General features: G+C 33.2%; 2 protein-coding genes and 1 long non-coding RNA gene across 3 annotated transcripts; 1 reads left to right on the top strand and 2 right to left on the bottom strand.

Moving 5' to 3' along the window:
- Positions 1 to 12,505: 12,505 nt before the first annotated feature.
- On the bottom strand, positions 12,506 to 20,413 carry LOC111638296. The gene is made up of 3 exons (XR_002758839.1): positions 20,314 to 20,413; positions 20,009 to 20,218; positions 12,506 to 12,582 (listed from the first exon to the last, which is right to left on the bottom strand). It is a non-coding gene; the product is annotated as an uncharacterized LOC111638296 (long non-coding RNA).
- A 12,599-nt stretch (positions 20,414 to 33,012) lies between these two features.
- LOC111638293 (zinc finger protein 234-like) lies at positions 33,013 to 42,885 on the top strand. Its single transcript, XM_023383982.1, has 5 exons — positions 33,013 to 33,047; positions 34,555 to 34,639; positions 37,371 to 37,522; positions 38,630 to 38,693; positions 40,454 to 42,885. The coding sequence occupies exon 5, from the start codon at positions 40,780 to 40,782 to the stop codon at positions 42,220 to 42,222; it is 1,443 nt and encodes a 480-aa protein (XP_023239750.1). The 5' UTR covers positions 33,013 to 33,047; positions 34,555 to 34,639; positions 37,371 to 37,522; positions 38,630 to 38,693; positions 40,454 to 40,779; the 3' UTR covers positions 42,223 to 42,885.
- Positions 42,886 to 43,976: 1,091 nt separating this feature from the next.
- On the bottom strand, positions 43,977 to 61,264 carry LOC111638299 (zinc finger protein 224-like). The gene is made up of 8 exons (XM_023383986.1): positions 60,420 to 61,264; positions 58,725 to 58,871; positions 58,453 to 58,637; positions 55,805 to 55,889; positions 51,602 to 51,753; positions 49,865 to 49,928; positions 48,163 to 49,139; positions 43,977 to 44,051 (listed from the first exon to the last, which is right to left on the bottom strand). The coding sequence occupies exons 3-8, from the start codon at positions 58,609 to 58,611 to the stop codon at positions 43,977 to 43,979; spliced, it is 1,512 nt and encodes a 503-aa protein (XP_023239754.1). The 5' UTR covers positions 58,612 to 58,637; positions 58,725 to 58,871; positions 60,420 to 61,264.
- Positions 61,265 to 67,650: the final 6,386 nt, after the last annotated feature.

The raw sequence follows: 67,650 nt of genomic DNA, 5'->3' as shown, positions 1-67,650 counted from the left end.
GGGCTTTGGACATATTTCTGGAGACTTATAGGGTAACTCCAAACTCGGCTCTACCGGACAGCAAATCCCCAGCCGAACTCTTCTTCGGACGGAAGATCCGAACATCACTCGATCTATTATTGCCGCCAAAATATCCAACAGAGCGCGATATCAAAATGGAGAGGCAGTTTAACCGGAAACAGGGAGCCCGAGAGCGAAAATTCACTACTAAAGAGCTCGTCTTCGCACGACACCGACGCTCTCAAAATTGGCAGCCGGGAACAATTAAATGCAAAACCGGAAACACCGTATACGAGGTGGAAATGGCCGACGGATCAACTCGGCGATTTCACTCCAATCAGCTATTACGGAGACAATCTTCTCGACCTCAGCCCGAGGATGACCCCCTCGCCGTCATCGCAGAAGCCTTCTCCATCCCTCTACGTCCCGCTCCGACTCCAGACTCAACACATCCGGTTGAAAGACCAGCCCAGCAGGACGATGAGTCCCCGCCGTTCGAGAGACCATGCACCGTCGAAGAAACACCGCCCGAGAGATCAACACCACAGCCTCCACGTCGGTCAGCCCGTACTCGAGTTCCGATGGGACGGCTTCAGATAATCCCTTATCGAAAAAACTATTACGCGGCATAAACCGCCAATTCGGACAGTTGTTTTTTTTTCCCTCTTTCTTAAAAGGGGAGGTGTTGGGTCAGGTGTTTACCACGTGTTGGATCAGGTGTTTACCACATGTGAACACCTAACGACCGGGGTTCAATCTGGAACCCATAAAGTGATGTTTACGTGTGAGTGCAACATTCGGGGTTGTTGTCTTTTAGTTCGGGTCAGCCAGATGAGTAGGACGTGACCGGTGTTCTGTCCGACAGATACAACCGTTTCTTTGCTACATAAAAATACTACGTTCTAAAGGGCATTCTCCCTTAAGAACTTAACAGTGGCTAAGAACTCAACAAATATGAAATGGTTTTTGAATAAAATTTCCTATCAAATGGTGCCACACGCAATTTTGAAGTTTTTTGCCGGAAATGTTACGCAACTCGTTTCCAGATTTTTCGATGAGAGATAACTTCAGGTTTCTTATTTTGTGATAATCAATCTCTCGATCATCGTGAATCTCCAGAGGACTTGATCGAAAATGCATATCTCGAGTCGAGTTCTACTACTGCTTAGGCATCACGGGACTTAAAAGTCCCAAATACATTTTAACCTCATACAGCTTAAATATCATTGATTTTAAAAATATAATACATTAAACACCAACTACACATGTATGAAATATAAATTTATAGATACAAAAGTAGATACATTCAAAATATTATGTAGAATTAATATCTCAGAATGGATTGAACATTAAGAAACGAAATTTGGTAGGATAACTTCTGTATTGGGAGCATTGATGCTAAATTTTTGAAAAGAAACATCACGTGTAATATGTCGAGTGGGGATCGGACTTAATCAAGATTTTGTTTGTTGTTAGCGTCTGCACTTGCTTATAAAACTTATCTCTACCTTCAAAATTAAGCATTATGTCATTGTATAATAATAAAAGTATAGAGCGTTTTTATATAACAAAATCTTAAAATTTCGTTACATCTGTAATATTTATTTCTATTGATTCATAATATAAAAGTTATTCTTTAAATACAATTTTTTAAGAATCGGAAAAGTTACGCATCTCGTTGTTAGATTTTTTTTATATAATACATATTATTATATTTAATACAGAAAACACCTAAATTTTAAGCATAATTTTATATTACTGTTATTCATCTACGTTTTCAACTACTCACGAATCTAAGTACATATTAAAATATCACTAAAAATGTGTAAAATATTTTGAAATTTGTATTACTTACTAATAATACTTTTTCATTATCATCTAGGAGATGAACAACTTCTTTACAATCTTCCCTCTTTACTTCAAATTTTAACTTTTTCAAAACAACTTTACATTCTGATTTAATACCATGTTTTATATTACAATTCTCTTTTACTTCTTCTTTCTTGATATCTGTAGTGGAATTTTCAAAGTTTTCGTGTTAAAAATTGAAAGAAAAAAGTTGAATTACAAAATACAACTGAGTATATTTTCATTAATTAATTAACATAAAACTATTTAATTACATGATTTATTACATTATTTATTACTGATTAGATGCTGAAATCTAGCTATGGGTCACTGAGTATTGGTGCGATGTGTGATACAAATTATTATAAATATGTTTAGACACGTCGCCGATGTATTCTTTGGTCGGATTGTTGACATTGGTCTACTGAAAGTGAAATTTTATGACATAAATTCCTACGAATTTGACAGTTCTTTCTCATTAATTATTGGATAGTTTGACGATATCTTCTCAGATTTGACAACAATCTTTAGATTGTTTAGCCTATATTAAATATCGTGTTAGTCGACGAGCGAGACAATTATTATCATGTTGTTTTGGTTATTGTGCAGGTGTCCGCAGACACGTGCTATGTGCAGCTAAAAAAGGGTGAGAAATGCCTGTTATTATTTATCTTAAACCTCCGTTTTTGCCTTGTTGATTTTATCGTTGATCGAATTTATCGGTATAGACTGTGACATTTAATTCGAAAAGAGTGTTTCGATCGTTGATTGTAGACTATCTCTTTTTTCTGTACAATTACTAGGGTTAGGAGGAGAACAATACTAATTTAAACAATACAAAAAAAGGGGGCAGAATATCACACACATTGCAATGTGAATTTTCGAATGTGCTTTTAGCGTGGTTTGTCTTGAATGGCTTCCTACAAATATGGCATAAATAGATATTTTCATGTTGAATAATACAGTATCTGGCTAAGAAACTTGTATTAGCGTAACGTTTTTTTACATATGTGACAAACATACTTTTTTTCTATCGCTATGAATTACTTTATACTTTCTTAAATAGTGTTTTGTTTTAAAATATTTGTTATACATATGACAATAATATTTGCATTTATTACTAAATATACTAATATGCTGTTTGAAACTAGAACTTGGTTTAAAACTTTTGCTACATACCTGAAAAACATAGTTACGTTCATTACTATGAGTTTCGCGATGATTTTTTAAATTTTCTTTCCATTTATAACTGTTATTGTAAATATTGCATTTGAAAGAACGGTCTTTACTATGCATTCGTTCATCTTGCAAAAACAGAGAGTTCAATTTAAATTCTTTTCCACATATATCGCAGGCATGAGCACTGTGTATTCTCTTGTGACTTTCTAAACTTCCCTTACCATATCGAACAAGCATACCACAAATCTCGTTATTCTTCTGAAAATTAGATTTTTTACCATCTCTTGGAGATTACTTCACTTGATTTCCACGTGGCTGCAAACGTAAATTCATAAAAAAATGTCGTTTTAATTTCCAGATTTCTATTCTATTATGTGTTTTCTTAATAGAAACTGCCACAAAAACTTCTTATTGCAGGTTGAGCACCGAAATTGTTTTTTTCTTCTAATATGACAGATGTGTTTCTAATATTCTCTTATTTGTAAAAGTCTCTTTACATAAATCACACGTAAATTCTTGTTTAGAATGAGATGCAAACATATCTCTGAAGTGTATCCTTTTAATCTTATCATGCATTTTATTGCATTTTCTACTGGAAGGAACGTATTTCTTTGTTTTGATATTATATTTATAACGCTCTCGCTTTTACTTCGTTTCAATACATTTTCTTTATTATTCTAGCGTATCCATAAACAAAGCAAGATAATACGAATCAATAAATAACAACTCATGAGTTGTTATTTAGTAATTCTGATCATCCCAACATACTTTTATTAAATTTAAATTTATATTAATACGATGTAGGTAGTTACTTATAATTCTCAAATATCAAATATAATCCTAGATCCATATATGACGGTTGAAACTTGAATGCAGTTCTTCAGCTGCCCTCTTAATAATGCTAATATAAAAAGATTTAATTAAGTAAACATGTTACTTACTTTTAACGTTCAATTTATTGTTGTAAAAATTATCGTTTGGAGTGAAGTATTCTTTCTTGACAGGCTAAACAATATGCAAAAAATACATGACAATCACTACTAATCATTTATAATATATAGACCAGTAATGAGTTGCTCAACTTTCCCGGCAACGTTTTAAAATTTGCTGTCTTTAATAAAACGTTTTTTAAATAAAATATGATTCTTTTAACTGTTATAGAAAGGTAAAAAACTGAATTTTAAAAGTAGAGATGCGTTTTATATTAAAAAAAGTTAAATGCGAATAACGAGTAAAATCATCATTAAGTCCGACCCTACTGGAGATAGATACATACGACCTCCGTTATCTCCAACCCTCTTGATTTTTAAGCAGTAAAATTTTTAAGCACTTTTCCTCCAATAATTCAGTCCAATTACAATTAATATCAATTTTAAAACATTCCTGTATCAAAACCAATAATTGTTTCATTAAACTCTGACATTTTACATTAAACGTTAACATTTTACATATTTGTACATTTAAAACCAATTCTAACTTACATTTCCACTTGTCGTTCTTCTCTTTCACTTTGTCTTTCCCAGTCTCTATCGTTCTCTTTATACGTCAATTTCCTGTTTGTGTGTATCATTCTTCTCCATGATTGGTGTATTTCTCTTCCGTTGTTGTTATTCATTCTATTGTTTTGTTTGATTATATTAATGCGTTCGTATAATTGTCGTTCATAATTATTTTCATCTTTTTTTCTTATTTTAACTGATTTTAATATTATTTCACATCCTGTTGAATTCCAGTGTTCCGCTACTGCAGAATTTGCGTAATTTCCACGTATTGCTCCAATATGTTCGTTTAATCTTATCTTTAATTTTTTTTTGTCTCTCCAATATATGTTTTTTTCTGGATTACAATTACATTTAAACGAATACACTACACCTTTTTCTTTCATTATATCATTTTTTTCTTCATTTCTATGACATAAATGTTTCTTCAGGAAATTGACGTATAAACAGAACGATAGAGACTGGGAAAGACAAAATGAAAGTGAAGAACGACAAGGGGTAATGTAAGTTAGAATTGGTTTTAAATGTACAAATATGTAAAATGTTAACGTTTAATAAAACAATTATTGGTTTTGATAAAAGAATGTTTTAAAATTGATATTAATTGTAATTGGACTGAATTATTGGAGGAAAAGTAGAATAGAAACAAAGAATATCAAAATAGTATGAAATTTATAATTTATTATCGTAGGCATAAAAATTTTTTTAAAATATTGTCGGTAAATTAAGTTTGTTTATTGTTTGAATTTTATTTATTTAGAATTTGTTTGTTAAATACCTGCTGAAGAGGGACACACGAGTCCGAAACGCAATTTGTATGTGTCCAGGTAATCGTAAATAAAACAATTTTAATCTGTGTGTCTATGTTGCTGTAATCTTATACACCAATATGATAAGTCCTATAAATAGAAATACAATGTTATGGTGATTGATAGAATAATTTCTTTAAATTAAGGACATTGATGCATATTAATTAACAAAATGATGTATATTTAAGGCAGTGCAGAGCTGCACTGAACATCGTATAGAGAGGCACATCCAATATACCCGCGGGATGTAGTTCCTGGTGACGAACGATGTAGACACGTCTCTGAGAATCGATTAATGTAAGCCACTGTTTCTCAACCTCTAACGAATCGTCACCTCCTTCAATAAAATTGTTACGTAGTATCGTCCTCTTTACTTCAAAATTCCGATGCCGTGGGCCAAGGCAAACGCCAAAATCGTACTGCATTGAATAGACTATTGACTAATAATATTGTTTAATTATTGTACGATATAATGAATAAAATATGTATTTATTCTTTATATAATGTTTCACTATATCGCCCAGAAAATTGTTTTTCGTCTCCCCCAAAACATAAATTGTTACAAATCGCCTCCTCAACAAGGTGGTGGTGAAATTTTCGATTTGATATTATATGAAGTACGACCTTCTTTGAGTGATTGTTGATTCTTTTTGTTATTTAGTAAATTCGTCAAATATTCAATTAGTTGGTACAATTAACCAATTGCTTTTTTCTTATTTCAATATAATAAAAATTATATTAATTGTGAACTACTACTTATATGTGATTGTTATTATTATTATTGCTGCTTTATATTTTAAAAATCCAGGCCTGGTAGTTAAACCCTAACATTGTGTAAACCCCTTTTTGTTACATGCTGCCATTTTCCATGTTAACTAAACCTACTGAAACAGGAAAAATAGTCGGTTTACAGAGGTTTTACTAGAGAGGTTGCGGCCGACGTTTTCAACGCGAAGACGTGTACGTCGATCGTTCAGCGCCGCCTTCCTGTAAGCCTAGAAGTTTAACAATGGCGTTTGGAACGTCAGTAGAATCATGCTCGACGTTCCAAACGATATTGTCAAACTTCTAGGCTCACAGGAAGGCGGCGCTGAACGTCTGACGTACACGTTTTCGCCTTGAAATCGTCTGCCGCAACCTCTCTACTGTATTGGGTTATTCGGAAGCTATGGTTGCTGCTCGAGCTGTTTACGCGCAATTGGCGTATAAATTGAACATTTCTGTTTCTCACTTTGAAATATTTTTTACACATGTTTATGTTTACAGTAGCCTCGAAAATTTTAAGATCAGCTTACGACTTTTATTTCTTTCACGTAATACTTTAGAATGTTTAATAAAGAGTCTAACCTGTAATCGGTGAAAAAATAATAACGGAATAGGTTCTGGTAGATGGCTTATAAATGAACTATTCACCAACTAACCCACACTTCTAAAGGTGAAACTTAGGAAAACATTATACATCAAACTTCTCTAAAGCGAAACCTGCCTTAGCAGAAAAAATTACTTTTAACGAGGCCGATTTATAATAGTTCTATGAATTTTAAAAATAAATTCTTTAGAATTGAAAAATTTGCGAATAATTTCATTATATTTCACAACTACATCAATTATAAATAAATTATTCTTGCCAAATTTCAAAATTTATAACGTATTGAAAATTATAAGTCTAAAAGCGAAAAATTCATGTTCCACTTTCAAAATCAAACGACAAAATGACTACGTGGTGATAGAATACAATTTGTTTTTTATTAAAAATTTAGTTTATTTTATCATATCACTAACACATATCACATTTCGTTTTGTATAACATTTAAATTGGGATACTCCCTGTTCTACCATGCTGATAAATTGAAATGATGGTGTAAAAATCTCTAATCGTAAAAAATCGCTGTTTAATATCTAACAAACAATTGGTTTAATTAATTAATTAACGGTTCCGACTTGATACCGGTCACGTCCTGCCCGTCTAACTGACACGAACAAAAGACATTTCGGAATCCGCGCCCACACGTAAGTGTAACCTGTAACCCAGGGGTGGCCAAAACGTGGCGCATTGGACGATTACAAGTGGCGCTTCAGTTAGTTCTGAGCAAAATTGCCAGATTTGGCTTTTATGCGATTAAGAATATTTTATAAAAAAATAAATTTTTTACGGTCTGTCATGGCAAGTTCATTTGTTGCACAATTCGTTACAGTCTATTTTGCAGAAAAAATGAGTGTTCTCCACATTGTAAATTACAGTGAATGCATGTATTTTGAGTCTTGCGATCTTTATTTTTGATCAATTTACAGGTGTGTAAATGGCCGAAAACATTTATTGTGATTAAAGTTATTCCAAGCTGATCTTGTTCTTAGTGCCAATAATTGTGGNGTGTATACATTGAATATTTCTGTTTCTCACTTGAATTATTTTTTTACACGTTTATGTTTACAGTAGCCTCGAAAATCTTAAGATCAGCTTATGACTTTTGTTTCTTTCACGTAATAGTTTATAATGTTGAATAGTCTAACCTGTAATCGGTGAAAAAATAATAACGGAATAGATTCTGGCAGAGAGCCGGCTTATAAATGTACTATTCACCAACTAACCCACACTACTAAAGGTGAGACTTAGGAAAACAATATACATCAAACTTCTCTAAAGCGAAACCTGCCTTAGCAGAAAAAATTACTTTTAATGGGCGATTTATAATAGTTCTATAAATTTTAAAAATAAATTTTTCAGAATTGAAAAATTTGCGAATAATTTCCATTATATTTCACAACTACATCAATTATAAATAAATTATTCTTGCCAAATTTCAAAATTTATAACGTATTGGAAATTATAAATCAAAAAGCGAAAAATTCATGTTCCACTTTCTGAATTAAACGACAAAATGACTACGTGGTGGTAAAATATGATACAATTTGTTTTTAATTAAAAATTTAGTTTATTCTATCACTATTACATTTCATTTTGTATAACATTTAAATTGGGATACTCTCTGTTCTACCATGCTGATAAATTGAAATGATGGTGTAAAGATCTCTAATCGTAAAAAATCGCTGTTTAATATCTAACAAACAATTAGTTTAACGGTTCCGATTGAACACCGGTCACGTCCTGCCCGTCTAACTGACACGAACAAAAGACATTTCGGAATCCGCGCCAACACGTAAGCTGTAACCTGATCGGTTTTCACACTTTCAAAATCAACTAACCCAACAGATGGCCTTAACTGTATCAACGCCTTTATAATATACAAAATATATTTAATTTGATAATGTTTGAAAATGTTTAAAAAGTTATTAAATGTTATCAAATTAATATTTACATAAATATGGATTTATTGATATTTATGCTATAACTATTCTTTTAATCACTAGAAACATATTTTTATAATGTAAAGCGCATTACGTCTCTTACCTATTTCACTGTTATAACCGGATTTACTCCAACGATTAAAAGATTTTGTGTTATTTCTTGAATTTTCATAAGTATTTATCTGAAACAACACAAAAATCATTATCACACAAGTTAAATTTTACAGAAGAATAAGTAAAACGAATACTTAAACCGAAACATTAAACTGCGTTTAATCGATAAATTCCTTAAAAATAATAATATTTCATCTGCATTAGTCTTGATTGTATTATAAAAATTCGTTCATTTAATTAAAATCTGGAGCATCCTCATACCAAAAAAAATCACGTGAAAATGACAGCTTCTAAGGTGCCGTCCATAAATTACGTAAGGTATTTTGGGGTAGGTGGGGTCAAGAATTTCTTTCTCAGGGATAGGGGGATAATAGATCTTATTTTACGCAATATTCTTATTTTTATTTTTTGATCTCGTTGAGTGGTGGCGTTTTGAATTTGGCTTCAATTTGGCAGTTTCTATTAAGTACGCTCGTTGTCTCGTGTAACGTGATAGACTAATAACGCTAGCAGAATCACGCTCTACACATTTTTTGTCATGGGAGAAACGCCGTGTGGTGGTTTCTCTCGTTTTTTATTAGAATAAATGCACCACTCCTATGGGTGTATAACACTAAAAATACATAAACCAAAATACATGATACAAAGTAAACATAAAATCAGTATTCGGCTTTTAGTGAAAACTAAACTGTAAAATTAGAAATTAGAAATAGTCTTTTCTTCCATATTTTTTTAACATAACTGTACATAATCGAACAGTGGTTTCTGAAAAAGCTTATCGAGTGGACATGGCCACCTGAAACCAAGTGTTAAAATTTCTAATTTCAGAATAAGTCTATCTTGATCGTAAATTAGACATATGGTCGACGCTGTGTAGGTTTTCTGTAGAGGAAAAGCAAGAAGCAGTTTCTGCCCGGTTATACATCGTCAGGTAGCTTCTAAAATTACCATGTTCAGTAAGTAGTTGAGCAGTAGCAAACGTTAAATCTCTAAGTAGTGATAAGAACCTACGTTCAACACTAAGAAAATAAAGTTTTGTTATTCTACCAATTTTACTGCTCAACTACTTTTACTGATTCCACTTTTGCATAGCGTTGTCATGAATATAATTTTAAGGCTGCTACGTGAGAGAGGGATGCGATTGTAGTCGAAATCAGTGTCCTTTGCAGCCGACTTAGCGTCAAAGTCGGCTTTTTCATTTCCTAGTATGACAGTATCCCTGTATGGCCAGAAACAAATATAAAAGTTATCTTATTTACAAGATTTTTAATATGGTGCTGGATATATGCGATTTTATTGCTATTGCACATTGAGAGACTTCTTTACAACAGATTGAGCAATACAATTTTTGAGAATATTCCGGTAGAGCAGGCTGGTTTTCGACCGAATAGGAGCTGCTCAGACCAGGTACTAGCCTTCACTACTTTTGTGGAGGCTGGATACCAAAGGCAATTAAAAACATCTGCAGTATACATCGATCTCACTGCAGCATATGATACTGTCTGGCGGCATGGCCTAATCTATAAGCTGCTTCGAGTGATACCCTGCTTAAAAATAGTTAAAATAATTGATGAGATGTTAAATAACCGACCCTTTCAAGTTGTCATGGGAAATTCGAGAAGTAGCATACGAAAACTAAATAATGGCCTACCTCAAGGCTCTGTCCTGGCACCACTGCTTTTTAGTCTTTACATAGCTGACTTGCCTCAAACAAAGGCAAGGAAATTTGGATATGCAGACGATTGGGTGATTGCCACGAGACATAAAGACCTTGCAATTACTGAAAAGATCCTGACAGAGGACTTATCAACCTTAGGACAATATTTTCGCCAGTGGAGACTTCAATTGAGTAAAACAAAAACTGAAGCTTCATGCTTTCATCTTAATAATAAGCTGGCAAATGAAGAATTAAAGGTTTACTTTGACAACAATTTATTGAAACATAATATGAACCCGAAATATCTTGGCGTCACTTTGGATAGAACTTTATCTTTTAAAACACATCTGATGAATTTAGCTGCCAAGGTTAATACCAGAAACAACATCCTCCAAAGACTATGTGGAACTACATGGGGTTCTTTGCCGTCCACCTTACGGATCTCTGCTCTTGGCTTGGTTTTCTCTGCAGCAGAATACTGTGCACCGGTATGGATGAACAGTGCTCACATTAAAAAACTGGATGCCCAACTAAATGCTACTCTACGTATCATAACAGGTACTATTAAATCAACTCCTATTCACTGGTTACCTATTTTGAGCCATATCCCTCCATCTGCACTCCGAAGGGACAGCACTTTGCTCAGGGAATATAGGAAAATATTGTCTAATCCACAACTTCCGATCCATCAGGATATTGATGACCTCAACATAAATCGACTTAAATCAAGACACCCTCCTCTTATAAGAGCTAAATCCCTGCATTCCAATAATTTCAACCTCACTGAATCTTGGAAAAGGCTCTGGGCTGATGTCTCTCCGGTGGACAGTCGACAACTTCCTTGTATCACAAAGCGACCACCTGGATTTGAGTTATCCAGAAATCTTTGGAGTGTGTTAAATAGGATTCGGACCAAACATGGGTTGTGCAGGGACAGTCTTTTTAGGTGGGGAAAAGTTGCATCCCCACAGTGTGACTGTGGTGCTGAAAGACAGACTATACATCATATCTTAGAAGATTGTCCAGTAAGATCTTTTTCGGGACAACTGAGTGACTTCTTGATTATGACTGAAAGTGCTTTAAATTATATTTCTAACTTAGATTTACATTTATGATTTGTGTTCTTACTTTTTCTGCTTTCTGTTCTTGTTAACAATTAGATGTGTAGCCATACGCTAAATAAATAAATTGCTATTGCAATTGAGATTTAATAGAGCTTTTAGGACAGATTGAGAATCACTGTACATGTTGATAGAGTTTTGTTTGGTAGTGAAGTGGCCACCTGAACAGCTTGGTAGTCAGCATCTTCTTCAGCTTGATAGACGGAGGTATGTGGGAAGTATCTGTACCTTCTAACATATTTTTGGCAAAATATGTCAGTTTGGAGGAAGATACAGGTACTTGAGCCGACAATGAGGGAGGTTTTGGACCCATCTGTGTAGATATTAATGTCTGCATGATTATCCATGGAAGAAGCGGATGACACCAAATAACCTCGTTTACAGGATGATGATTATAGATAGTAGGGTAATTGCAATGTGGTAGCGTATGAACAGCCGTAGACAGAAGTAAAAACCGTTGTTGAGCCTTGACGTTTGTAGTTCTGATGTAGTAGTTTAGAACATTTTCTACAATACATAGCGGCAAAGGAAGAAGCTCTGCTAGTATCAGAGAGGTTTGGTAAACAGTTCTGCAGCACTTTGAAATTCTGATGGCAAACTGGCTTTGAAGAGATAGTAGTTTACTTGCTACTGAATTTCTACTAGTTACATGACCACAGCCAGAGGCCGCGTAAAGTAGCATCGGTTTTATTGCCCCATTATATAGAGTTTTATAAGCTTTATTATTTAAACCCCAGGTGCACCTAGCACATTTTAGCAGCATGTAGTTTATTTTCTTGGCCTTAGCCAAAATGTTATCAATATGGCAACGGAATTCGGTTTTTCTCTATTCTCTCTTGTTTTATTTTGTATGACGTTTCTGTTTACACGTGCACTAACTAGTCGATCTGGCAAAGTTTTTTGCGTCTTTTGCGAAAATTAAAATTAATACAAAAATAAATATTATGACGTTGATTAATGATAATAATAATAATNTCACTGTTATAACCGGAATTACTCCAACGATTAAAAGAGTTTGGGTTATTTCTTGAATTTTCACAAGTATTTATCTAAAACAACACAAAAATCATTATCACACATGTTACATTTTACAGAAGAATAAGTTAAAAAAATACTTAAACCGAAACATTAAATTGCGTTTAATCGATAAATTCCTATAAAATAATAATAGTTCATCTGCATTAGTCTTGATTGTATTATAAGAATTCGTTCATTTAATTAAAATCTGGAGCATCCTCATACCAGAAAAATGACGTGAAAATGACAGCTCATAAATTATTAAACCTCAAAATACATCATATCAACCTCTCTAGTTATAAAATATTGAATTGTTTTTTTGTTAAAACGACACTGGTTAACTCAAAAGAATTTAAAATACAGAAATGTTTTTAAAAGTTTTTGTAAATTATTTTCCAATCCGATTTTTATGATATATAAAACATACAAAATATCCATTTCCACTCGTTCTTATTAACTATTAACACGTCCCCCATTGTTCCAGTTGACCATGTTTTCGTACAATCGTCGCTTCTAATTTCTTTCAAAATATTATCTTGAAATAATTTTGAGGCAGGGACGGACTGGCTATGTGGAAAATTCCACATGGGCCGTATACAATTTAGGCCGTTTTTTTCTAAATATGTACATAACGTATCGTTTGGTTAAGTTTAATTTTAAAAAATTTATTTATTTTTTTGTTAAGTAAGGTAAATTTCAATTTTTAGGTATAATGTAAGTATACTCGTATGTGTAGGCCTGTATCATTTTACTCGGCGCTACCCGTATCCGAAGTTAAATTAGTTCGGCCGATCTGAGTCAAACACTACATTAGCTCTATTCGGTTCAAATAAAAAGCATCCTAGGAGAAAAATAATCAAAACTACCTTCTAAACCAGTGTTTCTCAACGGGGGCGATATCGCTCCCATGTGGGCGTTTTTCCATGTTGAGAAGGCGATTAGTAACAATTTATATTTTGGGGGATAAAAAACAATTTTCTGGGCGGTATAGTAAAACATTATATTAAGAATAATTAGATATTTTATTCGTTATATCGTACAATAATTAAACAAATAACATTATACTGATGACTAGTCTATTCAATGCAGTATGAATCTGGTGTTAGCCTAGGAGTGAAGGGGGCGATACTACGTTGAAGGGGGCGACGCTTCGTTAGAGGTTGAAAAACGCTGTTCTAAACAGAGAAAATTGGTCATTTGTTTACATTGCTAGAAACTGTTCACCACTCCTATGAATCTTAATGGTAAACTATAGAAATGCGCGTTATTAGTTTTGTACCTAGCCACCAAAGCAATGATTGTAGTCATAACAAATTTAATGGCCACTTATATTATTTCCTTTATTTTAGGCAAGTAAAAATTGTTATTCAATAATAATTTCTCTATATTCCAAACGATTTAATTAAAAATAATATATTTTGTAGTGTGAGGCCGGGACCTCACCCCCTCTCCAACAGGAAACTGGTTGTCGAGCTAAAGCTAATAAATCGACGATTTATTTCGTAAACAGGAACGAGTGTAAGACGATTTAATTGTCGCATTCCCGGACCAAATTCATACGTCTTCGATCTAGATTAGGGAAGGTGAAAGAGAAAGCAACCGGGGAGAGTTCGACTGTCATCTTACAGCGAGTTCAAAGAACATTAGACCAAAATTTACGAGACCATCACTAAATATTCATGAAAACGCATTTAAAAAATTAAGCAGTATTTTAATACAGTTTAATCCAGTAGCTACTCAACACAATATTATTTCAGAATTGCAACATTTTAAATCGTCATGGAATATTTTAAAGGAAAATGTCAATGAAACTTTTATAAAATTAAACGAAAATGAACATTCTACTGATGATCAAGTAGAAACTAATAAAGATGCGATTATATCCTCTTACTGCATTGCTTGCAAAAATTGCTCTATTTGTTGTTATAAAATATTATTCAGATATAACATGTTAAGTGGCGCTTATTCTATACAGTACTTGGTCAAGCATACAAATATCTGCTATCTATGTCTGTAACACAAGTGTCCGGTGAACAAAGCTATTCTATGTTAAAATTAATTAAAAGCAGGCTAAGATACTTATAAGTATCTCGCAAGAAAATCTAGAAGCCTTCGTGTTAATGTTAGTGAAGAAGGATTTTTTAAACGTAATACATTCTGATAATGTCATTAATATTATTGCTCAACAAAGCAAACTTCTAAATAAAAAATTAATATTGTAGAATATAGACTTGTGCTTATTGTAATTTTTGTCAATGTTATATTTTGAATATATTTAAATATAAACAGAAAACATACATTTTTTTTTTATTTGTGGGCTGGGCTGGGAATAAATTTTCCACACAAAAATTTTAAAGCCAGTCCGCCCGTTTTGAGGGATCATTCAATAAAACTCCTTCCCTTAAAAACCTTGATAACTTTATAAATGATAGATACTATAAACAGGAAAGAAACTTACAAGAAATTCTGAAACATAATAAAATGCATAACTCGTATAAAATTTAATGAAATAAACGGACGTCCACTAAACATCCACTCCTAACCTCTTCTTCAGTTCTCCCAATACTTCACGTGGGACCATCTAATTTAAATTTGCCATGGTCCGATAGTTATAACGCGCCACGGTTTATTTGTTTCTTTTAAACATTCCAATAGGGCAATCGACTGGATTGTACCGTTTATAATTATTGATAGTAATCCATGTTAGTATTTATATCTCACTGCTGTCAATCAGCACCGTTAAATTTATTAAAATTGATCTATTTTTAATTTTCTATTATAAACATATTAGTTTACAATGGTTAAATTTTTAATAACATTTAAATTACAAATTTTCGAAAAAAAGTAAAACTAGAAAACAGTCGCGATTAATTTGCAACATTTATAACTTGAAAATATATATGTCTCTTTCAAACAAAAACTGCAAGTCAAGTGGTGAAAAGTTACTGCCTTCATTACAAAAGTATCGTTTATCTTCCCTCTCTCAACTGTGGATGGTTGACTTCACCGAATGTAGGTCAGTTTACGTCAATGTACAGTACAGTACTATCTACCTCAAATAGTGTAGACGCTTTACTCATTATTCCAACAATAATTTCAACAATGACTATAATAACCGATGTTATAAGCGATTATTTATTTACTAGCAGGTGGGCCCGACGTTGCTCGGGCAAAAGTAACGACAACAAAGATTAAGATTATTACGTTACAGTCAACCTTACCCGTTTTCACAGAATACAAGAGTTGGGTCCCCTTGTTTCCAGACTAATTAGAGAATTATTAGATGGTTCTAAAAATATGTTTAATTTCTCGCAAAAATAAGAAAAACTGCATCTGCGTCTTGCACGTCGCTTTCTCTTAACAATTCCATTGTTACGTAACACTTCCATTGTTGACACTTCCAGTGTTACTTAACACTTTTATTGTTGATGGAAGTTGATCGAAAAATCCCTTCTTAATCCTGTTCCTCTCCCCCGTGGGGAGGAATTTCGAAAAATCCCTTCTTAGGGTGCGACTATGCAGACGCGAGAAAACGAATTTTCCGAGTGAGCGAGAATATGTGGCGAGAAGAGACGAGACGCGATAAATATCAAAACCTGTCAGATATGTGCGAGAACCAGAAATTCGCTCTCGCCAGCGTTATTTCTCGCTTCTCGTTTGTTCATGGTTTTCCTTTGCGAAAACTAAATCGCTCGCAACCTCTCGCTCGCTCTAAATTCGCGTCTGCATAGTCGCACCCTTAGTGTGCGTTTTCGTCACGTACCCTAACTGTATACCAAATTTCAACTTTCAACTCCTAACCGTTTGGGCTCTGCGCTTATTATTATTATTATTAACATTATCATCAACCCGTCTCGATTATATATTAGATATATCGCCTAAAGCAGTATGCACACACGCGGCGCAGGAAGAAATACTCGGTGTCGCAAACACATCTTCGCTGCGCGGCAGCACAACCACACAAGCGGCAATCCGCTTACATTTCAGCGCATGCGTTCAGTGTTCAAGATGGCGAACGATACCGACACTGCCCCTATCCAGGTGTTTACAAATTTTGTTTTCTACGGCTTGCTTATTTAGCTAGAAGATTTTGTCGAAGATTCGAACGAAGACTTTGAATTAGAGATATTTTTTTATATCGAGAAAGAACTGGTGTACAAAACAGACTTATTCCTCGATTAAGTTCTCTCGATAAATAATACTATTTCGAGTAAGATTCGGTTTTGTTTTGTTTTTTGGATTAAATTATATATGATTATTTGTGTAGAATGTTTTTTTTTTTAAATTTGTTATCCTTTCCTCTTTATTCTGATTTAATTACCTGGATTAACTGCCTTGAACTTTCCACCATAAAAACACCACGCGGTTGTATTTTCTCACGTGACTACCAGACCAACCATTATTGGCTGACAGAAAAGCGTCTTGGCGGCGGTCGCCACAAGAGATAGAATTCAACCAACTTTTGCGGCAAGAGAAAAGCGTCATAAAATCGACTTCTGCGGCAAAAAAAGTGACGTCATTCTGCCGCTTTTACATGCCGCGCCGCATGTGTGCATCCGGCTTAACCCAAACTATTAAGTTTTGCGAGCGAATTTATGGCTGGATTCTTCTGACAAGACGCTTAGGCCTATTGGGTTAAATACAGTCAAACAATATAAAAATCGGGAAGTACAGCTGAAAACGAAAAATATAGCGATTCCTTTACATTTTGACTCCGATGATGCATTATGATGGGGATGTAGCTTTTCGCGGAGAAATCCCGACCGGACGGTCCTGAGAAAACGCGTTTAACTAGCGTTAGTCCAGATAGAAATTACCAACCGCANAGAACATTAACTTTATTGCGCCAGAAAGTTTCTGTAACCATCTTGAAAACAACAAGAATCACGTGACAACTAGCGGGAATACGATTGATGGCGAAATTTTTCTCGCTAGCTAAAACGCTCGACAGTTACGGTGCGACTATGCAGACACGAGCGAGCGAATTTTCCGAGTGAGCGAGAATATGTGGCGAGAAGAGACGAGACGCGATAAATATCAAAACCTGTCAGATATGTGCGAGAACCAGAAATTCGCTCTCGCCAGCGTTATTTCTCGCTTCTCGTTTGTTCATGGTTTTCCTTTGCGAAAACTAAATCGCTCGCAACCTCTCGCTCGCTCTAAATTCGCGTCTGCATAGTCGCACCCTTAGTGTGCGTTTTCGTCACGTACCCTAACTGTATACCAAATTTCAACTTTCAACTCCTAACCGTTTGGGCTCTGCGCTTATTATTATTATTATTAACATTATCATCAACCCGTCTCGATTATATATTAGATATATCGCCTAAAGCAGTATGCACACACGCGGCGCAGGAAGAAATACTCGGTGTCGCAAACACATCTTCGCTGCGCGGCAGCACAACCACACAAGCGGCAATCCGCTTACATTTCAGCGCATGCGTTCAGTGTTCAAGATGGCGAACGATACCGACACTGCCCCTATCCAGGTGTTTACAAATTTTGTTTTCTACGGCTTGCTTATTTAGCTAGAAGATTTTGTCGAAGATTCGAACGAAGACTTTGAATTAGAGATATTTTTTTTATATCGAGAAAGAACTGGTGTACAAAACAGACTTATTCCTCGATTAAGTTCTCTCGATAAATAATACTATTTCGAGTAAGATTCGGTTTTGTTTTGTTTTTTGGATTAAATTATATATGATTATTTGTGTAGAATGTTTTTTTTTTTAAATTTGTTATCCTTTCCTCTTTATTCTGATTTAATTACCTGGATTAACTGCCTTGAACTTTCCACCATAAAAACACCACGCGGTTGTATTTTCTCACGTGACTACCAGACCAACCATTATTGGCTGACAGAAAAGCGTCTTGGCGGCGGTCGCCACAAGAGATAGAATTCAACCAACTTTTGCGGCAAGAGAAAAGCGTCATAAAATCGACTTCTGCGGCAAAAAAAGTGACGTCATTCTGCCGCTTTTACATGCCGCGCCGCATGTGTGCATCCGGCTTAACCCAAACTATTAAGTTTTGCGAGCGAATTTATGGCTGGATTCTTCTGACAAGACGCTTAGGCCTATTGGGTTAAATACAGTCAAACAATATAAAAATCGGGAAGTACAGCTGAAAACGAAAAATATAGCGATTCCTTTACATTTTGACTCCGATGATGCATTATGATGGGGATGTAGCTTTTCGCGGAGAAATCCCGACCGGACGGTCCTGAGAAAACGCGTTTAACTAGCGTTAGTCCAGATAGAAATTACCAACCGCAGCTTAAAAAGCATTTAAACACAAACTTTAACAACCAATTAATGGCAAGAAGTCGTCCTATCACTATGCTATAGAAGAGAAGAGAGTGGAAACAAACTAATTAAACACATTGCCACTAATCCAGCGATTTTTATTAAACGCAGTTCGATAACTTTGACCTATTTTTATGTAAAAAACCAGTGCGCAATTGCAAAAAGTGTCTAAAGCATGTCGGTCAGGTTGAAATGTTAGAAAATTTCTGATTTTTTCAAATTTTTTAAAGAATTTTCAATTCTTAAGATTTTCTTACAAAAGCGCTACAAAGAGTCTAGATTATATCAAACCCAGGATTATATCATTAACCTTACTATATCTGTTATATTGAATCCTTTGTTAGTCCTCGAGATGATCCAAAAAAATTAGGAATTTTAATCAATTCTTCGTAAGTTATTGTCCCATCTCATTCCTACAGTCTAAATCTCATACGAATTATCCATTTTGATTATTCCTATTATCTACTTAATTGTATTTTTCTGTTCTTTGTAACTACAATAATTTCAGATCTGACAAAAAAACATAGCTTTTATATAATTGTTTTTATATAATTTAATATTTACAAACAACAAACCTTTGAAAGCATATGATAGTCCTTATACTTTTTTGTGCTCTTATCTGGACTACTACTTTATTCTTCTAATGACAATATTGTAATATATATAAATAATTAAACAATTTGTGTAATATATTTTAAAGTTGGATTGACAAGTGCCAGATTTTTTACTTAACCGATAGAAAACGAATACTATGACCAAACTGACAAATTTTATAGAAACTGTCAAAATGGCTTTTTTGTCCTGTCATCGAGAATGACGCGCCTATCTCGGTTCGACCATAAAGATATTCTTTCCTATTTCGTATTTTATATTTTAATATTTTAGTTCTTTTTCTCCTTCTTAAAGCAACGTCATAATCTTAGAGATACCATACTCAAGCGCCGAATGAGACTGTTGGGACTTTAATACAGCTGTAGAGCACACATATCAGTAAAAAAGACAAAGGAACCGTGTCTTTACATATGACCTTTCGCGAGACATAGGGTACTCCACGAAAATTACTCTGTGAGAAATTCGCCTCTGCTTTTTTTTCTATCTCCAAAATGCCCCACGGATGTGTATTTTACCTCAGAGAACACTACTTTTTACTCACCTCTGTATTATTATCGTTTCCATATTCTAAAGGTTCTGACTTGATTCTTACAGAAAACTTCTTATCTTCCGTTTTTAATTCTGTCTTGCAATTCTTTAATACAACAGCAAAATTTTCTTTACTCGGTTCAAAAGTAAAATCGAAATCTTTTGTATCTAACTCTTCTTTTATCTCCATTTTCTTAGTTTAGAATACTTTTGTACGTGAGCACTGTATTTAATAAAATAAACATTTTAAAAGAGTCCAGTTGAAAATTATATTTGCATAAATAAACGAATAAAGTTGTAATAATGCGAATCACTTACCTCTTGCAGTTGAACAGAGTAATATTAATCAATGTCAATTAATAAATTTTTTTATTAAGAGAAATTTAAAATTTAGTACATGTAGGGAACAAACTCAAACGTAGTGTTGTTAGTGTTATAGCACTAAACAAACGAGTAGAAGCTCGACGTTTACGTAATCGAAAGAAAGCACTTCTCCAGTCCACGTGATAATTTGTTGCTATAAAACTCACGTGTTATAAGGTAAGCAATTATTGTTTTTAAAACCGGCTTGTGAATATTTACAGCAAACGAAAATAGTTTTTCATTTCATACTTAAAATTTGTAAAATTTCTGTAATCCGTATCACAATTTAAATAAAAAGCAAATAAATTCTCTCTTGTTCGATAAAATTATTAAAATTGTTGTTAACGACAAAACCATGAAAAAGATAAATTGTTTATGAAGCTTTAACTAATTTTTCCAAGTATCCAGACAATTAAAATTTTATTGAAATAAAAACAGTATTTTTAAAGAGATGTAAAAATAAAATAATAAAATGTGTTATAAATTTCAAGTTACAGGCAATTCTACTTTTTAATATGTTTTTCGTTTTATTTTCTACATTTAAAGAGTATAAAAGGTTAATTTGAGTAAATGTGTAAGGAACCAAGTCTGTGCGTTATTTTTAGTTACTTTTATTTTTGCTTTTTATTCTATTTTTGTTTGGGGCTTATGTTTTGTTAGGACGAAGGTTTCCTCACCATTTACCTTAGAATCTTAAAAATAGAACAGAAACCAACTCACCAACGAGAGAAAAGCGCCGTAGAAAAAACTCGCGTACACTTGCGCTTCCGAGCGGAAAAATGTAAGTCCGCACCGAGAAAAGGGGGGAGATCCCACAAGCACAACTTAAGAACTTGCTAAACCTTAAAGAATAAAAACATCCCGAAAATTGTCAAAAAGAATAATGTAAAAGGTTAGCGAGTATTGTCGGAAAATAGGCTGCTAGACAAACAGAAAAAGTTTGTTAGCAAATAAGTATGTAAATGAGGGGAGTGGTCTCACTCAAAATTGTGACGTCACCTCACAGTATAAAGACCGAACCTCAAGTGAAGATTACAGAGGGACTGGGAGGTTCGTCGTGGGTTCGCGCCACGGTCGGACAGGCTGGCTGCCTGCATGCTTGGGGTTTTCTCCTTGCCAATAATGACTGAATAGGAGGCCAGTTCCCCATAACAGTCCTCCCGGAAGGCATTATTTCCCGCGCACGCGATTAGGCCGTTCAGGTACGGCTGGCTCATCGGTCGCATAGCGATCATACACAAGTCTATCGGAGAAAGAGCCTATCTGAGCTATAATATCCATATTAACACCTGCAAGAAGAAAAGAAAGAAAATAAGATTACCGAGGTGAGCTTCTGTTAGCAACGAGCGTGGTGAGCTTCGTAGCAGCAAACGAGAGAGGTGTCCGATAGGATAAAGTCGTTCCAAGGAGATTTTGAAGTTATTCGATTTTGTGAATCGAAGATTAGAGAAAGTCTTGAGAGTTGAGGAAAAGGGTTCCTAGTATATTGAGGTGACGATTAGGACCTTTAATTCATAAGAATAATTGTATATAAGTTAAGTCTTTGAATTTTTCTCGAATTCCAAAGGAGAATAGAATCAAGCTAAAAAATAATTGATTTGAGTTTTATCGGGTTGATTCTTATTGATTTACGTTCAATAAATTGTTATTTAATTTTTACTAATTTTTTTTGTATATAGTTATTACTAGAATTTCATTAAATATTCGATTGTTTTTGACTAACTTTGTCATTATTTAATTCGGTGCACGCTTAAAGTCCAGGCACGCACACTAACGCGAATCCACGTAAAGTACCCGTTAGGTAACGGCTGTTTCCGGCACAAAGTAGTGTCGATAATCGTTGTAAAAATAATATAGTACTTTACAAATGCCTCCTCTTCACTTCTTTCCGGATAATTGACAAAGTAGAGTCACAGAGACATGTACCATCACGAATACTACAATGAAGTTTTTACTGCCTGATATAATTAAAAAATAACAACATTAACAATTATGTTGGTTTGGCGTATAGTAGTCTTATACTGTTCTTATTTTCTCGTGTCTATGTCATTATATATGCGTGCAAAAGAAAAATATTGAATAAAAGCTTTTCATTATTCAGGGTAATATTTAATATAGCTAGAAAAAAGAAAAAAACGTAGAAGAAAATCGAGAATTTAGAAGTGACTGGACTGAATTGTACGCAGCTGTTGCAAATTTAATAGGATTTCCAGTGTGTTTAATATGTCAAGAAAAGTTTAATAACAAAAAATCAAATGTGCAAAGATTTTTTAAATAAACACGAAGCATTTGCAAACACTTATCGAGAGGGAGAAGAAAGAAATATGACAATAGATCTTCAAAGGAAAACGAACTTACGTTTAGGTACTGTACATTTTTAAATCGGATAAAATCATCATAATACAACTACTGCTAGTTTTGTTGCCGCTCTAGAAATAGTGAAACAGGGAATGCCGTTTACGGATGGCGATTTTATGAAAGATTGTATCTATCTATTTTGCAATTTTAAAAATAAAACAGAAAGAATTGCTAAAATAAAAACATACCAATGTCTGCCAAGACTGAAAGAGACAGAACTGTTTCTACGGCATGTTACGGATTTAAATTCAAAACCAGGATTTTATATTGCCTGTGACGAATCTTGCGATATGAATAATATTGCAAAGATTGTACTTATTTCTAGATATGTTAACTTTACGAACCTCAAAAAAAGTTACTCGATATACTGATAACTTGCAGGACAAACTCGAGCTGAGAATATAGAATTACCAACTGTTTGAAAAGTAAAAACATTGATATTCATAAAATAGTACCAATTGATGTGGAAATATGCTACCAAAATTCAGATAGGAAATTCGAGTTTACGAATATTAAGTATCGCTTAAGGAAACTTCGTGCCGAAGTTGAAAAAGTAAAAAGAAGAAATACGTGAAACAAAACTTGACGATAATCGTGTCTTGTCTGATGCCAAAGATTGCATATTAGCCGAAGCAACTTCTTTAAAATTATTTTCAAAATTCTTTGATAATGAAATATTAGAGAAAAATTGTAGATTAAACAGATAGATACTTCCAGCAAAAAACCAAAATAATGATGTTCTGTATAATTCTGCTTGACAATGTCATTATGTGAAGCAAAAACTACAACAAAATGCAAGATACGTGATGTTGGTCTGCGTAGTTTGTAAAATTCCATAGAACTTTATATGTAAAAATTTCATCAAATTTAATTTATAAATAACACAGATTAGATATAGCTAACGTAATAACCATATGCTTAATGTCCTATATATATAGAATGCCCTGCAATTGATATAAAATAATAATAAATTTTATCATAAACCTTGTCAATGCTTTTTTCTTTATTAATATTAATATATGTACAGTCAACCCACCTATAGCACTGTTGATTATTCTGTTTTATATGAATTCCATGTTGTATGAGTCACTTAGATTTTACAAATACATGTGAAGGGCTGTGAACAGCTCACGTATTTGTAAAATCTAAGTGACTCGTACAACATGGAATTCATATAAAACGGAATAATCAACAGTGTTATAGGGAGGTCGACTATACAAAACTTCAAAAAATTAACTCCAAAATTCTTTTTTGTGTGACGTTCTTGTAGAAAAACAGCGAAGACAATACCTGATAATGTAAAAACTTCGTATCAAATTTTTACAACCACGTAAAAACTTGAAAAAAACTTAAATTAAAAAATGCAAAATATGCGAAACGTCCGAACGTCTGTTCGTAAAATACAAACAGAAACGTCATAGGCGACACTCGGGTTAAACGTAGGACAAATAAATTTTGATAAAGGGGGTTGTATGTTTAAAAGCTGTACAAAGATCAACAGAAGGGACGGCTTTGTGTAACAATAATTGGCTTCCTTTTTCGATTGGCAATCAACTGTTATCCAATTTATCAGACGATTGGGAGACAAACTGATCCACAAACCGATTCTCAGAGAATGGCTCGATGCTTTTTTCGATATTGGAAAATTCAACTTCGTATTTTTCAAAAATATAATTTTTTGTGTGTTTTTTACTCCTTTAAATTGTTTTTAACCGTTTTCTTTATATTTTTCTCAATAAATGTCTGGTTGAAGTGCAATAACCAAAAAGTTTTCATTACTTTTCTCCCCTATTTTATGGAGCTTTACAGTAAATTATGTTATAAAAATTGTATTTACGTGAATTTAATCATAATTACTGTTTTCTATATTTATATATATTAACTAGAGGATAATTTGATCTAATTCATCATCTACCTTCATTAAAGAGGATTAAAGATTTGTCCAAATCGTTCATTCCTAATGCTTTCTAATTATCAATCTGTTTTGATTTTCAACCAATATCTTTAAATTTAATAATAATACTTTCATTTTTATATTGCTATTGTGTTAGATAATGAAAATAACNAGAGGGCTTGAACCTGATACAAAGTGTATAAAACTTGACAGTTTGGTGTGAAGATTTACTTTGATTTTTAATGTTATAGGCGTCAGAACCTAAAATGAAAGGCTGACGTCTGATCATTTTTAATAATGTAATTTTTACCTATTGTTAATTGTTTTTAATGAAGTGATTTCTTCAAACAAATGTAAAAGGTGTACTTCTATGGTGTGTGAAAAGGAAGAATTGATAGACTCAAAAATTAATTTTTTGTAAATAGTCTGAACTTCTAATTATAATTTGGAAGAAAAATATCCTGAGTTCATCATGCATTTGAAACTATATGCAAATTAAAGATAACTCGTATCCACCACTAGAGGGCTTGAACCTGATACAAAGTGTATAAAACTTGACAGTTTGGTGTGAAGATTTACTTTGATTTTTAATGTTATAGGCGTCAGAACCTAAAATGAAAGGCTGACGTCTGATCATTTTTAATAATGTAATTTTTACCTATTGTTAATTGTTTTTAATGAATTGATTTCTTCAAACAAATGTAAAAGGTGTACTTCTATGGTGTGTGAAAAGGAAGAATTGATAGATTCAAAAATTAATTTTTTGTAAATAGTCTGAACTTCTAATTATAATTTGGAAGAAAAATATCCTGAGTTCATCATGCATTTGATAGTAATCTAATGTTTAAAAAAATATATTCCAGGTGGATATCGAAAAGAATTTCTTCAAAATATTTTACATTTTTCAGTTTGTATCGATAAAATATTTCGTGATTATTGTTATTCGGACCGAATTCCAGTCTTGTTGTCGAGATTGATTACGTTTAAATCGCATAATTTCGAAACAAATTCGCTTCTTTCCCTGTATATCCATTTGTTTTTAACCCGGATAATTTTTTTTCATTCCGGGAAATATCGTAAATTCCTTAAAAGGCACCTTTTTTCTTATTTTGTGTTAAGATTGAAGAAATTTTGCATATAGAAAGTATAATTAAGCAACCCTCGCGACAAACTTCATGACGTCATCAAGAGTAGACCATTGACGTACTGGTACACACTGATGTACCGTGTACTACTACTTGAATCACATTCGCGTCTATAAAATATGCGAAATTGATTTTAAAAACGTTTTGACATATAATTCGCGAATTTCCATCGAAATTAGGTGTTGATGTCAGAACGATCAGTCATTTTAAAACAAGGACTGATAGGTGTGGTCTCTGTCAAATATCAGTCTATGAAAATAATCGAAAACCTTTATTAAGCAACTGTAATTGCAGGTGATAAATTATAACTTTACTTGTACATAGCAGCTGTTAATACCGGCATCAAGCCTATATCCAGATAGTTCAGCATTTCGTTTGGCTTCCAGAAATACATATTGATTATTTAAATTCTGTGACATGCAAAACAAACATAACAGCAAAAATTAAAAAAAAAAACTAATAAACCGGCTTAGAATTAATAAATACAAATATACTCTGACAGCTTATGTGTTAAACTGAGCACAGTTAAATTTTTTATTATCTGCAGGGTAGAGATCTCAACTTGCGACATTAAACTTATGCTACTGTTTGCTAAAAGAATATCTTTTAGAACGAAACTGCATAATAAATGTATAATCTACTGTGTATATTTCGTCATTCGAATCAGTTCATACGAAGCTAACTGGTGGTATATTGGATAAAACAACCGAACATTGAAAGTTGGTCTCGGGTTTGCACTTCATTAACGGCTCGCTTGGTGTAGTTTTTTTTGAGTTTAGCGCACGTACCTAACACGTGAATAGAAGCAGGAATAAATTCGGTTGATTGGATTGTCTTAAGCAATAAATTTTTGCTGTCAATGTTATAAATTAACTTACGTAAGTTGCTTTTAGTAACTAGATATGTAATGTAATGGTGTAGTTATTAATAATAAAGTAGCGTAGTAAATACTATATTTCTAGCATAGTAATAGATTTTCAGTATCAATTCTATCGGGTTTCGAAAAACAGTAGCATTTCATTTTAATTGTATAATTACGTCATACGATCGTTATTGCTCAATCTTTTATATTTTCTCAAAGTACTATCTTTGCCCTTCAATTTTGTTCGTCCATCTATATATATAACCCATTCAACGAATATCCGCTACTAGTTTCTTAGAAAAGAGAAAATCACATTGCGTTAGTCTATCAATAGAATAAACTAAAATTGACATTATTCCAACATATTGTAAAATCAAACATTAATTAATTAATTAACAATAAATAAAAAAATAAATAGAAATTGAAATGTAATTATTGTAGTTTGTGTATTATTATTAGTTTTTCAATAAAACTCAAAGTATAAAATTAGCAACGATTTATTTTTTCTTCGATGATTATTTCGATGATATCTATTTTAGGTTAAACTAAAATAGAATCAGACAAAATATTGTATTTTTAACTGTATTCTTTTCTAAGTAATAATGTATTATATCAATTTTTCTTTATACTCTTTTAAAAGGTCAATTTGTTTTAAATGTTTCTTTAAAAAATTGANACTGGACCTAACGGGCTCCTCCTCTTATTTACCATGTGGCACCGTGGTTTATTTGCTGGACTGCTCGCAATCATCGGATCATCACTTATGTAAACCTCAGTCACTTTTTATCCTATAATTGTCGTCTGCCCATGCTACAAAAGAAATGTTGTTAATAATGTTATGATTTGCTATTAAGAGGTAACTTGTACGTATGAACCCTTCTATTATATTATATAATACTGCCACACTTGTTTGCTATGTACAACCGCAACACCCACCTATGTAAATACATGTATATATATTTCCTTTTTCTTTTATTGGGTAAAGCGGCAATTACGTGATCACTGTTTAATTCTGTAATTGATGCTTTGTATCTATCACACCAAATTGCCTGGTGTGATATAATGTAACCATTTGTGAATCTAAATAAACTTTAATTAAAAGGAAATGGCTGGCGGACGAGCACATCATAGTCCTCAAAGTTAATAAAAATAAATCTCTCGTTTTATTAAAGGAAGCCACCTACAGGTCTCTCATGCAACGGTATATGGACGACACTGACTGCGAACCAATCGATCCCGGCTATATAGATAAGCTACAGTCTCGTGTTTCTAGATTTACCCGCACTTCCTTTACCATAAAAATGGGGGTTGGGCAAGGCGGTCGTCGTCTCTCCCGACATTCCGAGGCTGTTCGCATTCGCCAAAACGCAGAAACAGACCCCTTCACTTAAGCCAGTTCTGGATAAAGCTAGGTCACCAAAAAAAAAAAAAAAAAAAGCCGTTCACAGCATTGCCGCTGAGCGTTTGAAGGGTTGTAAGTTTTCTACCACCAATTCCGCTGCTTTTGTTCACTTGTTACGGCGGGTCGATGTAGGCGACGACCCGCACATCACGGTCTTGGATTTCGTGTCCCTTTTCCCTTCCATACGTCTGCAGCCATGCTTCTGCGCGCTTAGGGACCTTCTACTTCGTGAGAATGATGCGCTCCGGCACCGTCAGCAGATATTAGAGCTGGCACATCTAATGTGCTACACCTCGGTTTTCCAGTTCAACAACGCCACTTATTTACAAAGACGAGGTGTGCCCATGGGCAGCTCGCTTTCGGGGGAGCGGGCTTTGCGAGCTAGTGGTGCGACAGTTGGAGGAGAGGGTGTTGTCCTAATTCTTACCATACATTAGTCTATACCAAAGCTACATGGATGACATCTTTATACTTTGGAAAACCACACCGCATCTCGACGATTTTTTGTCGTGCATGAACGACAATGCTTACGGCCTCACCCTCAGCTTAGATCAGGTTAGCAACTCGAGTGCACATTTTTTAGATTTTAACATACGTCTCAGGGGATGGTAATATAGAAACGAGCGTTTACCGTAAACCGGGCCAACTCCCACTTTTCATCCCCGCGAACTCCTCCGACCACTTTATCTAAAAAATTGCGGCCTTCCGCGCCCTTACCAATCGGGCCTTCGCTCACCACACAAACGATCGCGACACACGGTTAGAGCAACGACACATTAAAAAAATTGCCGTTGAGCATGGCTACAGTAAAGGCATGGTGCACGGTTTAGCAGTGCCTACGCCCACCGTCCCCTACGCCGCAGCGACAATCCTTTGCCTTCGCCGGACGACAACCACCAACCCGATAAGAACGTTAGGCGCGCGGTCGTCAAGTTCAACCAACATTTAGACCCCCATACAGGGCTTGCCGTAACGCGCGAGGATCACGTACATGAGAACCGGCACTGTTTACGACCTGCTGCGTAACGCCAAGGACGCGATGGATCTCAGCAGGGCCCAAGTGTATACTCCATTCCCATCAGGTACGACAGATTCCACAGAGACTTGGTTTACATTGGCTCCACCATCCGCTCAACACAAAAACTGATACGAGAACATCAAGCAGATATTAAAAATAACAGGCACACCACCGGCCTTATCGACCTACGTTGAAATACGGGCGGACTTCCAGAATACCAGACTAATCAGACAAGCGTTCCGAACTGATCACATCCGTCACCTGGAGGCCTGGGAGATTCATAAAGCTAACTGTGGGGGCACCTGCATCAACTTCACAGAGGGTGAAACGATCGCGGAGGCGTGGAGGTATTTGTTCGAGGATTTCGAACAGGGACAGTCGGAGGGGTGAAACCCGACACACACAATTATTTACATCTCTGGCGACATCGTTACGACGGTCAGAAGGAAGCACGGTTAGTCACCACCCGAAGCAGACCTCGGTGGAGGTCGAAAGCGTTTGTGGAGTTAGTTAAGGACATAACACTTGTACAAAAAGGGTTCGTGGATTGTTATTACTAAACGAAGTGTTAAGTTGTTGGAAGTCGTTTTGTGTTCTGAGTGTTATCTTCGTTATTCTTTATTCACTATGCATTTCGGGTGCGATATTTTTGTGTAACTTGCACCCCTTATCAGATGTTACATTTCTATAAATTGGTATAAATTCGATTATTACAGTGATTATTACGGTAAAATTAAATTTTAGAAATTACAACAATTATTACAACTTCCGTTATTTAAATATATTACACAGCAGTGAATCGACCCCAGTTATCTCTCCACTGTTTCGATTTTCAATCACTAAAATTTAACAGCATCAATTCCTCTAATCAATAAGAATTTCAGAAATTTTCCACACGGGATTTATTATGTGTCCCTTTCCATACAGTTTGTTGGAAGAGAAAAAGCTCTAGTTTTCTGTTTTTTGTTTCTTTCACACTGTTTATGGATGTTTATAATAAAAAAGAAACTGCATCATTTTAACAATAATGTAGGACCTGAGCATAATTTGTTAATATGTAGTTCTTATCTTAATTAATCAGTTACTTTTTCGGTTGTTATAACAGAAAGAAACTATGACGATGAGGCAAAAAATGAGTCCCAGATTTTTACACTTTCGGATCTAGAGCACTTTGAAATGCAGCAAAATGCAAAAAAAAATTCGGGGGTAATTTCTGTATGTACTGTGTGTGGAGGAGGGGTTCGCACGATTTTGTTTATTCTATTTGAAGAATAATAACTTCTAAGATTTTTGTTAGAAATTTCTGAAATTTTGCAGGGTGGTTTGTTTATTAGGTGTACTGAGGCTGTTAAATTTTGGTAGTTAAAAGTCAAGGGGATGAGAAGTTAATGGGAGTAGTGTGTATCTCCGGCAGGATCGGCCTTAATAACGATTTTACTTGTTATTAGCATTTGTAATTCCTTTTATGATACTTATTCCCTCAAAGTTGTTGTTTTTACCATTTTATAATATTTAAAAATATAAACATTTTTATTAAAATATAATAACAGATGGTGCCAACAGAAATGTAAATGTTTCCGGGAAAATTGTGAAACTCGTTGCTGGTTTATCCTACTTTAACCTTTTGAATGGAGATAGAGTTAACATAATAAGTTAAATATAACATACTTCTTAATGTTTTCACAATTATCTTTAAATCGACGATATTTTTTTTCGAATTTTATCCTCTTTTTTTTCCTGTATGTACGTCTGAGGTTTACAAATTTTTACGACTATACTGTCTCTCTTCTACTCAGACAACAATTTCTACGATGGATAGTCAAGGGAACTGCCCTGTATGAAGGTAACCTTTTTCTTACGCGCATGACTCCTTAAATTACAACTGTCAAAACAAGACCGTTACTCTAGCAACACGTGACCGAAGTTGGACTTTTTACATTTTAAAAACACGATTAAATAGGCCTATATACAATCATAGGTGCGTTTTAAAAACGATATATTTATTAACCATATAACATGTGATTTTATAGCCGCAAACTGTCACGTGTGCTGGACAGGTGTCACTACCGAGTTTCTTCAGGGTGCATCCTTTGTTGCTGCTACAACGGGAACAATAGTAATAGTTTACTCGTCTTTTTTTATGACTTGCTTTAAATCCCGAATAAACATTAATTAATTAATTAATTGTTTGATTGAATATCGATTGTGGTGCATGTGTCCCGTTCTAGAGCCTAGAAATACATGTTAATCTGTCTGATGTTTACGTTATTAAAGTTCGGTGTCGACAGAAATTAAGTTAATTCAAAATGACGATGTGTGAAATATAGATCCCATTGGTGCTTTCAATATGGCGACCCATTGGTGCTTTCAATAACACGACTCCTTTGGGCTTCCGTATTACGCACAAATTCAAACCATGTAATAGTGTTTGTAAAAGTGTGAAAGAGGTATTGAGAATGGTAAGGTACAAGAAAATAGGGCCGAAGAAAGCTGCAAAATTTTATGAGGTGCCAAAATAACTTTCCGAACATTCTCTTTGCAAGCAGACATTCAGCTAGTATGTTCCTAAACTAGTGATTCCTAAAGTTTTTCGATCCACCTCCCCCCGTAATCAATAAAGTTATACCCAACGCCGAAAAACTGTTTTAGAAACTTACTGTTATAGAAACTTATTGTAAGAAACTCACACTTCTGTGTCCTTACTGTAATTGTTCTCCAAATCTGAAAAATATTAAAGGCAATTTTTCTTCACACGTGTTTTAAATAAAGAGCTTGTCAGTGACCTCTACGGTCACCCAACTTCCAGTCCCCCTGTCGCGTACTTTCTTCTTTTCACTTTTCTAGATTTACCAGTCATAATTGGAGAAGTTCTGCGCTTAAAAATGGGGTCACCCGACATAGGGCACGTCCCTGGATTCTCCCTGGTAATAATTATTGCCCGTGTAGAAGAGACAGCCGCCAAAATTCCTAAACTTCCGACGCACATAAAGGAAAAAAGGGAAAGAAATTCAAAAACAAAGGAAAAACCGCTTATTTAAAAATAATTGTAAAAACATTAACAGGTATATTATATTTAATTTTTTATGTACACACGTTCTTTTTCTATCTCCATTCGATAGGAAAATTCGATATTAAAATAAACCAGCAACGAGTTATGCAACTTTCCCGAAAACAAAATTTTGATAATTTTAAGAGTAGGGATGAGTTTTATACAAAAAATTACAATTGCTAATAACGAGTACAATCGTCATTAAATCCCGACCCCAATGGAGATACATACGATCCCCATTAACTCTCAACCCCGTCTATCTTTAACCATCGAAATTTAATAGCATGAATGCACCTAATGGAAGGAATAAGATCGAAAGAGAGGTAGATGAATAAAATAGCTGAAGACCTAAGTGAAGGGATTGACGATGTAATAACGGCATTTGCCAGATGACAATGGTTCTAGAAGATGGTTCTAGAAACATTTCTTTACCATATATCACGTGGGTTTCGTTGCTACAAACTATCACGTGAGTTGGTGACGTGCTACCCTTGGACTTTCTTCTATTATTAACCTTGAGTGTGCTTGACTTTCTTAACTGCTACAACACGAACAATAGCACTGAGTGAGTTTATTTCTCTGTCTTTGTTACTCGCTCTAAAATTCGAGTAAAATTAATATGGATATTTACTAATTGATCTTGATTGATGATACATATTCAACTAGGACAGGTAAGTGTTTCATATTGTATAAATTTTATTTATTTTTGTAAACGAACGTAAATTCAAACTCGACGGTTTAAAGTCTTTCATTAAAAGCAGATTTTTGACATACGAGAATATCCTAAATTGTGAAAATGAAAATAAAAGTAGAGCCAGAAAATGAATATTCAGAATTTACATTTAACCGAGGTGATGAAAAGTTTCAAGTTTTAAAGAATTGCAAGAAAGAATTTAATACGGATAACAAAAAGTTATGTAGAAGAATTAAATCAGAATCTTCAGAATATAAAAATGTACAGGTGAGTAAAATGTACTTTTGTATACGACTCTAGTGTTGTTTAAAGCGTCACTTGCAAACTTTCTACGTTTACATTATTCCTTCCAAAATTTTAAAATAAACTTTGTCTACTTAAATTCATGACTACGAGGGAAAATATTACGATTTTGTGGTAAGAGAAGTCAACTGAACCCAAAAGAATCCATCACGTCAACATATAAAAACTATCAAACAGTAATTAGTGAGACAGTGTCTCCAGGACCCTTTATTAGATTTAGATTTATTTAATTTTCGTTACTATTTATTGGTTATCATTTGCAGCAGTTACCTGACTTTACTTGTGATATTAACTGAGCTAAAACTTTTAAATTTTAAATCTGTAGAATCTCCCTGTAGACAGTCTGCTCGTCTGTCTTTCTTTAACCTCGAGAACAGAGTTATGTAGGTGAAAATCGAAGTTATCGAACGGAAAGTCGATTAACCGTAGTTACGTGATTTTTAAATAAAAATATGATTAAAAATTGCAGCCAATATTAACGATTTTTAAATCTAGATTACTACGAATAATTATAAATAATAGAATTAATTGTGTTGATTACTTAAATAATACAATTGAGTTGATTATCTAATATCTTATTGGAATCATTAAAATACACAAATCAACAGCGGCGCGTTATATATTAATGGGACCAGGGCAAATTTCAATTAGTTGACCCCGTGTTAAGTGTTAACTTCAAACATTTCCCTTCGGGAAGTGAAGGGGAAGGAAGGAGTTGAACTTTAGTAAACGTTCGTTTATTTCGTTAAATTTTGTACAGTTTATGCATTTTATTGTATGGTTTGTTTCTACTTACTGTATTTATCCTTCGTAAAGTTATGAAGGTTTTTAAAAAGGGTGGAGTCTTGTTGAACGTCCGAAGACAGGAGAAGGGGTTACGGAAACTTGGAGAAACTGGAACAATGGGGAAGGGAAAGTAAAAATGTGAAAAAAATGCGGAGGTAATTTATGAACAGCTCCTAAATGTCACATTCATTGTAAGCCAGAGCTGAACTTATTCTAATTACAAATAACAAAAAATACGATTAAATAGTTAATAAGAACGAGTCGAAATGGATATTTTGTATGTTTTATATCATATGAATGGGGTGGGAGACTAACTAAATAAGAATTTATTTAAATTTTTCTATTTTGGAGCCTTTTGAATGAATAAATGCAATTTTAATAGAGAAAGAATTCAATATTTTATATCTAGAAAGAGTGAGATGATGTATTTTGACGTTTAATTAATAAATTAGAAATTGTCTTTTTCACCTATTCATTTGGAATGAAAATGCTCCAGATTTTAATCAAGTAAACGAATTTTTAGAATAAAACAATCACAGGTAATAGAGATCAAATATGATTATTTTGAAGGAATTTATCGATCAAACGGTATTTTCTATTTCTGTTTAAATATTTTTTGATTTATTCTTTTGTAAAATTATACACAATTCTGTGATAATGTAGCATAATTTTTGTATCGTTTCAGATAAGTACTTATGAAAATTTAAATTCAAGAAATAACACAAACAATTCTAATATTTGGAGTATTTCTGGTTTTAATAGTGAAATCGGTAAGAGGCTTTGTACTTTTAACACTATAAAAATATGTTTATAGTTATTAGAAGAACAGTTAAAGCGTAAATATAAATAAATTCATATTTATATAAATGTGGGCCCGCGGATTTTTGGGCGCGAACTCGCTTAAAAAACTGTTAAAAATTAGTTTTTTCGAAAGTTGATTGTAAACATCCGCCGACAGAGAAAACTCTCCGTGCAGAGTATCGGATCGGATGTCATCGTTTGTATCAACAATCCAGTGAGAAAGTTGACACTTAGGTGTCAAAGAATGTAAGTCATCGTCAACAAAGGACGATCTCGTGACCCCTTTCCCTCAATAATGCTATAAAATCGACAGCCACCGGAAGCTCGAGTCGATCGACACAGGATGTTATTCTTGAGCTAGTGTCCATTTCAGTCTTCCGTTCGATCAAGTCTGAGAACACGACGATAGATGACATTGAAAACTTTACTTCTATAACCGAACTGATCGTCGCATATAGCTGTCCATCCACACATAGAGGCAATTATGAACGGCCTGAGAACTCTCTCTCTCTCTCCGGCAATAGGCATGGCTGCTATAGAGTAGCCAAGTTGTATTACGAATTATTGTAAACGCATTTAATTCTATATTACCTATATATATATAAATGTGTTTAGCTTTGTATATCGTCTTATATTTTATAGTTAGTTATATTCATTAAACCTTTATTTTGTTATGTTACCCTGTCCTCTGTTTTCTTTGAAGACCCGGAAACCTGTCAATTTACCCCTCCACCTCCCCACTCGCTTTTGCCCTCCTATCACCACTTAACGACACCGAGGTCGGGTTTTAACAACCCATGCCGATTACGTGGTTAATAGGGCACATCCCCTATAGCGCCCGGCTTATCTCACATAAATATTAAGTTAATAGCCGTGACCGAAGGGTCGGCATCAAGTTGGCGATGCGTACGTCAGGACTGACACCGTTGTTGCTCCAAGTGAGCGTTTTGCTCTTTCTCGAGCGTTCGGATTCGGGATGGAAGATATTCGAGAGACAGCGTGTTTGTAGGAATGTGCTCAACTACAGATTTAACGTAAACAAAAATTCGTTTATTTAAACTATTTACAAATAGATATAGGCTACATAGGATAACATATAGGATTTCCGTCATAGCTTCTATATGACGTAATATAATTGATAAAGCTTTATATAGCTTAAAGGGTACTATCGTAACTGGTCCCTAGCAGAAAGAGACAGTTTACATATGCTAAATAATCGTATTGATTGGTCGAATGTTGATTGATGTCCGGATGTCGTGGATCGTCTTGACGAACGTGGGGAGAGTTCTACGCTGAGTCGAGGATAGGCATCTTCAGTTAGTTTTGGTCTGAATCTAAAAACTTTTAGTCATGACCCATCATCTCTTTTTACTTTATATTCTTTGATGATAAATTCAAAATCACAATGTTTAATACACACAACACTGATTTTAGAAGGAAAAAGTCATTACGTGGTAAAGCTTTAATTTACTTACTAATTATTTCTGGACTTTTAGGGAAAGAAGAACTGCTGTGTGCTCTGTAGATGAGTAATTGCATTTACTGCCAGTCACACAGCAGCTTTGAGGCATTTATTAAGTACAGTCGACCCCCCTATAATTACGGTCCCTATAATTACGATTCCTATAAAACTACGAAAAAATATACGTATTTTGGAAATGTTGAGTCGGATTAGTGTAGAATCGATTAATTTTACGGAAGAAAACCTTTCAATCAGCCATAGTCCGTAAACTTGACACGTGTCGGGCTGTGATTGGAACGACTTGTAAGAAATCGGATTCCTAATAAATTGGAACGTATCTATATCTTATAGGGGGGTCGACTGTAAATATCTATATTTAAGTTCTTTTTACTTATAATGTAAAATAATTAGTAACCTATTCTTACCCATATCTACTATAGACAATCCAATATGTTATTAACTTTTGTTAAATTAAAATAATTAGTAGCCTATTCTTACCAATATCTACTATAGACAATCCAATATGTTATTAACTTTTGTTAAATTAAAATAATTAGTNGTTTTGAGACATCTATTAAGTAAATATCTATATTTAAATTCTTTTTACTTATAATGTAAAATAATTAGTAACCTATTCTTACCCATATCTACTACAGACAATCTAATATGTTAGTAACTTTTGTTATATACTTTTTTTTACAATTTTATTCTAATTAAACTAGTTTATTTATTTCACTTAAAATGATAAGAAATTATTAATATTTAATAAATGGAGCAATTTAGATAACTTGTTCGAATCAAGGATTGTACTGTACCAATTGTCCAAGTCTTATATTGAATTGCCAACAGGAAAATCTTATCATTATTTATAATATCCAATACATAGGCCTATATCAGATTGGATTCATTAAGGAACAAATATAATGTATAACTAAAATGTTTTTCTTATAAAAGGCTTTATTAGTGAATTTATAAGTGTACATTTTTTTTTTCAAATTTCACCCCAAACATCTACGACGAAGACAATACGAGGTCAGTTAAGTGTTATGACACGTAACTATTATAAGGCCTCTTTCTTTTTGGTATTAAATTTTTGATAGTTTAAAGTCGAGGAGCGAAGAGAAAGCGTTTTGACATTTTAAATTATTAGAACTTAAATCAGTTTTATTTATTTATTTGTTATTTAATTGTTTGCTTAAAATTTTTAAAACAAAATCACTTTGTAAATTCTAATACAGATTGTAAGAAAGAAGAAATAAAAGAGGAGAAATGTGACATTAAACTAGGCATAAAATCAGAATGTAAGGTTGTTTTAAAAAGATTGAATTTTAAAGTAAAAACTGATGATTGTAAACGAGTTCATCTCCCATATAAATACGAAGATTTAAAGGTAAGTGACACAAACTTCCATATATTTTACAGGCATTATAAGTAAAATTTGCATATTATTTTTTGTTTATTATTAAAACGGAAGACAACTATAAACAATTTTATACAATATTACTGTAAATTTAGGTGTATTTTCTATTAAACAACGGCGTTAATTTTATGGTTTATTTTACTATTTTTTTTTCACGATAAAAGTAACTTTATTTCATGTTTTACTGCTTATATGGTTTCCATTAGCTTTACTAACATTATATCATGATTTCAGTTCGTTCTGTTACCGATAAATCGGTTCCCACTGTTTATCAAGCTATGCACGTATAGTCTAAGATGTGCTTTTTATCGCATTGCACGTGTATAGTCTCGAATGGAGTTCTTGTATTGCCATACAAGGAATATCCCGGATTAGAACAATTACACCTTATCCCAAATCTGCACTGGCACATTCATACGTCACTAGGATCAACGGATTTTAACATGGAACCCCAAATTTTTATTTGCGGAACCCTAGGGTTCGGCGGAACACAAGTTGGAATTCCCTGGTCTAAAATGTTGCCCAGTGGATAAAATCACTGAACACTGTTGATTGTGGGTTCGTGCCTGGTCAATGGGCTGGCTATGTAGAGTTTTCGGGTTACTTCACGTTTTTAACACCAAGATAGATGCCAGTTTTCATTATGAAGCACTCCCCTTTAGCAGATTAGAGAGGTTGAGGCGCACGTTTTAAACGTGTAAACGTGTACGTGTGACGTTCGGCGCCGCTTTCCCGTAGCCTAAAAGTTTGACGATGGTGTATGGACTGTCGAGCGTGATTCCACCGACTATCCAAACACCATTGTCAAACTTTTAGGCTTACGGGAAAGCGGCGCCGAACGTCACACGTACACGTTTACACGTTTAAAACGTGCGCCTCAACCTCTCTATTGTCCTCACGTCGCATTGCCGTATACAACCGTAAACCAAACCGAAAAGAAAAATAAATAATTTCTACGATACATGTGAGAAATAATTTAGTTTTAAGTCAATTTTCTAATACATAACAACACATTTATGATATACATAATTATTTTAATGTATTACATCTTTTGGGTCTTATTTCTATATTCTTCAGCCTGTCAAGAACGAATTCTTCATTCCCGACAGTAATTCTAACAGGAATGAACCGAACGTACAAAGTAAGTAACATGTTACAAGTTTATTTGTTAAATGCTCGTTTTAAGATAAGTATTTTACATATAGGCCTAATATTAGCGCTTTGCGACATTTATAATTTCGGTCGAACCATCGTCGATTTTTAACCACAACAATTTAATAGTATCAATCTCCTTAATAAATAAACCTCCCTGAAAACTGGATATGTCGGATCTTGTCCTTCACTACTCAGCCGCCCCATTGTGGGCCTGGCCGACCCTATAGTAGGATTGCTAAAAGAGGCACTCTTAGTGCCCACACGTCGGAAAGAGTTTAAAAAAATGTAGCTCATAGCAATTGCCTGCATGGAATATAGTGTTTTGGTTTCGTACATTATATTGTTCCTGTTAGCAATACAATGGTAAGACGGATAGATAAGGGAAGACAGTGGGAATTTATAGGTCTATAATTTTTCCATAATCGCAATATTTACGAGATTCCCGCATAGATTATACAATCTGTTGACAAAATTTTTAAAAAATTATTATCACATAAAAGCAATTATTCTCGTATTTTTACAGATGTGTTAGATTGATCACTTGGTGTGACATCCATACGTATACCTTTAACGCTTTAAATTATCAATAACAGATAATTGAATTNAGGAGTCATCACAACCCATACAACACGGATCAGCTTTCACATATTAATAGTAGACCTTTATTAATGAGTAGTCGTTGGCCATCCTTTCTTCCGGGAGGAGGTCAAGATCTACTCTTGGTAGAATTAATTTCGACTCTCTTCTGCAATATGTCCTCTTTCTATCGAACTAGCAGTAATGTGGCATTCGAATAGGAAAATTATATCATATAAGGTTACCGGGCTGCAAAAAATTTGATTTAAAGTTGTTTTCGAGGATGCTGGGTTTAAATATTTGGTCTATTATTCGAGAAATTTAATTGATTGGCAGATTACCGTTTGATATTCAACTGTGAATGACACAATTTCTTTGAGTTAACATTAAGAAAAAATATATTATCTTATAAATTATAAATATATTTTAAACTTTTTGATTACTTTGAATTGTGCCATTTCGTACTGTCCGAGTATGGCGATAAACGTCATATTGGTAGGCTGAAATAACCAAACCCTTTATATGGTTTTCGTTTTAATGTTTGTAATATTATAGTATTTGATTTATGTAACTACAGTGGTTTGGGTTTATCACACCAAGTGACCAATCTAATACATTTTAAAAATTATTTATTCCTCTATTGTACATAATTTAAAGAATTTTTAAAATGTCTTAGAGAAGCCACTCTAAGGCATTTTTAAATTTTAATTTTTGGTTTAAATCTGCCTATACAATGGCTGCCCAATGAAATTTTTACATTTTTTAACTAAAGGACCTCAGCCCAAAAATGTAAAAATTTTAGGCCGTCATATTTATAAACGATCGCCATGCAGGTTGTTATATGCACCAATCAGGAAAGTAAACGCACAGAACAAAATGAAGAAATGTTTGTTTTTTTCATTGAATCACAAGAGTTACTACGAAAATTTATCACAAGTATTAAATTATAAAACTTATTTAGAATTCCAATAAAGGCTCAATTCAGCAGTAATCGATTCTACAAAGAAACAAAAATTAAGCTATTAACTTTATATTATATCATTAATTATTAATCTATAAAATTGGTAAATAATAATATAATATAAAGAAAACCTTGTAAGTAGATAACAAATATTGTGTTTTAATTTAAAATAAATTAAATACTTATAGTATTTAACTTTTTTATTTCAGTTAAGGAGTACGAAGATTGTGAAGAATACGATATTCAACACAATTCGAAAACACAAAAGAAGAATAAGTGTAATGCAAACAAGACGAAATTCGTCCCGTCAATTAAAAAATACAACAACAAAATTCAAGGAAATATTAAAAAGAAATACTTCAGAGTAACGCGTTCATCTCACTCGAAACAAAATCACAAATGTGATTTATGTAAACAGACTTTTGTAAACAAGGAAATACTACAAGCGCATTTGAACTTTCATATCGGAAAAAAACCATTTAGCTGCACAACCTGCAATCAAAAATTTTCCTGGCAATTTCTATTGAGAAGACACATGAAAGAACACATCACCGAAAAACAAAGGAAAATGGATCGTACAAAAGTTCGTTTATGCTCATTATCACAAAATCGTAAAGAATCTACACAGAAACCCATTCGATGTGACATTTCCGATAAGCTACATAATACAAAGGGCCAATTGGAAAGTCATGACAGAACACTCCAACCAGTATCTCATTGCTGTAAGATATGTAAAAAAGAATTTCAAACGAGACCTTCATTGAGACAACACCAGCGTAGTCATAGTGAAGATCGACCTTTCAAATGCGATATATGTGAAAAGGGCTTTAAAACGAAAGCCCATTTAAAAAGGCATGATGAAACTCACAGTGATCAATGTAAGTATTCTTGTGAGGTGTGTAACAAAACTTTTAAAACAAAATGCTCTTTGAGGAATCATAAAATCACTCATAATAAAAACTTAAATTATTCTTGTCAGATATGTAACAGAAGTTTTAAATCACAGGTGCATTTAAGAGAGCACGTTGCTATACATACCGATGAACACAAGTACTGTTGTCAGATATGTAACAAGTATTTTAAAACAAAACGTTATTTGAGACAACATAAAAGAACTCACGAAGATAGAAGTGATAAGTATTTTTGTGACGTATGTAAAACAGGATTTGCATGCAAAAGCAGTGTTGACAGACATCGCATTGTTCAACATCAAAATATGTTTGTTTGCGGATATTGTAGTAAATCATTTAAAACTAAAAATATGCTGAAAGCTCATTTGAAAACTCATATTGAAAAATGTAATATCTGTAAAAAGGAGTTATTGTCTAAAACCTCTTTAATCCGTCATCAGAGAACTCATCATGACATAAAACCGTATCTTTGTAAGGTGTGTAATAGACGTTTTATATCAAATTCTACGTTGAAACGTCACCAAAGTTCTCACAATAAAGACAATCTTCGTTACGTTTGTGAGGTATGTAAGAAGGGTTTTTACCAGAAATCTCACTTCTTAAGGCACCGACCTGTTCATGAAAAGAAAGAGCATTTTTGCATCCATTGTAAAGGCAGATATAAAACAGAAATTAAACTGAAACTGCATTTACAATTTTCTTGTTCAGAAATACACCCCAAACAATTACCTTACCAATGTAATGTCTGTAAACGGACTTACGTAAATAGTTATGATTTGGAGCAACATCTACTCGCTTACAAGAATCAAATACACTTCTGTTGCGACGTTTGTAAGAGGAAATATACGTCGAAAGTCGAATTCCAAACTCATCAAAAGAATGCTCATCCTCCGAGAGGAAAGTATAAATGCCAAATTTGCAGTAAGACATTTCGGAAGGAAATTAATTTAAATAGACATATGAAAATAAATACCGATTCAGGCGTTAAGAAATGTGATGTTTGTGGTAAGAAATTCTGTTCGTTTATTAATTTAAAACTTCACGTGGAAAGCCATCTTTTAGAATAGAATTTTCTGTGTGAAATACGTATTTGTTTTACTAATATAGGAAATATATTATACAGGAGAATAGGTTGAAATGTTTAGATTTTTTGATTGCTTCTGCGGCTGTTATTTTGTTCGTAATAATTTCCTGCAATTTGAAAAAAAAACTGTTAATCTATTTTCCACTGATTTTCAGTGTGTCTGTATTTGCTTAATCTCGAGAACGAATAAGATAGATAGAAGTCGTGACAAGATAGGCTTAGATTAACCAATGGACAGTTCCAGATTGCGACGGAAGCACGTTATTTTAATTAACAGTTTCCGCTGAAAATAGTTAGCCACATGACGGCAAGATTCTATTGCTAGCAGAAAAGTACAGGAGTAAGCCACTACTAATTTGAAATTGAAAATAGACTATTTAAAATTAAATAAATTAAAAATATGATGAAAAATTCGGTTTACATCAGTTGTTGTTACATACTTAACCATTGTCTTCGGACTGTACGATTTCCAAGTCTGAGGTCGTTTCTCGAATTTCATCCATACATCTCCGTTCTCGAGATTAACGAAAGACAGACAGTGGAAATTTACAGGTCTACAGATTTTTAAATTGTAACCCAACAAGATATTCAAAATAGAATCAATCAGTTATTGTAATAACAAATGTTGAATTCTTTATGAAATCAATTTTTAATGACATAACTTTTAAAAGTTCTAAGATGTTTTTTGTAAACTTTTTGTTTGTTTATTTGTAATTATTAATAAAAAATAGATAACTTTTAAATAACTACTTAATGTGTATTTAATTTAGACAAAAGATCGACCTGTAACCGGAAACATACAATGTCAAAGTTCACAGTGTTGAGTGTATGGGCGAGAGAAGCGAGATGTCTGTCCAACACGGGCAAACTTAATACGTATTTGTAATTGTGTGATTTACTACTAACTTCGAAGAAAAATAAATCGAAATATAAACCATTTATTTTTTAATTTTAATAAACCGGTTTCTACCGCGTGTTTCTCATTTAACACTGCATTAATTTCGTTCTAAATTTGCTCACTTTCACTATATAAATTTTTAATTGTGAAATTTACACGTGACGTATTGAGTTAAGCTTAGTTCACATTAAGCGTGATTCGCTAGAGAACGCGAAAAACAGAGCGAATAACACGTCAGATATGACGTCGTTTCCAACGAATTTTACGATTTTGCGAATCGCTTTGAAGTTCGAAACTGTTCAGCATTTTTGGCTAATAGGAATACGATCGCCGCCAATCGTATTCCTATTAGTTGTCACGTAGTTCTTGTTATTTTCAAGATGGCTACGGAAACTTTCTCACGCAATAGAGAAAATGTTATAATTACGGATTTTTAATATTTTTCTCACCCAGCATCGTTTTCTTTTTGACGTATATTTCTTTCTGAATAAATAAATAAACACGGTTAACGACGGAAAATCGGTAGCGGTCATTTTGTTTTTCGAGATGACGTTTTCTCTTGCTTGCAAATGATTGTCTCTTTAAAATTCTGCTATTAGACAGCAGAAATTTCCTTTTCTGCTGTCTAATAGTCTTCTTAGAATGTTTTCATGCCTCATCTTATTCGTTTTTGATGTGTAGGTCTTCTAGGTTGTCCCGCCAATTCATTCTTACTTTTTTTTTTATTTACCACTTCTTCACATATGCTGTTAAACCATGTTTTTTTTTTTTTTGTCTGTATTCTCTAGTTAAGGTTTTTATGATTATTTCTAAGATGGATGTGCACATTCTTTCCTGGATTAGTCCATTTCCATCTCTTTTATCGTATTCAATTCTAAAACTTTTCCTATTTCTTTCTGGTATTTCTTTCTGGCCTATTGTCATTATCTTTGAGTTTATGTACATCGTATGAATAACGATGGTTTTGCTTGTCCTTCGTCATTACATGGAGTTTTACTTTCATACTGGCTCTCAACAGGAAGTTATCTATTCCTACTTCTGCTCATCTGAGACTGTGTTTTTATGCTATTACGGTATCTCCAGTTAACGAGTATATGTTCTATTTGGTTCCTAGCTTTGCCATCTGGAAATATCCATGTTTGTTTGTGAATGTCTTTTCTAGGGAAATTAGTACTATGGATTACAGTAGAGCCTCGAAAACTCGACACTCGCTAACCCGGCACTCCAGATAACTCGGCCACACACTGGCAGGGCAAAAATACCCTTAAATAATTAATTTTCATCATAGACAGCTTTATGTCTCATAGAGTATTTTTCTGAGGTCTGTCTTATCAAGTAAATTCATTAATTTTCATTTTATGTAGTAAAGGCTCTATGCCTTCATAAAGGACGTACTTTTCCTTTGTTTAAGGATATTTGGGCAGTTTATTGTCTGTTGTATTCTCAAGCAAACAATACATACAAGTACAGTACAATATTTTCTGAGGAAAACGCATACTTATCCTTTTTTAACCCCATTCCCGATAACTCGGCATTTTCACAAACTCGGCTACCCTTCGGTCCACATTAGGCCGAGTTTTCGAAACTCTACTCTATTAGATTTCTAGCGCTGGCTAAGTTGACAAGTCGCTCTCTATTATCATTGGCTGTCTTATGCAGGGTCTCCTTTCCTATAGTGGGTTGGAAGCACCACTCTGTCTATTTTAGCATTAGGGTCTCCAAGAAGCATCGCTATGTCATACATTGAAATCATCGAAATGTTGTTTGTTCACAAACCTTTCCGAAACAAGTAATAACATTATTTATGGACAATATTATGAAAAACAGTAACATTAGTTTCGATCCTGGTTATACAAATTGTGAACAAAATAATAATTAAATCACTTTATCATCGGCAATTTTGTGAACTTCTTCACGAAGTCTTCAATAACCAATATTTTGATTTTCTTTTACACAATAAAGTGATTTTCCAGAGGAACGATGATTTCCTGCTTTCATTTAAAAAAAAAGTAATTTTTTTATACAAAATGCTGACTTGCGGTTCCGTGGGTATATTTTCGTAAATATAAATCTAAAAATGGCTGTACAAAGAAAGGTGCCGACTTTTCCCCTACGCGATTTATGTTATGGATTTTTTAAAACTCTTTCAAATTTGTGAGCATTAAGAGGACCTCTTTTTGCAAGCCCATTATAAGTTCCGTCAAGCCCACAATAGGGCAGCCGGGTAATGAAAAAAAAGAAATCGACATACCCGATAAGATCAAATACCGAAATATTCCTGGATTATTTCGACTCGTCCAGATTCGATTTCGGGTTCCTCAAGGCCGTATATTACAACATCGACCGCTCGGCCATCGGGCCCATATATGAACGATTTTAATATCACGTGATAAGTTTGAACCAACCAGAATGCAGAACCGTGATAAACTCGGTTACAGGACACCGCCATGTAATCTTGTCTACTACCTCACCTCAAATATGTTTTGTTAAATTTATTTTTTTAGATTTATATTATTCCTAATCACAGATATTTGTAACTAAAATATGAAAGAGAAAGAAATAACGTTTGATCAAATAAATATATTTATTTTAATACTGTAATAAACCAATTAAGAAGAAACAAGAAAAAATAAAGTAACAAGTAGTATAGACTATTTGTTACAATATTTTATTATTCACAAATTATTCATTATTTGCCAAAAATGCTTAATTAAAAGCTTGACATCTTTCTTCAAAGATAACATACACAATACATTTATTTTCCTTTATACGACTTTGTTCATAATGTTAAGTATCTTTACCATTTCCAACAGAACAACCATTTCACAAGAACAACTCCATTGTGAAATATGACTTCGCACGTGAATATTTAAAATGTAATTTGAAGAGAATTTTTTACACAAATATCTCATTTCTTAACGCGTAAATTGGGATTTGTTTTCATGTGCCCAATTGATCCAATCCGTTTTCTAAATGCCTTCTTACATTTTGCATTGCTATTTATCTTTTGTGGGATGAACATATTCTTGATGAGTTTGGATTCGATTTCTGTTGTAAATTTCTATTTACAAATGTCACAGTAAGAATGAATCTCATTATTAAACTTTCCCACACGTAAAAAGCTGTTCAAATATATTACATTGATTAGGTAATTGTTTGGGGTTTCTTTCTAAACAAAAAAATTTTAAATGTAATTTCAATTTAGTTTCTGTTTAAAATCTGCTTTTACAGTTTCTACAAAAATACGCTTAGTTCTGATGAACGAGTTAATGCTCAATAAACGACTTTTAAAATAAAATCTCTTGTACAGTAGACCCCTATAACACGGGTTCCTATAGTTCGGATTCCTATAAGACGGCAAAAAAATTGCGACGGTATCCGTACAAACATGATAAAAATATCTCCTATAATTCGGTAAAACGTCATCGGGCAGCCGAACTACTTTCTGCCGTCCAGCGCCACGCTACGGAGAGTTTAGGCGGGTAAATTGAGTTTACTATCGTCTGTACAGGATGTAAATTAGGTAACGTAAGTCATACAGTACTGTAATTTTATACATTTCTTGTAAAAGAAACATTTCTTATTCAACGGCCATAAAGATTGTTTATATTAATGATGTCTCCAAAGTTCAACGAAGTTTTCGCAGAAAATTAACTTATCAGAAATCGCCCGCCGTTTGGTGCGCTGCTCCGCGACGAAAACAAGCTTGAGCAACGGCGACGTCGAACGGTGCACACTCGGTAAGTAATCCTACAATTTTTTGTTTATAGCATAGTTTATACGGATTATTCCCAAAAAATTATACATATTTTAAAAATGTTGAGTCGAATTATTCTAAAATCGATTAATTTTATGGAAGAAAACCTTTCAAACAGCCGTAGTTTGTAAACTTCACACGTGTCGGGCTGTGATTGGCAAGACTCGTACAAAATGGATTCATAAAGAACGAAACGTATCTATTGTGTTATAGGGGGTCGACTGTAATATACTTCACAAACGTAACGAAGATTGTCTCTTTTGTGATTGTCTTCGTGACATTTTAATTAATACATGATTATTGATAAAAAGTGTATTGCATTTGTCACAACAAAACTGTTTTATGTTTTAATGAATTTTTTGGTGATTGATTAAGTGGCGTTTACTTGCAAATTCTTTATTACAAATATTACACTTTTCAATGTGAATTTTCGAATGTTCTTTTAGCGCAGTTTCACTCTTGAATGGCTTGTTACAAATATAGCATACATACATATTCTCATGTTTAGTGAGACAATGTCTGGTTAAGGCAGTTGTATTGGTGTAATCTTTTTTACATATGTCACAAACATACTTTTTTGTATCGCTATGAATAATGTTATGCTGTTCCAATAAATGTTTTGTCTTAAAATATCTGTTACACATATGACAAGAATATTTGCATTTATTGCTGTACTTACGAATATGCTGTTTTAAATCAAAATTGCGTTTAAAACTTCTATTACATACCTGACAAGTAAAATCAAATTGATTACTATGAACTACTTTATGTCTTTCCAAATAGTGTTTTGTTTTAAAATGTTTGTTACATATGTCACAAGAATATTTGTATTCATCGCTGTGTATATTAATATGTTGTTTTAAATAAACACTTCGATTAAAACTTTTGTTACATATGTGACAAGTATGGTTAAATTCATTATTATGAACTTTTTTATGAGTTGTTAAATGATTTTTTGTTTTAAAACAACTGTTACAAACCTGACAATAATAGTTACGTTCATCGGTATGAGTCTCGTTATGGCTTTTTAGTTGGTATTCCCATTTAAAACTCTTATTACAAATATTGCATTTGAAAGGACGTTCTTCACTATGTGTTTTTTCATGCCTTTTTAATAGGCCTACCCATTTGAAAGCTTTATTACAAATATCGCATTTGAAAGGACGTTCTTCACTATGGATTTTTTTATGAGTTTTTACTTGGTCTTTCCATTTAAAGCTCATATTACAAATANTATGTGTTTTTTCATGCCTTTTTAATAGGCCTACCCATTTGAAAGCTTTATTACAAATATCGCATTTGAAAGGACGTTCTTCACTATGGATTTTTTTATGAGTTTTTACTTGGTCTTTCCATTTAAAGCTCATATTACAAATATCGCATTTGAAAGGACGGTCTTCACTATGCGTTCGTTGATGTTGCAACAACATATATTTCCACTTAAAATCTTTTCCACATATTTTGCAGGCATAAGTTTTGTGTATTCTCTTGTGTATCTCTAAACGGCCCTTACCATATGGAACGCGCTTACCACAAATGTCGCAATACACGTTTTCCTGTTTGATATTAGATTTTTTACTATGAATACGTTTATGCTGTCGCAAATACTGTTTTGTTTTAAAATATTTGTTACATATTTCACAAGAATAGTTACGTTCATCACTATGAGTTTTCTGATGCTTTTTCACCTGATTTTTACATTTAAAACTCTTATTGCAAATATCGCATTTGAAAGGACGATCTTCACTATGCGTTAGTTTATGACGTAACAAACTGTTTTTAAGCTTACATTCTTTTCCACATATCTTGCAGGCATGAACTTTACCATTTCTTGGAGATGACTTCATTTCATTCCTAGATGGCTGCAAAAGTAAATTCCTAAGAGAGATTTCGTTTTCATTTCCAGTATTGTGCTCTTTTATGTGTCTTCGCAAAAGAAATTGCCAGCAAAACCTCTTATTGCACGTTGTGCAGCGAAATGGTTTTTTTCTAATATGACAGAACAGATGTGTTTCTAATATTCTCTTATTTGTAAAAGTCTTTTTACATAAATCACACGTAAATTCCTGTTTAGAATAAGATGAAAACAAAATCTTGAAGTATTTTCTTTTAATTATATCATGAATTGTATTGCGTTTTCTAGTCGAAGGAACGTATATCTTTGTTTTGATATTACATTTAAAATGTTTTTGTTTTTCTGAATTTTGCTGAATATCGTATTCCTGATTTTGCTCTTCCTCCTCAACTGAAAGTTTAAAAAATGACATAATGAAATATCGATGATATTTCAATGAACACAATATAGCTTCAATATTAAAATATTAGCGCTTAAATTATATAATTGGTATAATACGTATAGTATACCTATGTTTTTCATTTAACTCGAGGTTACTAATTTGACGTCAGAGTGAGAGATGGTACCATGTGACATCTTCAACGCGTTGCGCGATGTAACACGAAATACTCGAGACTAAGGGACCTGGCGAAGCGCGTACCCACGACCGAACTCCCGATATTCAGGGAATGGAACCGCTTGGCCACTGGTGAGCCCAAATGAATGTGAAAAATTACATTTTCCAATATATCTGTTTTTAATTATATTATTTATTTAGTTGTTTTTCAAGTGGGATTCGTAAAAACGGGCAGAAATCGTGTGCTTTTAGAGAGAGGGGAAAATCATAAGTGTAAAAGAATAGAAACCACATAACAAAAGATTACGGATTTTGAGAAAAGAGAAAAAGTCGGCGGATTTTCTGAATCAGAATACGATAATTTGAGCGTGTGTTCAGTAAATCTGTACATTGATTTTAAGATTTACTAACACGTCGCAAATATTTACTTACTTATATCATTAACTCTCAAATATCTAATCTCAGCTAAATGTATGACAGTTGAAACTTGAATGCATTTCATCAGCTGCTTGCTAAATAATACAAATATAAAGTCTGAACTAAGTAACATATTACTTACTTTGAATATTCATTTCATTCCTGTTAAAGTTTTCGTCCGGAGTGAAGAATTCATTGTTGACAGGCTAAACAATATAAAAGCAATACATGACAACTACAGTACTAATAATCACTTATGACGTATAAACCAGTAACGAGTTGCTTAACTTTCCTAGCAACATTTAAAATTTTGGTGGCGCCATTTTTATAAAACGTTTTTTAAATGAATTATGATATTTTAAATGATTATAAATCAGTAAAATCAGTAATAATCAGTAAAATAGTCATTAAATCCGACCCTACTGGAGATACACACGAATCCTATCCGTCCATATCCACGCTCCCTCGACTTTGTCACAAAAATTTAATAGCCTCAATTCCCTTAATAACCCAATCTTCCCTGATAAATTTCAGAAATTTTCGACATAAAGCACAGGAGTTATTAATCTTCAAACAGAGTGAAAAAACATCGTGCTCCACATAAACACACACAAGCACATATACTGACATCCATACATACAGAAAAAGCCCACGGATTTTTTGCATTTTTCGACGTTTTAAGGTGGACACCTTAAATCTTAGGGGTTCAATTTTTGAACAATCGTCACACTTTTCCTGTGTTATGGGCCTATATAGCAGCCGGAAAAGTAATATGAAAGTCACTACACAGATGATGATTTAATACCTATAATTTGATATATACATATTGAAAATTTTCATTAGAATTAATTAATCATCTTGTGTAATTTATGTAGAAATTGTTTAGTCTTTCGCGTAAAAAAATATCACGCGAGCAGTGGCGTGCCGTCATTAGAAGCGTTGGAAGCGCCGCTTCCATCGTATTCTCTAAAAAATAAATAAATATTAATTTTAATTATATGAAAATAATCGCACAATATTTTATTATAACCGCATTATGTGTCTTATTACAAATTTCTATACTACACGTGGAAAAAAATTGCTATTATGTATTAGAATATTAGTGGCGGAGTGGAATCTCCTGTATTTTTAGATTACGAAAAGCGAGATTTGCGTATGCGCTTTACAGAGCACCAACCTCACCCGGTTTAGCCGGTGGAAGCCTACGACCTTGGGTTGATGCTACACATATAACGCTTCCAATTCTATCCGGGACTGGTTTTGGGCTGTTAGCCGCCTGCCCACTAGATATTTCGATTACGAGTAGATTTATAACTTAACCCAACCGATAAGAATTTACTGGTATGTTTTTGCGATAATTCCGTATAGTTGACAGGAGTTAAAAAAACGAAATTTTTACCGTACGTTGTGTATAAGGCGCATTAAATTTTTGTAAAGAAACGTCGAGGGATAAAGAGATAAAAAATGGTAACATGCAAAATCTCCAGTAGTGTCGAACATAATGAATATTTTATTTGTGGTTACATTTATAATTTTTCGTGAAATTAATTTCTACCATTAAAATTACACATTTCTTCACTTTATAATAATTAAAATTATAGAGAGTTTTTATAACATATGGCGCCATAGACAATTTTACTTTTTTATTAACATTAGTAATACTGTATAAATGTTATTTTTTAAATAAAATTTTTTAACAGCCAGGAAACTTACCCAACTCGTTGTTAAATTTTTTTCTTATATAATACATATTTTTTATTTAATATAGAATACACCTTCATTCAAAGCATAATTTTATATTAGTGATATTGAGCTATGTTTTCAAACATGCAGAAAGTTAAGTTAAAATTAAAATCTCACGGTAATTTGTATTACTCACCATTACCTGTTCATTATCATCTGGAAGATGAACAACTTCTTTACAATCTTCAGTCTTTAATTCAAATTTCAATTTTTTCAAAACAACTTTACATTCTGTTTTTATACCATGTTTTACATCACAGTTTCTTTTTACTTCTTCTTTCTTGATATCTGAAGTGGAATTTACAAAGTTTTTGTGTTAAAGAATTCTAAGAAAAACTTGAAATATAAAATAAAACCGAGTACATTCTCATTAATTAACATAACAATATTTAATTCTATATTTCACTACATCATTTATTTCTGATTACAAGTCGAAAAGTAGCTATGAGTCATGGCGAATTGAAGTATGTGTGAGACAAATTATAATAAATATAATTAGAAACTTTTTTTCTTATGAAATAAACCAGCAATGAGTGCTTAACTTTTCCAGATACATTTAAAATTACGTTTGGTGCCATCTCTTATGATATTTTGTTTAAAATATTTTATAATTTTTAACTATTATACAATAAAAAAAAGCTTGATTTTGCGGATAAAGATGACTTAAAAAAAGNACATTTAAAATTACGTTTGGTGCCATCTCTTATGATATTTTGTTTAAAATATTTTATAATTTTTAACTATTATACAATAAAAAAAAGCTTGATTTTGCGGATAAAGATGACTTAAAAAAAGTTGTAAATGAGAAAATGAGTAAACTCGTTATTATGTCCAACCCTACTGAATATAGACACGACCCGCATTATCTCTTTAACCCCTCGAACTTTAATCCCAAAAACTTAAAAGCATCAATCCCGTTAATAAACAAACTTTCCTTCTAAATTTAAGAAATTTTCGAAAAAAAGCACTCTAATTATTAAACTTTAAAAAGCTTGGAGAAAATCATTTTGCTTCTCCACACACCCTGACATTTATGCATACAAGAAATTACCATTTTTTTTTCTCGACGTTTTAAGCTATCTTAACTTTAAAAATGAAAATGTTTAAGGGAATTATTTTTTGACAGATTTCCCTTCTGTTATATATAACAGCCGAGAAAGAAAAACTTAGTTAAAGAGTTAAATAATTACGGATTTAAAAATTTTCAATTAGAAATGCACAATTATTACATTTCACAATTTATTCTCGTATATGTTGTAAAATATCACAAAAAAGTTATGTTAATCAAAGTTCGATATTCTAGTGTTTTCCCATTTCTGGACATTCTGACCTCGATTAGCAAAAACTATCTTAGAAAATTCTATTTGTCGACGTTGATAACTTTACGTACGATGTATTGTATAGTGCGTTACGTATCTGCGTGTCACTCCGTTACAGTTAGTTTCATATATAATATATAAATGTATATGCAATAAAAACTTTTTTTGCTTAAGTATAAACTAAGTGTACATAGATTTATTTTCACGTGTATTCTGGGTGAAGAAATATCCTGTGAAGAAATATTTTAACATTCCTTAGAAACACATATTGTTTAGTACATAGATCAACAGATAGCATTTACTGCGTGATTAATACAGTCTCTATTCAATTAGATATGGTTTCAGGATGCTTTGCTTACTCTTAAATTAATATTATATGTACAGGTACTTAATAACTAAAATAAAAAAATAATTTGGATGGAGCTAATGAATGATATGTTTATGTTTCGAGTTCGTTAACGATGATTAATTTATTTGCACTGTTGTACCGGTACTCATAAGTAATAAAAAATGTGTAATGCACATAATTACTTTGAGTTTGATTTGAAAAGTAACAAAATCTGGCAGAGTTACGGAATTTATCAGAAAAAATGTTACAATTGGTTATGAGGCCATTTATTGTGAGATTTTACGTAAAAAGTCGTTTTATATTATTATTTTAAAATGGCGAAAGGCTGAATTTTGAAAGTAGAAATGAGTTTTATTTATAGACTAGCAGACGAGCCCGGCGTTGCTTGGGCAAAAAGTAACGATAGCAAAGATTATTATCAATACATTATAGCCAATCTTCCCCTTTTTCAACGGTTGCAAGAATTAGGTTCTCCCCCTTCCGAAATTAATTAGATAATGTTTAGATATCTGCTTATCATACCGGAATAACGATATTTAAATTTCTTAATTTCTTAAAGCTCTTAATGTGCATTGTAGTGGCATGCCTTATTAAAACGCAGGATAAACAAAAAAATCCGCATTTAAAATAGTACAGTGGTAGTTTAAATTTTTTAGGATAAGACTTAATCCTCTCTCACTCCCCCGCGAAAAAAAATTTCGAAAAATCCCTTTTTAGTGTACACTCTCGTGACGTACCCTAACTCTGTACCAAGTTTCAACTTTCAACTCCTTGTGAGGCTCTTGAGAGGTCAAAACCCTCACTAAAATTCGCGTTAAAATAATTTTGTTTTAAAGAAAAAAATATAGCAGTTAGAAATAGACTTTTGATATGAAAACGCGACGCTAGACAATAGAAGAATTTTAAACAATAGAAGAATGTAAGTCTGTCGACCATCTCCGGTTGGAGATCGAATTAAACTTCGATTTTGACCTCTCCCGCGCCCCCGAAAGGCTTCGAATTGTCATCAGGTGAAGAGGAGAGACCAATCGGTAGGAGAATCTGAGAGAAAACGGATAAAACCCCGGAAATTCAAGGACGCGACCGACGGCTTCTTCTCCCGAAAGTTCTAAGTGACAAATCTATTGTTGTGTGTGTGTCTCGCACCAATCATCGTCTCCATCTCCCGACCTCGGATCGACAACTTTCCATCAACGGAAGTCGACCGCATCGTCCCGGAGTCGTCGAGACGTGATGGAATTGTTCATTCACGAACAAGGGACACTTTTTCAAAATGGGACTATCTTGGAAAGGAGAGGAAGACCCAGAGACCGCAGCCGATGTTGAACTTCCAAGATCGCGGAAATCTTGTAAGCTCCTTTTGTGTTTAATAAACGGTTGTGTTGTTTGTAAACAAAGCATCTATATCTGACTCAACTGCTTCCACATGTCGTTGATTGTTACCGCTCGGCAATCCAAACGGCAAGGGAGACGATGACGATATATTTCATCTATTATCGTCAACTTAGTTTTTTTTTTTATTTCTTTCCCCCTCGGCCCCACATCTTAATTGTTTGGACTCTACGCTTATTATTGTGGGGAGATGTCTAACATTTTGCTTATGAAAGAAACTATCGCGATAATTTGGTTTTGGAGCTTCTAACGAAAATATCATATTCTTGAGATGTTTTCAAATGAAACTTTAAAGTACTGTATATCAAAAATAATTATGTATTCTGTTTGCAATGACGACTTTTTCACTGTCTGACATTTCATACATCTCACCCCGAGTATTTCGGTGAAATGCCTAAAGGATTGTGATAAGAAAACAAGTATAATTGCATAAAATTAATTTTCGAATATCTTTAACTAAAGTAAATTTATTTCATAGTTGTACGAAATAGTTTATAGTAAGTGTAACAGCACGGTATAAGTATTGTTAAGTTCCCTCCTGTTCGAACGTGCTCTACAACTAGCTGAAAGCTTTCTTCAGTCCAGGAACGTTTTTGAGAAGTTTCTAATTTAATCATATAATTGGGCTGTAAAATGAAAAAATTAGAGACCTATAAATTCTCACTGTCGTTTGTCTGTGTGTCAGTCCTTTCTTAATCTCGAGAACGGATGAAGATGAAATCCGAGATCAGATAATACGGAAAGAATTGGAGAACGAGACATCGATTAACTGTGTACGAACTTTTGGTGAAGATCGAAAATCACGTTAGTACAATTAAAAACTATTCTCCCGAAAACAGTTAATAAATGACCGGCACAACTCCATTGTCAAAGGAAAAATATAATGTAAAGAGGCAAGCCACTATTCATCTGAGATGAAGAACATATATTTTAAATTAAATACATTAAAAATGTGATTAACATTTGCAGCTCGGCATTGTGACGATGCCATAATAAATAATTGCTCGTTTCATTAAAATCTAAAATATCTAAATTTGAGTTTTTTCTATTGTAAAATTCTGATCAATTGAATTGACAATTTTAAATGTGTCAACTGGATTAAATGTTATTGATAATATTAAATTCTATTTAAATCCTTATTCACTATACAAGACGTACTCGCAACATTTTTCAAATGTTATCATTTCCATTTATATGAATATAAATTTCTGTATTACGTGTTATTTTTATCAGTAGGAATATAGGCTACATTCATTATATTAAAAGTATTAAGACTTACCTCTTTCGATTTTATAACCAGAATGACTCCAAATAGTGGATCCGTTTGTATTGTTTGTGGAAATTGGTTTACCTTTAATATTTATCTGAAATAATAAATAATTACGTTATATTAAAAGACTGGTTGATCTTTATAGAAAAACAAATAAAAAAAGTATTTAAACTAAAGCATAAAAATACACTTACTAAATAATTTTTTTAAAAATATGGCTTACTAACTACTTTTCTTTTAATAGTAATGCTTGTCATCTATTTAATACCTTTCAAACGAAAATTTTGAATTCAAACAACATGAATTCCTCTTTTTAGCAAAGGTATGTATACAATTTATCGGAACCTCCTGCCCAATTAAAAACATATGATACTATGTGAATATGTAAACAATAGTTTATTAATTAAGAATCGGACAGCAATTCGAAAATAGACTTATAAATTTCCACTTTCCATAGTCTGTACGACTGTTTGACAGTCTTTTCTTAATTTCGACAACAGATAGATCGATAGGTGTATGCCTAGACCACATGTCGAACATTTAATCGATTCACTATGCAAGATCTTCCTATACACATCGGAAGTTAGATTCAGAAAGTTTCCTCTGAAAGAAGTTAGATACGTAAACGTCACGACACTATTACTAACAGGAAATTTATAATGTACACGGCCAAGTTTAATAATATACACTACTTATTTCAGATGAAGAGCATATATAATTTAAGTTAAATAAAATAATAGTATAATGAAAAATTGCAGCCCGGCATTGTGAAAATGTCACAATAAATATCTTCTCGTTGATTGACTTTTCCTTTTCGCAATTGTAATAAGTTAATTTCGGATCTTCTAATGCGTATAAGAAGCGAAAGCATAAAAATCGTGTCAAATTTGACCCTCAGCTTTTGGAAAACTCCACGTTTTAAGACTTCCTGAATCCCAAAAAAATGTTTAAAAATATGAAGGTTTTGCCATTTTATTATGACTAATAATATAAACAGGTTTTTAAATAAAATTTCCTAACAGATTATGCCACAAACAATTTTGAAGATTTTTGCCGGAAAAGTTACGCAACTCGTTTCTAGATTTTTTCGATGAGAGATAACTTCATGTTTCTTATTTTGAGATAATTAATCTCTCGATCACTGTCAATCTCCAAAGCAATTGGTCGAAAATCAGAAAGATCGCGAGTCGAATTCTACTACTGCTTAGGCCTGATTGGAGTTAAAAGTCTCCAACACATTTTCATATCTTACAGCTTAAATATCATTGATTCTACAAATATAATACACTAAACTCAAACTACACAAACCTGAAATATAAATTTATAGGTACAAAAGTAGATGCGTTCAAAATATTATGTAGAATTAAGCATGAAATGAAGCAATAGCAGCTACTTTCAATCAAACTACAAAATTTCTCTGAATAACGCGTAACTTGTCTAAGCAAGAGTATAGTTACTGTACAATTATAGTTACTGATCCCGAAGAAATAAAAAATCTAGCAAAGAGTTGCGTCACTTTCCCGGCTGTTATGAGATTTTATTTTGAAAACCACTTTCTAATTATTAAGCGTAATAAATATATAGAATTACATGTATGGCCATGTGTTAAGAGATGTTGAAAAAATTTACATATGTTTAATTAGTAGAAAATAGCAATAGACTTAATTTTTAGGATAGAGATAAGTTTATAAAACATTGTAAATGGTAACACGTAAAATCTTCATTAAGTCTGATCTCTGGAAGGATATGACACGTGACCAGTGTCTAGCCGTCTATGGAAGCTGTAGAAGCGCCTCTTTCTTTGTGTTTTCTAAAATATAAACTAGTGCGATTATTTTCATATTTTAACTTTGAATTAATTATAATTGATATTTTATTATAACCACATTAAGTATTTTAGTACGAATTTTTAAACTACATTTGGAAAAAATGATAAGATTCGAATATAAATTCGTATATGCTTATTCCCAATGGAAGCGCCGTATTGTCGAATACAGGACAGCTTCCATGAAAAAAGTATTTGAATGGTGTAAAGCAGCTAGATTAAGGGCATGCGCACATAGTACCAACCTCGCGGTTGAGCTGGTGGATGCTACACACCAAAATGTTGTATAACGCTTCCAATGATTCTATCTAGGGTCGGCACAGCTTTTCTATCATCAGGTGTCACCGCGCGCCAGTGCACGTGACCACTCTCTTATCTGTTCATCCTCTTGACCTTTCACAACTAAATGTTAATAGCATCAATGCCCCTTATATACAAACTGTCTTGCGGAATATCGTTCCTTTATCTTCACCATGTCCTACGATATTTAGCAAAATATACGACAACGTGACTTCATATAATAGGAACAGGTAATTGCCAGTCATCTTAAAGTATACACAACAATATAAAAAATTTTAAAGACAGTCGGACCACAAAATTCCGTCAGTAAAAAAAAATTAACCTTTTTAGAACGAACACCGTGGTTAAAACGTCAAATTTCATTGTAAAAAGCCGAAATGACTGTTAGTTGAAATCGAAAATAACGTAGCTTAGTTTAAAGTTCGTGGAACCATTATATACTGTTTTAAGAAATATTTTTTCTATTTCTCACTTGTTTTTTTTCGTCCTTAAAGCAGCACTACGATCTTAAGATAAAATATTTTTCACTCACCTGTAATGGTTCTGATTTAATTGTTTTATAACACTTCACATCTGTATTAAATTTTTTCTTGAAATTCTTTAAATCAACTTCAAATTTTTCTTCGTTTCGTTCAATTGTGAAGTCCGAATATTTCGTTTCTAACTCTTGTTTTATCTTCATTTTCTCCATTTACGATATTCTCGTATGTCAGAAATCTGTATTCAATCCAAGAATTAATTAATTAATTAATATTCATTCGAAATTTAGGGCAAACAATAAGGAAAGACAAGCAAACTCATTACTATTGTTCCCGTTGTAGCAATAAATTAGGGATGCACTTTCATGGTTGACGGAAGAAACTGGAGTTGTGCACGTGTCTAGAACACGTGACACTTTTCCGCTACAATATCACTTGTTATATAGCTAATAGTGTTGTTCTTAAAACGTACCTATAAATGTTTATAGTAAGAAACAAAAAATAAAATATTTAATCATATTCTTAAAATCTAGAAGCTTTCCGGTTTACATTATACTAGGTACAGAAGCCTATCAAGGTTTTTCGGGGCCTAGGGCTTATTCGATTACAACAGCACCCCGTTTTTGGTCAAATTAGAATTTTTAAATTAAGGATTGAAATTTATTAATAATAACATCAAAATCAAAGTTGAAATATATTTATGAAATGTTAATAAAAACGTATTAAAATTTTTTATAATAATTCAATTTTTGTACGCCCTTGACACTTTGGGGCCANATTATAATTCAATTTTTGTACGCCATTGACACTTTGGGGCCAGGGCTTTAGTTTTATTAGTCCCTATGTAGATTTCCTCCTGATAGTTCAATGTGAACTATCTTATAATTAAAAGATAAAATTTAAAAAAATTAAAAAGCAGGTAAATTTATAAAATGAATAAATAAAACTACTAAAATATAAAAATGAATATAAATTTGAATATCTTTTGGGCGAAACAGCACTAAAATCATTTCTAATAGTTATGCGGAAAGAAACGACAGTTGCAATTAATTAAAAATAGTATAATTAATTCAGAAAATTCGATGCAAAATTAATATTATGTGAGGACCCAGGGTTTATAATTTACTTTTAACAAAAGTTTGTTATATTTGTTCGATATTTTCCTCTATTTTTATAAAACGAAATTAAAGGAAAACTTTCTATTTTGTTAATGTACACCAACGCCCTCTAATTCATTTTTCCTTGTGTGAGAAAGACCTGAAAATATTTTTAGGAAAAACTTTTCTATGAAATTCACACCTTGTGTCCTTACCGTATTGTTCTCCAAATCTTGAAATCATTAAAAGCAATGTCCTTCACACCCGTTTTAAAAAAATTAAGAAAAAGATTGTCAGTGACCCCAACCTTTGCCTACGGTCACCGTCCAATACTTTGCTTCGAGCGGCCCCTGTTTCTTTTTACCCTCTTATAGATTTATTAGCCATTTACAGGGGGGCGTTGCGCTCACTTTAGAAACTGCTGCGCCAAACAGTCCAACTTCCGATACGTGTCGGAAGTTGGACTGTTTTGCGCAGAGGTTGGAGGAGTTCTGCGCTTAAAAATGAGGTCACCCTCACACAGGTCAGTTCCCTGTGTGAGGGTGACCTCATTTGTGAAAGACAGAGTAGCTGCTAAAATTCCTAAACCTCCGTCACACAGGAAAAAAAAAGAAAAAGAAAAGATTCGAAGACGAACAGAAATTATTTTTTAAATCTCCGATTTAAAAAATAATTGTTAAACGTTAAAGGTATATTATATTTAAGTTATTCTGTAAACTCTCTCTCTCTTTCTCCATTCGAAAGGAAAATTCGATAGTAGAATAAACTAGCAACCAGTCACGCAACTTTCTCGGCAACATTTGAAATTTTGCTGACGCTCATACATAATATGAGCGTTAGCAAATATGACTTTATCATATTTAATGTTTTTAAATACTATAAAATGAAAAAAACATTAAAGGATGAGTTTTATAAAAACTTACGAGTAAAGTCGTCATTAAGTCCGCCATGACGCGTTTCTATCAGCCAATAACGGTTCGTCTGGTAGTCACGTGAGAAAATAATATCACGTGGGGTTTTAATGGCTAAACTGGTTTTAAAATGGCTTTTGGTGTTAAAATAAACGGGACATGTAACACACTTGTCGTCTCTGCCTTCGTCGCCACAACCCACATATGATTAGTCTCTAGGCATTTCCTGACGCGCAATTAACTTATTTCCCTTAAAAGTCAGCTTCTTATAGATGAATGACATTAAATAAAGAAAAGATAATAAATTTAACACAAATTCTACGAAAATAATGACATATAATTTAATTTAAAGGAAAATCCAAACGAATGTTAGTCGAAATAGTATTGTTCATCGACAGATCTTCATCGAGGAATAAGCGTATTTTGTACACCAGTTCTTCTCGATCCAAAAAAATATCTGTCATTCAAAATCTTCTAGTTAAATAAAGCGAGCCGTACGAAACAAAATTTGTAAACACGTGGATAACGGAAGTGTCGGTATCGTTTGCCATCTTGAATACTGTATGGATACGCCGAAATGTAAGTAGGGTACTTGTGCAGTCGTGCGGCGAAAATGTGTTTGTGTCACCGCGCCCTATGAGTGCATTCACCCCAATGGAAATATATACGACTCCATTAACTCTCCACTTCAACGACCTTAAGTCATCGAAATTTAATAGCATCAATTCCCTAAATGAAAGGAGAAAACCTAGAAAAAGACTGACGATGTAACAACGTGTTTGCCAGACGAGTGATAAAAACGAGGTGGGTTCTAGGAACAATATTTGTTTATCTTATATCACGTGGGTTTCGTAGCTACAAACTATGACGTGAGTTGGTGACGCAATACCTGTTGACTTCTATTAACTTTAAGTGTACTGTAACCCCTTGTTTACTGCTACAACGCGAATAATAGCAATGAGTTTACTTGCCTTCTTTTTTAGGGCTCTTTCATATTATGGCCAACTGTGTGACTCCACAAGCGTCTAGAGCACTGCTCTATATTACGGCGAACAGCGCAGTCGGTCGACAGACAGGTCGTTCCAGTTCGACAGATTTAAAAAGTTGAATAATTTGTAATCGGTCGGAGCAGTCGGTCATAGTGTGAAATAGGCCTTACTCGCCGTGAATTTATTGTGAATATTTATTAATTGATATCGGTTGATGACAGTCTATTCACGTAAAAGAAGTAAGTGTTTCCTATTGTATAAATTTTATTTTCTTGTACAAGATATTTTTTAATCCGTATGCAATTCTTTAAAAGAACTTAAAACTTTTCACCACCTCCACTAAATGTGAATTCTGAATATTTCTTTCTGGTTCTACTTTTATCGTCATTTCCTCAGTTTACAATATTCTCGTATGGGTCAACAATCTGTTTTAAACAGGTTTTAAAATTGTCGAGTTTGAACTTATATTTGCCTGAATACATAAATTAATAAATAAAATTTATATAATAGGAAACACTTCTTTTAAGTGAATAGAATGTCATCAACCGATATCAATTAATAAATATTCACAATAAATTCACGGCGAGTAAGGCCTATTTCACACTATGACCGACTGCTCCGACCGATTACAAATTATTCAACTTTTTAAATCTGTCGAACTGGAACGACCTGTCTGTCGACCGACTGCGCTGTTCGCCGTAATATAGAGCAGTGCTCTAGACGCTTGTGGAGTCACACAGTTGGCCATAATATGAAAGAGCCCTAAAAAAGAAGGCAAGTAAACTCATTGCTATTATTCGCGTTGTAGCAGTAAACAAGGGGTTACAGTACACTTAAAGTTAATAGAAGTCAACAGGTATTGCGTCACCAACTCACGTCATAGTTTGTAGCTACGAAACCCACGTGATATAAGATAAACAAATATTGTTCCTAGAACCCACCTCGTTTTTATCACTCGTCTGGCAAACACGTTGTTACATCGTCAGTCTTTTTCTAGGTTTTCTCCTTTCATTTAGGGAATTGATGCTATTAAATTTCGATGNAGCCGCAGCTTCACATCCAAAGAGCCGCATGTGGCTCGCGAGCCGCAGGTTGCCGACCCCTGCTCTAGACCAGTGTTCTGCAACCTTTTTCTACCTGCGGCACACCCATGACTCAACACGGCACACCAAAATGTTATTCCTCTCAAAAACGTACCATATGATACGATTAATAGAATTACGTAATGCCACTAACCTATTATTATCGTTATTAAACAGACATCAACACCTGTGAGCAATTTTTTTTCATATAATTTTTTAGAATACATAAAAATGCGTGGCTTGTAATAAAGAATAAACAAATATCATCTTATTTCTTCAGTGCTGCGGCAGAGAATGAAATACCAGCATAAAAAACACAACAACTGTGATAAAAATATATAAATAAAATTTGAAATTAACAGAATATGTAAAAGTTCACGTCACACCTTTCACCATGTGACGGCACATCAGTGTGCCGCAGCACACCGGTTGCGGAACACTGCTCTAGACGCTTGTGAAGTCAGATCAGTTGGCCATAATATGAAAGAATCCTAACAAAAGCAGGCAAGTAAACTCATTGGTATTGTTCGCGTTGTAGCATTAAACAAGGGGTGTACACTCAAAGTTAATAGAAGTCAACAGGTAGCACGTCACCAACTCACCTCATAGTTTGTAGCTACGAAACCCACGTGATGTATGATAAACCGAGTGNCACAACAACTGTGATAAAAATATATAAATAAAATTTGAAATTAACAGAATATGTAAAAGTTCACGTCACACCTTTCACCATGTGACGGCACATCAGTGTGCCGCAGCACACCGGTTGCGGAACACTGCTCTAGACGCTTGTGAAGTCAGATCAGTTGGCCATAATATGAAAGAATCCTAACAAAAGCAGGCAAGTAAACTCATTGGTATTGTTCGCGTTGTAGCATTAAACAAGGGGTGTACACTCAAAGTTAATAGAAGTCAACAGGTAGCACGTCACCAACTCACCTCATAGTTTGTAGCTACGAAACCCACGTGATGTATGATAAACCGAGTGTGCGTAGAACCGAGACCATCGTATCCAAGGCGTGCTTGTAAGTGATAATTATGACGTCATAGTATTGGCATTTCCTGCCTTAGCCGGTTATCAATGCGGTAATTACTGATTATTTATGTTACATCGAATATTTTTTTATCAAAAGAATTATTTTTAAAATTTATTTGTCGATGTAATATTTAAATGTTATAAACGTATTAAANTTTAACATTTTTGTGGGATTTTGAAATCTAACTTAATACAGTATATAAATATTTATTACTATTATGAGAATAAGTGCAAGTGGAAATGTGTAGGTAAAGTATTTAAAGTAATTCATTTACAGATTTATTGTAAGTTTGTAATTTCCTTTTTCTTCCAGTCATATCTTTCATACTATTATGAGAATAACTGCAAGTGGAAATGTGTAAGTAAAATATTTAAAGTAATTAATTTACANAAAGATAGTAATTCATTTCAAAACAGAGAAATCTAAGTTAATATATAATAATTTATTACTATTGTGAGAATAAGTGGGAGTGAGTGGAAATGTGTAGATAAAGTATTTAAAGTAATTAATTTATAGATTTGTAGTAAGTTTGTAATTTCCTTTTTTTTTCAAGGCATAGCTATCGAGGCCGATGTTCTTGCATGACAATAATTATTTTAAAAAACATTTGAAATTATATTTAAAAAATTTTGAAAAGAAAATATGGCATTGTTCCACAGATACATGGAACACTGACAAATACTAAATCAATTAGCTCAATGCTTTCAAATGAAAGTTTAATAAATAATTCTTTTTTATTTTTTGCACTGTAGAAATTGATCTTCATACTGAGCTTGTAATAAACATTGAAAAAGCTTATATAATTCAACAGTTAAAAAGAGAAATAAATCAGATGGATATGAAAGACCATCTCTGTAAATTTCCTTAATATAACTTGTACGTTCAAGTTGTAAAGTATCAAATTCTAATTTTTCTATCTAAATAGGATATTACTAATGTACACTTTTCACATAAAATCTTCTGTAATAATTTATGAATAGCATAANAAAAATTTTTGAAAAGAAAATATGGCATTGTTCCACAGATACATGGAACACTGACAAATACTAAATCGATTAGTTCTATTCTTTCAAATGAAAATTTAATAAATAATTCTCTTTGTTTTTTGCATTGTAGAAATTGATCTTCATACTTAGCTTGTAATAAGCATTGATAACGCTTATATAATTCAATAATTAAAGAGAGAAATAAATCAGATGGATATGAAAGACCTTATTTGTCAATTTCCTTAATGTAAGCTCAGGTCGTAAACTGTCAATCTCTAATTTTTTATCTAAATATTGATAGGATATTACTGATGTACACTTTTCACATAAAATCTTCTGTAATATTTTATGAATAGCATAACCAGCAATAAAAACTAAAAATTTTAATGGTAGACAAAGGAACTGTTATCATTTCACATTAAATAAGATCATCATCAAAACATTCGAAACAAATATCCATCCATGATTTAAAGAAATCTTACATACAATTTTCTACTTGAGCTGACATCAAATCTTTAATATAAAAATTCACTATTCTTTCATATTTCAATTTCAGTAAACTTAAAATTTTTAATTTTTTATCACATTCTAAAACCTGCACAACACTAACATGATAACTACCATCACACATCCAAATATATATTGACGTGCACTTTCACAACTTGTAATTTTTCATTCATAAAACCACATAATTAACACTAAAACGGAACTAAATGAGCCGTGGAGCACGACACATCGCCTCCAACCGTAAACTACTATTACAAACACCCGTTGTTGCGTCCGACAGCGCGCTTCCCCCCAGAATGTAGAAACTAACCTTTATTGCTAACACGTGACTACTTCTTGGGGAAAACCCGCGTGGACAGTTTGACGAACTTTACTCGAGTTACGCTTCCGTAACACCGTAACATTCTATAACGAAATTCACCAGTTAAGATTTGACAACGACAATTTATCTTTCGACATTAACTTGTTAAAAAGAGAACAGAATGAAATTACTTTGCAGATTTGTTTTCTTGTAAGACACTAATATTGTAAATTAAATTATAATTATCGTGAACAAACCAACTTACAATTGACAATGTTAAAATGAATTAAAACTGTTCTCAAACATGTATTAAGTGGCAGACAATACACGACTTACACATAAGTTACATGTGTTTGTTATAATATAATCCTACTTCCAAGCCAAGAAAGCGAAATCAAGAAATTTCCTATGTTGAGGCCCTTCTGAACTATGAGTTCTATTAATGATTGGTGGCTAGTTAAAAGGATCCTCTGTGTGTACAGTACGTCACATTCGGTCGTCAATTCAACACAATTATTATTTTCTAAATTATCCTCCCCATCCTCCCATTTCTTAAAAATATTTCCAAGTCTTTCTCACACAAGGAAAAATGGATTAGGGAGTGTTGGTGTACAGTACATTAACAGATTAGGAAGTTTTTCCTCTAATTTCATTTTACAAAAATAGGAGAAAATATCGAACAAATATAACAAACTGTTGTTAAAAGTAAATTGTCAACTCTGAGTCCTCATGTAATATTAATTTTGCATCGAATTTTCTGAATTAATTATACTACTGTATTTTTAATTAATTGCAACTGTCGTTATTTTCCACATAACCATTAGAAATGATTTTAGTGCCGTTTCGTCCAAAAGATAACCAAATTTATATTCATTTTTATTTTTCAGAAGTTTTATTTATTTATTTTATAAATTTACCTGCTTTTTAATTTTTTTTACATTTTATTTTTTAATTATGAGATAGTTAACATTAAACTATCAGGAGCAAATCTACATAGGGACTAATAAGACTAAAGCCCTAGGCCCAAAAGTGTCAAGGGGGCACAAAAATTGTATTATTATCATAAGTTTTAATGCGCTTCTATTAACATTTCATTAATATAGCCTATATATTTCAACTCTAACTTTGATGTTATCATAAATAAATTTCAATCCCCAATTTAAAAATTCTTATTTTAAGAAAAATGGGGCCCTGTTGTAATTCAATAAACCCTATGCCCCGAAAAGCTAGATAGGCCCCTGTACCTAGCATAATGTAAAACTTCTATAATGTAAAGCTTCTAGGTTTTAAGAATATGATTAAATATTTTATTTTCAGTTTCTTACTATAAACATTTATAGGTACGTTTTAAGAACAACACTATTAATCATATAACAAGTGATTCTGTAGCGGCAAAGTGTCACGTGTGCTAGACACGTGTCATTCTAGTTACTTCCGTTGACCCTGAAAGTGCACCCCTTGTTTACTGCTACAACGGGAACAGTAGTAATGAGTTAACTCGTCTTTCCTTATTGCTTGCTCTAAATTTCGAATGAACATTTATTAATTTATTAATTATTTGATTGTATACAGATCGTTGACTTACGAGAATATCGTAAATGGAGAAAATGAAGATAAAACAAGAGTTCGAAACAAATTATTCGGACTTTACAATTGAACGAAACGAAGAAAAATTTGAAGTTGATTTAAAGAATTTCAAGAAAAAATTTAATGCAGATGTGAAGTGTTATAAAACAATTAAATCGGAACCTTTAGAGGTGAGTGAAAAATATTTTATCGTAAGATCGTAGTGTTGCTTTAAGGACGAGAAAAACGACTGAAATGGTAAAATATAAGGTAAGGATGCCGAATATGAGATACCATTTTTATTTTTGACTATAAAAAAATAACTATTACACTTGGAGCTTTACAAATTACAATGTTGAATAGGGAATTTAATATATTTAACAATATAATTGCTATTTAGTCCTAAGCATAATACATTTTTAGTTATATTAGATAAAATGAAAAAAGTCCGAACTCACGTCTTAGGTAAATGGTCTCCTATTATGAGATACTAGGGGTACCCCAGATTCTGGACAGTCTTGACCCGTCCAGATTCGATCCCGGGTCCCCCAGAGCGGTAGGCTGTCACCGTGACCTCTTGGCCATCCGGCCTTTTCTGGGGTATCCTTAGGAACACCGAATTGTTTTGATGCCTTTAAGTAACCTATTTGATTGCTCCGTACTGCATCCACGGCTCGTATCATGGCACTGTGGTGCCAGGTTTTCCTTTTAATTGGGGCCATCTAAAATATATAAAAAAAGAACTTAAACTAATACGTATACTTTCACCTCATAT

This window comes from Centruroides sculpturatus, unplaced genomic scaffold (genome assembly GCF_000671375.1).
Source record: "Centruroides sculpturatus isolate CEXI.00-Female unplaced genomic scaffold, Cexi_2.0 scaffold1136, whole genome shotgun sequence".
In the NCBI taxonomy this organism is placed as follows: domain Eukaryota; kingdom Metazoa; phylum Arthropoda; class Arachnida; order Scorpiones; family Buthidae; genus Centruroides; species Centruroides sculpturatus.
This window is presented reverse-complemented; position numbering and strand designations above follow the sequence as displayed.

What these genes read in the sequence shown, in the direction of transcription:
- LOC111638293 (XM_023383982.1), top strand. Translation starts at nt 40,780, where the DNA reads ATGAAAGAACACATCACCGAAAAACAAAGGAAAATGGATCGTACAAAA.
- LOC111638299 (XM_023383986.1), bottom strand. Translation starts at nt 58,611, where the DNA reads ATGGAGAAAATGAAGATAAAACAAGAGTTAGAAACGAAATATTCGGAC. An exon ending in ATGATAATGAACAGGTAATG is followed by an intron (nt 49,929 to 51,601) that starts GTGAGTAATACA and finishes TATATTGTTTAG; the next exon opens with CCTGTCAACAATGAATTCTT. An exon ending in GTAATAAAGCTTTCAAATGG is followed by an intron (nt 44,052 to 48,162) that starts GTAGGCCTATTA and finishes TAATGACAATAG; the next exon opens with GCCAGAAAGAAATACCAGAA.